The sequence below is a fragment of the Ptychodera flava genome, chromosome 22, assembly GCF_041260155.1.
Source record: "Ptychodera flava strain L36383 chromosome 22, AS_Pfla_20210202, whole genome shotgun sequence".
Lineage (NCBI taxonomy): Eukaryota > Metazoa > Hemichordata > Enteropneusta > Ptychoderidae > Ptychodera > Ptychodera flava.
The window spans coordinates 530497-602585 of NC_091949.1; the positions used below are offsets into that span (position 1 = coordinate 530497).

At 38.0% G+C, this 72089-nt stretch overlaps 2 protein-coding genes and 1 long non-coding RNA gene across 8 annotated transcripts; 2 read left to right on the plus strand and 1 right to left on the minus strand.

Moving 5' to 3' along the window:
- The first annotated feature begins 12700 nt into the window (after positions 1-12700).
- On the plus strand, positions 12701-15429 carry LOC139123391 (uncharacterized). Its single transcript, XR_011549645.1, has 3 exons — positions 12701-12792; positions 14395-14523; positions 15001-15429. It is a non-coding gene; the product is annotated as an uncharacterized lncRNA (long non-coding RNA).
- A 902-nt stretch (positions 15430-16331) lies between these two features.
- LOC139122425 (uncharacterized) lies at positions 16332-29036 on the minus strand. 6 transcript variants are annotated; one of them, XM_070687802.1, is made up of 10 exons: positions 28578-28969; positions 22626-22692; positions 22406-22495; positions 21407-22179; positions 20833-20915; positions 20364-20471; positions 19252-19463; positions 18827-18895; positions 18050-18145; positions 16332-17237 (listed from the first exon to the last, which is right to left on the minus strand). In XM_070687802.1, exons 2-10 carry the CDS (start codon positions 22655-22657, stop codon positions 16958-16960), a joined length of 1743 nt encoding a protein of 580 aa, XP_070543903.1. In that variant the 5' UTR covers positions 22658-22692; positions 28578-28969; the 3' UTR covers positions 16332-16957. The 6 variants fall into 6 exon arrangements, with proteins under 6 accessions (XP_070543903.1, XP_070543905.1, XP_070543902.1 ...); XM_070687804.1 differs by having other exon boundaries at positions 16332-17234; positions 28578-28963; XM_070687801.1 differs by lacking the exon at positions 28578-28969 and adding an exon at positions 27782-27920.
- Positions 29037-38194: 9158 nt separating this feature from the next.
- On the plus strand, positions 38195-38545 carry LOC139123309 (spore coat protein SP85-like). The gene has a single exon (XM_070689464.1). It carries the CDS (start codon positions 38195-38197, stop codon positions 38543-38545), a length of 351 nt encoding a protein of 116 aa, XP_070545565.1.
- Positions 38546-72089: the final 33544 nt, after the last annotated feature.

Below are 72089 nucleotides of genomic sequence, written 5' to 3' on the forward strand. Positions count from 1 at the left end.
CTACCTTTCCGGATATTACGAGGTACAATAGCAGGATTTTCTCGGACTGGCAATGGGCTCACTGTTTTAAAAGCACAGTCAATTTCTTGAACCATATCAATACATGTATCGAAATAGTCCCCTCTTTTAAACCGAAATTTAAAATACGCCACGCCCTGTGCCTCGCTCCCTCGCTTCTGATACACTTTAGATGGATTGTAAAATCCGGTAGTATTCTTGGAGTGAGCGGCCAGGCTTGCAGCATAACTTTTAGCAGTGCTTGCATCGAAACTTTCACCTAGGGTACGGAATATTATTAAATCAGTAAACTTTTGAAGACTCGGTTGCCAACGGACACACATTTCATCGCATGTAGCAGGATCTTTAGAACCGTACTTAGGTCCGATGGGGAAAACTACTTCTAGCTCACTGTCTACGTATATGAAAGGATCTACAAATATTCTTCAAATATGAGTTTGCCGTCACTGATTCGAATTCTTCTTCTCCGGTTTCAAGTATTTTTATTGCAGTTGAAATAGAAAGGATTGTCATTGTCTTATCGTATATATCTTAATAAAAAAAATTTCTATGATATAGTATCCCAAAATGTCATACATATTCATAAATGGACCAACTGGAAGTGGTAAGAGTTACGATGCAGTAAATTTGGCGGAGACTCACGTACCAGAATTTGACACTAGTTTTTCCAGCAACATTGCCGACTTTTATAATGGGCGCCACGTTTCGATTGCCGATTTTCAGAAACAGTTTATAGAACATACTCTTAGTTTACAATGTCAGGCTGGGGAGGGGGAAGGTCTCCCTTCGGAACGCTACATTATTTGTGACTCTTCCATAATTCAACATCTAACTTTTTCTCGAATCCGAGGCGTGGCAGCGGAAGAAAAAAAGATTGTTTCTAGAGCATTTGACCATTTAGACAGTTTCATTATCATATTCAAAGATATGCCTTGGGATTATTGCAGGCGGAATGTGTTGACTCGAGCCAGGTCGTACGAAATAACCGCCTTAAAGAACTAGAAGAGATTCACAACAAGTTCAAACAGACTTTCTTAGAAATTTGCCACGACTACAGACTTCCATGTTTGGTAATTCGGAACGCTCTTACGCCTGAAGTTCTCAAGAATATACTTAATCCAACAATTGATACCAAGACAGTCGGACCAGTAGAATATCCACGAGCTTTTGACTTTGGAATTGCATGGAGCGGCGGCAGCCAGGGATTTTTAATAGACGGTTTCAGCAAGGAGGAACTTGAAAAAGCGTACTATCCACCTAATCAAGAACAACTAGAACAACCTAGAGTCTCACTCAAGAACCTACACAAACTTCTTAATGCTTGTGAATCTGTGTGTGCTTATAATGCTCCATTTGACTTACGAGCACTTTATATGATGAAAAGGGGGGACTTTGAAGTTACTTGTCTATGGCTCATGTCAGTTGTGTACATTATACTTCAGCCAGAACTTATAGATAAAGCTGAAAAAGGGGGACTCGAAAGAACGGACTGTGGCAACATGAGAAGTCGCTTTGAAGATCTTGCAAACTTAATATGTTCAGGAACTGAGATACCACCTCATCCACATACTGCCGAAAAAGATGCAGTAAGTGAACATTACTTACGACAGTACATGATAAATACTTGGCCAGGTGGTTGGAATCGGGGTGGTAAGCTGTCACTTTCAGCTTTCAAGAAATTAAGACTTTTTCCATGGTACTTATTGAGTAACTTTCGTAAATACTTGCGTTAGTACTTACGTAAGTACTTGCGTTAGTACTTACGTAAGTACTTGACAAGTACCAGCACAGGAACTTACGAAGTACTTACGTAGTACTAATAACATTTTCCTCCGGCTCCCAACTATTGAAACTTTCTGGATAACCTTTCCATTTTATCAGATAATATTTCTTTCCTCTAATTTTTTTCGTCTTCAAAATTCGTTCTACTCTGTACAGCTCGTCGGCTCCCCGTTCCGAAAGGGCGCTCTGAAGTTCATCGGAGTAGAAAGTGCCGAGTATTTCCTCTCCATTCAGATCTTTTATTTTGTAAACTGGCGGCGTTCCCAAGCCAGCTGCGTACACAACTTTTGAAACCACGAAAATCTCCTCTGTCCAATTTGGTAAATATCCTTTCTTGAAAGTGGTCTTGTATTTTGTAATTCGGACCCTTTCTCCCGGCTTGAATTCAGGGTTAACTCCCCCGGCTGCCAACTCAGGACCGAATAGTGTATAAAATGCCTGCCAATCGTTCTCCTCTGTTACGTCGACTGGTTTCATTTTGATACTTCCGTGTACGGTGTATTGTAATTCTCAAGAAGTTCTGGTAGAATGGGGAGCCAGGAACGTGTCTGTTTATATGTAAAGTATTTCCACATCATCGTCTTGAGGGTCCGATTAAAACGTTCAACGACGCTAGCTTTTTTGTCACTGTAGGTGTGAAACCAGTGAATTCCCGACTCCTCCAACCACCCCTGCATTTTTCGGTTTAGTAAATTCCCGCCCCTCATCTGTCTGAAGTTTGTCGGGCCTTCTCCCGGATTTCTTAATCACGTCTTGTAGCGCCTGTAACGTATCATCTGCCGTTTTTGACTGTATCGGCCTGGCCCATGCGTATTTACTGAGTACATCGATTACTGTTAGCATGTATCGAATGTTACGATTCTCTTTTGCAAACGGGGGAGGGAATTCCACGAGGTCAGCCTGCCACTGTGAGTCTATCGATGTTACGAAAACGCGCCTCCCGCCCAAACCACCACCTCGAGTACGAGGTACCGGTTTATGTAGATTATAGGTTAGCTGAGTTTTTAACCACTCCTGCACCTCTTTCTTAGTAACGTGGAGTCCGCTGGCCCGTGCTGCGTCATATAATTTTTGTACACCTCCAAATCCAGTTTTCGGGTTGTAATATAATTCTCTAAGAGTACCTTCGGTAGAACCTTCGGGATTTCCTTCAGCTTCCATAATTGCTATATTATACGAATAATTTTATGTCGTGCGGATGCCGTAAATGAAATACTAGTTTACTGAATGGTATCCTTTTCAATTGCTTGATTAGGCCCACGGCTTCCCGTTCTGACACCTCCATTCCATATTCTTTTATAATAGTTTTGTTGTCTATCTTGTTCGGTGTGTAAAATAGTACTAACATCTGTATGTTTTCCCTGAATGGTTTACTAATACTAGTATATTGTTGAGTCAGAACCCAGACAGATAATCCGTCATGTCTTGCGCTGAAACCAAGTTGGACTAAAACGTTACTGCGCTTCTTCATATCTTTGGACGAGGCGCAGTCGTCGAGTACTATTAAAGTGTTTGTACCGGCCCATTCCCCTCGTACGTAGGCTAGTGTATCATCCACAGCATCGAGTCCGACCGGAAACACAAACACATTATCATCGGCGAAAATGAATCTTCTATTATACGCTTTATTATTCATGAATGTTGGGCAAATGAATATCACATATTCGAATTTCCTTAAGTACGGACCGGTGAGGAGGTCCAACATAAATTCTGTTTTGCCAGAATATGTCGGTCCAGTTATAATCATGTTGAATGGTGGGGTTGCGAACATTGCCATCGGATCAGATCTATATACTGTACATGAATGAACTGATTCTCTCTTCTAGTTCTTTTAAGGTACTGGCTCGAGTTAGATGAAACATAATTTCCAGTCACATCGACAGCATCTGAATGAACTATATATTTAGTGACTTTATTCCAGTACCTACAATAGTAATGAATATGGCTAAAGATAACAAACCAATTTTACCATATTCGTGAATAGGGTCTGCGCCGGTCGTAGATGCTGCCCGTTCCGGGGGGAGGGGAGGGGAGGGGGGAGGGGGATCCCCCGACTCGTATCAGTCGCTCCTCCGACCCCTCCGGAGGGCTCGTCCTGCCACTTCACAGGATCCGGACCCCCTCCTTCCATCTCATGTATAGCACTTTCTCGAACTTCCGTGTTTATATCACCATTCACCCCGAAGGACATAGATTCTGTTGCGTATTGCAATTCATTATTATAACCTGAGATCGCCGGGCCCGAAAGAATGACCATCTCAGACGGCAAGAGAAGTAAATTGGGTGAGACTGCCATATCAAGTTTGACACCAGTATTCATTATTGTGTCTTGATATCGCCGATAACTGATTACTTTGTCTGTATTACGAATTTCATCTTCGAGGAGAACGCCGAATTCTTTTCGGACTTGCTGTGCACTGCCAGTATCGCCCACTATGGTACTTCGAATATTAGCTTGTGCACCGAGTATGCAATATACGTAGGCTTCAAGGCTTTCATTGAGGCGGGCTAGGCCAGCCTTTGTCAATCCTGAGTCTCCCTTCAGAGGAATGAAACTATTGTATTGTCCCTCCGATCCATCATTTCGGAAGAAATAGTAGTGTGGTCGGTCTTTGTCGGACAGTACATGTTTTTTCTTTCCAAAAATTGTATGTGTATAGAAAACACCTCCGTCGGCGGAGAGGAAAAAGTCGTGTCCATTGTATACAGCAGCAGGCTGTCTAACGGGCCCACGATTAGTGTAATATTCATATCCATAACCAAGACCTTTATTTTGACCTTTTCGATATCGAAAGTCGGACTTCGTTGGGTTTATATTTCCAAATTCTGTACATAGAAGTTCATATTGGACGAGATTGTATGGATTGTCGCCGGCTTTGAAGGTGGGGGTATCGTCTGGAAGTGCAACGCCCATTTCTGAAGGATCCTACGTATTGTAAATATACATGGAAACGGCAGAATGATCGTATTTGCGAGGAAATTTCTTATCAAAGAGATGGGCGAATGATATACCACAACCAGTAGTGCTACACCATACAGCGAAATTCAGTTGCTGGTCCCAATATTTCATATGCGGGCTGCCCAGCCAGACATTACTTTCTTTCGCTGATCGATGAGTGATTACGTTATCTTTAAATATATCCCGTGGATGAAAAGTAAATTTATCTGTCGGCGTTACATATATTTCTAAGTCCATGAGAATAGGTTTTATTCCTCCAGTTCGTTTGGAAGGAATATCAGCATGCTGTACTGTTGGTACGCTCGTCTTATTCAATTGAAAAGCAACTGGGAATAGGTCTGTACTCATTATTTGTGTTTCTATATACATATAGATTTAAATGGAGGAGAATTTTCCCGGAATCCCTGTCGGTACGATTCTGTTATGGGTACTAACATTCCAGACTATGTTAATACTTTATTTCGGATTCAGGTTTAAACGAATTTTTTATTTTTTACTAAGAATAGATAACATACTGCAAACAATGGAGAATTTAATAAAGTCATCGGCAGCGGCAAATATGACAGCGCATTCCGAAGGGCCAACCGCAGCGTCGGACGCTCGATCCATAATAGAGACGAAACGTGAAAAAATACTCTGTGTCATCGCAAGTGGTCAAAGTAAGTTATTTTTTGGTAAGGAGATTTCAGTTGCTGACGTAGAAAAATGGAAAGATGAAACGGTGGATAAAGCCTTCAAAATGTACGAAGCGAAATACAGTTCTCTTATAAGTGATACCATCACTCAAAGTTTCATAGATCTAGGAGCCCGTGCAATCAGTCAGGTAGTTCCAATCGATGATCGAGATAACTATGCCACTGATCTTAAAAGGATTTTATTCTAAACAGTGAAATAAACGATTATCAGGGCGGATAGCCTACACATGGGGACCCGTGATTGCTCTAATTTCCACCGGTTTAATTACAGGTAAACATTTAAATTTTAAAAAAATCGGGTTTAATATAGTACCTGAAATAAATGGATTCAACTTCGCAAACGATTCCGACTCAGCAAACGGAAACGACGACGGGGCCCAAACCGCAAACGGAAACGACTCCGTCAGGAACTATCCTACCACCAACACCGACACCTCCGACACAGCGCAACATAGAGAAAATTTCGTTACCGACGAAGCATCCAGGGAGAGTTGCTGCAGGGAAGCGAGTAGCGGAATGGAACAGGAAAAACAGGGAGAAGAAACGTCAAGAAATGATTAATGATAGTGATGCGGTAGCTAGTCCCTTTCGAGACCGTTCCGATAGGGTACCGCCACAACAGTGTGATACCTGGTATAATAAATGTTATCTTGTTTTAGGAATTGTGGGAGTTTCATTGACTGCATTAGGGCTATATTGGGGGCGTGCTCGGCATAATTGTCCCTCCGGAAAGATCCTCCCCAGAAAGCGAAAAAAACAGAGCACGTAGCAGCTCCCTCCGGAACAGTTCCGACAGGGGTTCCGAGGGGAGGGGAGGGGGGACCCAGCTCCTCTACATTGCATGAGATGGAGTAATACATAATTTTATTATGACTAATGTTTCCAATGACGAAACATATAACTTCCGAAGAGGATGGCGATTCCTGCGACAGTGTCCTACTAAACCTGTTCTCCAACTCCCAATATTTTTTTATTTTTCTATTTTATATACTAGTCAGCAATCATGGATACTAAAACAGTTGTAAACACAATGTACGATGGTATTGTAATCGCAGGACTTGCGATGGGATATCTTATGATCTCCAGCAAATTTCTGAAAATAGAGGTGGGCGATCCAAGTCGACCAAATTTAACTCGATTGGCAAAATTAGGCGGTGCGACTGCTGCCGCGGTTGCGACCAAAGATCTCCTTGAACAGAAAAATATTATTCCTGCAGAACCTTATACTTTGTAATAATATACAACCATGGCTTCAGCTATAGGAATGACAGTTCTCGGTGCTGTATTAAATGCAACGGCATTCACAGGAGGAAATATTATCGGACAAAAGCTTTCTGGTAATGGTGACGCTCTTATTGAAGAGAAAATTAGACATGATAAAGCATTAGAAAAGTTTGAACATGACAAAAATGTCTGGTCAGAAAAAAGATTACTACAGGCTGACTGGGAAAGAGAAAATCAAGCAAAGGATGCACATGCTGCGGCAGAATTAAGAGATACAGATGCAGAAATCCTAGAAGAAGCAGAAGCGGTGCAAAGCAAAGCAGTTCAATTCTCAGATTATTATCAGCCAAGTCAAGAGCAAAAAAAATATGAGATGATCTATATTGCTGGAGGATTGGTCGTGGGATGGTTTATGTTACACCGGTAGGATCCTTCGGAACAACTACAATAATTCAATACAAAAGCTAATTGGCCAATTATTGAAATTGATCATGTTTCCATCCTGATCCGTTATCCAGATAGGCATTGAATCTATATAGTCTGAACCCTTTCTCAATGGCACGGAAATTGAGCTGTTTTTTAAATCATAGGTGATCTTTTCACCTATTCCTTTTGTATCCCGGATAGGAAGTGTTTGTAAACAGTTCGATACTACTCCCTGTATGTATTCATCCGAGCCCCCTTCGGAACGGGAACGCTTTGTAACATATCTTCCAGTAAAATCAACGACATCTGAATGAACTATATATTTATTGACTGTTAAGAAATCTGCTCGACCTGGACTTATAGTACTTTTTGTCACGGGTTGTTCTCAGGTTTATCTGAAAAGCCGACTACGTTGGCGAAGCTACCTGTGCATTAAAATATACTTTAACATCTTTATCCAAAGTTAGAAGAACGCGGCCTGTCGACAGATCTTTTTCAAAATTAATTTTCTGTTTCAACCCGATTGCTTTATTTAACCGTATCGATATTGTAGTACCTGGTCGTATTGATTTAGTCTTCTTCGGTCTGGTCGCCTTCTTGATATTTTAATATACATATTCGCCCTCGGTTATGTTATACCATGAATTAAAGAGTGAACACTCGAGCAGTCTCACCTTCGTAAACTTTGATGCGTCAATACAAGGGTTAAAATACATAGTAACCGGTTTGCCTGTTTTGCTTTCAATATCAATGATCATCGTTGTACGTTGTATATTATTTTAATTTTTACTGTATATAGGTTAATTATGTCTGATTCAATTAACTTCGGGTTAGGTACAATTCGTGTACAAAATCTTGAGCTTGAAGATTTAAGTGATGTTAAAGTTAACAATAATACTAAGATAGCAAGTAATCATAATAAGGATTACGTCCTTCGTTACAAGGACCGCGAGAAACAATTCGTGTTATCGCCAGCGACAGCACAGAAACACATACATTCTGTAGAATTTTCTGAACTTAAAGACGTAGATGAAACTGTAATTGATGCTACAAAGGCTTCAAACGATCCTACTCCTTTTGCACTGACGTGGAATGTGGATAATCAGAAATTCATGCCTTATAATGTACCACGTAACATCTTAGATATATTGGATAGTGAAATTGCAGGAGGTGTTGCTGAACTGCCTGGGACTCCGAATGTGATTTATTTTGATAGCAATGTTAACAAATATAAATTGTCTGATTTTCGCCTTTATCTTAAACCTAATAACCCATACATTACACTTCTCGGTATACCTATTCATCTTAAAATTAGTCCTCTTAATACAATAATGTCCTCAGATAATACTCTAAGAAGGTGGATAAATAATGGTGAGAATTATTGTTCATATACAGCTAGCAGGGTTCCAGTAAGATTATTTTGGGACACCACTTTAAAGAAACTGGGTCTGAAAAGTGTGGGGGAGGAGGTGGCTGAATTAAATTTACAGACTGTAAATCAACAGATGACAAATAATATGAAAATAATTGAGCATGGTACAGTTGTTATCAAATGTATAAAATTAGGCTACGGAGACGAGTTTGATGATTTAATAGGAAATATTGCTTTATAAAACAGATTCAAGAACGAGTTGCACTATTTTCATAACTATTGATAAAGATCGAAAAGATTTAGATATTTTTACTCATACGTTCCGACAGGGGAAGAAAGTAGTTCCGACAACATTTCATTTGTTAAAAAAGATACAACTACTTACACTTTAGATATCAGTACCATTTATCTAAAACGTCTCATATTGTTTAAAGTAATGGTCTTCCGACATATTTTAAGTTCAGAGGAAAATTCTAAAATTTTATCTATCGGGTGAACAAGTTCGTACCGATAGGAACTAGAGTCGTTCAGAAAAAATTCCACAGAAAATTTTTCTGAAAACTGTAGAATAACAGACATTGAACATGACATCACAAGTTGCTAAGCAACATTCGAAGCCTACCAGAACGGTATTGCGAAAGCGGTATTGCGAAATTCCTGGAAAGCCCTGCTGCGTCCTGATAGGGGTATTGCGCAACATCCCTATGGTTCCGGTAGGGGAAAATCTCGTTCCGACGACTCCAACATAGTGAAAAGGGAACAGCCAGCAGATAAAATTCACATCCAGAAACGAGAATCAGCTCCGATACGGGTCTTTGTAATAGCTCCTGTACGGCCCCGGTACATCTCAGTCAGAATCTATCTAACAAATGAGAATGTCGTTCCGTTTTGATAGTGGGGGTGAGTCATAGCTAGTGTATTGCGCAAGTTCCATTTGGAATGTGAATGCCCTGACTCAGCAGGGAATTTCCCTGCTTAGTTCAGGACAATGCACTGCTGCGCCAGCTGTCGTGCGTGAGTTAATATATAGGTCAGAGTCATACTTTAGTTACATGGATGGTTAATTTTTCCTTCACTTCCTTTAGATAAATGAATAAAATGGTGTAAAAAATTCTTATTTGTCCCAGTTGGGAATAAATACTTACTACTCACGCTGTACCTCATTAATTATGCACATATCTAATTCTGGGCAAGCGAATAGAGCTAGAGGTCTGATTTTTATGGCATATTGGGATTAATTAGCAATACAATTTTTTTTTCAAAATGTCACGTGACCTCGATGACCTTTGACCTTGATTATACATATATATATGCATAACTCAGTAACCACAAGTTCTATTCCTCCAATTTTGATAGGATATTAGACCTTAAGATGTCCCATCTTGTACCTCATTTATTATGCGCATATGTATTTCTTGGCTGGCCAATACCGCTAGAGGTCTGATCTTTTTTACCGATTGAGAACCATAACTTAGACATGCCTTCTTTGTTTTAAATTGGGAACAACGACATTGTGCCCATAGATCTCAACATATACACTCCAGTGATACTTTTTAATGACCACATTTCCCTGCCCAATCAAGACTAATACTCCTATTATAAGTGGCGACTATGTCATTGTCAATGACTTGTAAGATATATTGTTATTTAGCAGAAATATGAAAATTTGTATATTTAAGACAATTTCTCTGTCTCATTTTTGGTCAAAATTTATTTTACCAAAACCGCTTGTCTGAAAGCTTTATATTTGGTATACAGGTTCACAGGGATGAGCAAAATCAAGTATATTCAAAGTATGATGAAATCTAGAATTTTGCATTTTTGATCCGATCTATGTGAACTTTGGTCAAAACATTTGTTTCTCTGATACATTTAATATTTGATATACCGGTTCTTACTGATGAACTAAATGTGATATGTTTAAATTACGATGAAATCTGCAATTTTGTATTTTTAGGGCAATTTTGGCCAGTTTTCTTTTCTCATAACACTACTCTGATAGCTTTGGTTGTCACGTTTCTTAGTGATGATCTTAATGTCATATGTTCATATTATAATGAAATTTTAATTGTGTATTTTTGCAGCTATTTAACCCCTTGACTACCAAGGTCAATGTATTCCTATATACCAGGCCCCTTATGTTAATAGTGATAAAATCTTGGGTGTGGTCATTGCATGAACACTGCTTAGAGTAAAAATTAAGTACGTACCAATAAACCATATATTTTCTGAATCGGCATGAAATTTCCCACTTTTTCATACATAAGTTTTGTATTTCCAGGTCACGTGACTGATCACATGACACATCATGTGACCAGAGTTGGCAAAGAATATGAATATTTGAAGCATCAGGACGTATTTTGAATAAAAAAATGACGCAAATTTGGATACAGTTGCAATTTTCATGGCATTGTCTTTACATATGTGTAATAATAACTACCCTTTACTTTATTTATAGATGTACCTATTTAAGATTTTTCTCACAAAAGGCAGAGTAAATGAACCACAAACATCAGCATCTGACATGATTCCGTATTTGAAAATCAACACATTTTATATTTGTAAACACCTGCTTTATGTCTTCCTTGCAGAAAGATGCATCTAAAATAGTTATGATTTATCAAAAAATAATTCACAATATTTAAAAATACATTTTAGGGAACAACGTATCACATGACCAAACACATGACCAGTCATGTGACCAGTCATATTGATAATATGGCTGCTATAAAATTTCACTGGCTTATAGTAAAAATTGTATTTCCTCTAGTTTCATTCACGAATATTGCTGTTAATAGAACATATTTACATATAAATCATTTGTTTTCAATAAATAAACATTTCATTTCATTAAAAAAACAAACCATAAACATCTTCGCGATCTTCCGTACTTCTGAAAACTGTAATCAATCAGCGTGACGTTTCTGTGATCAGCCTGACCTTTCAGGGTCGAGGTCATGGGTCACGACATTTGCTTCCGGATTTTGGCCATACTCGGACGTAAGGGGGCGCAATCACATTCAGGCCAGATCAGAATACATAAATCTTAGTCGCGCTGCGTGCCGACGCCGAAATTACGGGATTTTTAGCGACAAAAACGAAGCAAATACGCCTATTCAACTGTGCCGGATATTTCCGGCACTCAAGGTATATGGTAATTCAATATGGCGCCGGATATATCCGGCGCCATAGGTAGTCAAGGGGTTAAGGAATAAAAGTTAAAGCTCATTTTGTTGCTTGTGTTATCTTATTAATTGTACCTCAAAATGTACAGTATTAATACTGCTGTATTAACACTGCAAAGTCCTTGATATTACACAGCTCTTTTGTTTTTAGGTCATGACAATGACATTTACTTTTATTTGCCATGGGAATACATGTACCTGTAACTGAATGAAAGTGAAGTTTTTACTGTTATTTAGATTGGCATATCTGTTGGCAGTGTTTATACATGGCGTTTTGTCAAAAAAATTGAACCAATATACTCCAGATGATGTTTGGCCGTTAGTTATTGCAGAATTTATGTGGCACACATATTGTCAAGTTTGGGCGCCTTTAGGGGTCAACCGGTTGAGAAAATTTCTAAGTCTGAAGGAGGTGTGGTTGGAGTGTGCTATGATGACTGAAAACAAATCTAAGTCCAGATTTGGTGGGTTTGTGGTGGGCCAACCAGTTCTGGAAATTTCAGAGTCAAAAGGAGGTGGTTTTGTAGTGTGCTATGATGACTGAAAACAAATCTAAGTCCAGATTTGGTGGGTTTGTGGTGGGCCAACCACTTCTGGAAATTTCAGAGTCAAAAGGAGGTGGTTTTGTGGTGTATTATTATGCCAGTGATAATTCTGAGTTCCCGTATTGGTGTATTTGGGGTGGGGTTTATAGTGATCTTTTCTGGGCAGGTGTATTTGGAGTGGAGTCAACTACAACAGGTGTGTCTGTGGTGGGATTGCCTAGACACCCCAAACACAGCAGCTTTTGATGTGGTGCCCTCGAAGTGTATGTGGAGTGTATAAAAGGCTATCAGGTGTTTTTGAGATGCCTTTCAGGTGCACCTGGGGTGCACTGGAAGGCCAAATAATTTGGTAAGGGTACAAACATTAATTTTCCCCAAAACATGGCGACGGCCGATGGAAGCTTCGCACTGACAGAGGTGGAAGAAGCCCTTCTTAGAGTAAATGAGCCAAGGTCGTGCAACTGTTCAGGAGTGTGCACTCGGAAACGGGGACGGGGTGCATGTCCATGCAAAAGCATGGATGAATACTGCAATAGAGCTTGCACTTGCGGAAAAAAACGTGCATGTATGAACAGACTGCCCGTACGTAAGTATTAGAGTTCACTGCTGTTTCAGATGATTCAGTGTCTTTTATTGTCTGCGCACTATATTCTTATGGGGTCCTGATCCTAAACTTGCTTGTTTTATTCAGAAAGGGTGCACTAAGATCTGAAAATGCAGTTGGTTGTGGGCTACAAGCCTCTGTGCGTACGTACGGGCTTTCTTTATACCACTTTGAAACTGTCTACGAGATCGAGAGTGAATGCAGAAACCGCGGTAGCGTTTGGTGCATACGCTGGCAGAGGAGACTAATGCAGCCTGAAAGCGACTTACATATCACGACGTTGCGTTTGTGCAGCGACAATAAGGTAGAGGGTTTGAACATCATGTAGGATTATGTGCCAGATAAGTACAGAGCTATAGACCCGTGCTGTTCTGTGTGGTATGTTGCCCTTCACAAAACTCACGCCATTGCTATCAGCACAGGCTCTTGACTCAATGCAGGCGAACCGCTAGCCGTCACTGTATTGCATCAGTGACGGCTAGCGGTTCGCCTGCATTGAGTCAAGAGCCTGTGGCTACCAGTGTTTGGGACGCAAAAGCAAACATGTCTGTATTTATTCTGTAATTTTCTGAGTTTTGTACAGACAGACTAATGGCAGATACGCCACAACTGGACACATGCATAAAAATCAGTATTTTAGGGACTTGATCAATGAGAAATTGAATACAGTAAGTGAAAGTCAATGCTAATTGTAACACACCTCATCCGCAGTCTGTATTCTAATTCGCCAGTTGATAGTCACGTGGGATGCATTCTTTTTGTGCTGATCCACGTAAACGACGTCATCAGGCATCATTTGTTGGAACTGTTGCCTGCCAGGCATCAGTTCCGAAAAATGATGCCCGCTGACGTCAAAAACGACATTGACGCGTGCGTGGACCGGAATGTGAACAAAGATGTCGTCTGCGGCCGATCGAAATGATAGTCGAGAATTTTTTTGGTTTATCCTATTTTCTGAAGAAGAATTGAATACTTTGGTTTCCAAAAGGACTCGAAACGGACGAAAACTATAATCAAAGGTGCATTGAACGTTTTGCAGAAGTATTGCGATCCTGTTAGGAAAAACGTTTTCTTACTGAACCACTCCAATATATTACATCATAGGCCTACATGAGGCAAGTTTTGTGTATAGTACGTTCTTATGCATGGCTACGGATGAGATGTGTTACAAAACACATATTGACTGGCCATGAGGGCAACAGCATACGTCTTTAACCCCTCGGGCCTGTGAGTCACCCCCAAAAACAGACTGTTTCCCTCGGCCTACGGCCTCGGGAAACAGTCTGTTTTTGGGGGTGACTCACAGTCCCTCGGGGTACAGACGTATGCTGTTGCCCTCATGGCCAGTCAATATGTGTATACTGTTCATCAGAAGTGGTATCTCATGGAGGGAACACCATTTCAAGAACAACAACACAACCAACCCCTCGCGTAGGAGATAATTCTCCCAATGAAAGTAATACAAAGTTAGGAATAAAATATGAGCCCTTTACTATGATGTCAGCAGATGTACCCATGATTTTTTTCTGAATGACATGTGTTTATGACATTTACATGCAGTCTGTGATGATATTGTTTGTGCAGGACTCAACATCAGAAGAAGATGAGGAGGACAGATCAGCCGACACATCACGGAAAAGGTCTAGGGAAAGTCATGAGTCTCACCATCTAACAGCAGAAGAAATGATGGAAGAAAATGAAAGACAAATGAAGGTGTTTGACCTATTATTGATATATATAAAATACTGCTTGATATACTCGATATGAATTTGAATTTTTGCAACATTGTGTAAATTTTGTCACATTAGAGTGCTCATGAATTTTATAATTTGTTCTTACATTTTGTGATTTCCTGATAAAATGCCTGCTTTCCTTGATAATCATCTATCAAATGTATTAGAATTATTTCAAGTTACTCAATAAACAGAGCAGTTTTGCCCAGACTTTGACAGAGCAAAGTGTGTCGATGTTGATTTGTTGCTTGCTCAGAAAAACAAATTTGTCTGCAAAATGTGAGTTTCAAATATATGCCCATGCCACTTTTGGTAAAGGATTGGAAATCTTTTAAACTTGGCACATGACACACCAAAATGTACATTAATCATCAAAACTATAGTGTATTTTGATATTTGGCTTAAACATGTGTAATTCAAATTTTTAGTTAAACTTTTTGATTTTACAAACTTTCAGGAATTTGTACAGCAAAAAACCAAAGAAGAATTGGAATGTTTGACATTAGAACTGCTAAGGCGACAGCCTGGAGCATGGGCTGATTTGCAGCAACAATTACCTTACCCGGCTCCTCAACCTGGACCTAACCCCGGCTCCAGTTCTCCATGGTGCAAGTGTGGTCAGTGTCAGAAAATGCCCACACAGGCAGAGAAAAAATGCTGCGCTACACGTCAAAGCCAAGGATGCATCACTTACAAAGGCTTGTTCAACTACCTTGTCCTTGACGCAAATGTCTTGGAACTGGCAATGCGTTGGAATGCAGACACATATGCTGAGGAACATCAGAGAGACAACGCCTGTTTTCGTCACTTTGCATATCGACAGTATATTTACTGGCAACATGGCAGGCTGGGTGCTGGGAACCGCCGTGTTGTCCCTTCATGTTGTGTTTGGTCGATCAGAAGAAAATTTCCAAGTCCAAATAACATAAATGTTGGCTATAGGGATGGAGAAATACAAGACTAGGGCAAATTTATTAACTGACCATTGAGTTTCAAGAAAGGGTGTTTATATCTACAATTACAACAGTTGTTTGCATAGGATTAAAATGCATATATTTGTGTGTGTCTGTATGTATATGTATGTACACACACCATACATATGTATATACACTGCCACATTCATACATATTTACTTACACACATACATGCATGTATGTGTGCATACATGCATGATGCAGGCATATTTGTATGATGTAAAGATGTATACATGTGTCAGTGTATGTACATATGCATGCATGCATGCACGGCAAAAATTCACCAACCCTAAAGAGTTTTGTATTCCCCAGAACATGATAGCAGTCCCTACATATTCATGACACATGTAAACTCTGTGTACATCAAAATTCATCTTTCCAAAACTGCTTGTTTGGAAATTTGTTATCAAAAAGTGGTGACATTTTGAAATGAGTGTTTACTTGATACCATGACCACTTTATATTTTGTGAGTAAAATGTTTACAGCTATTTTTTCAGTGATACATGTATGCACAATTGCCTGCCGTGTATGCAACATTTCTCCTTAAAAAAAATTGTCATTGCTGCCATATATAACGGAAGTTCTATGCTGTTGTAAAATTATTTGTTTTATTTTCTTTTTGTACTTCGTTATACATCTCTTAGTGACAGTTAGGGTTGAGTGCCACTTTTGATTTCATGAACCACTCTTGATCTTACATCCTGGTACTTCTGGTCATACATGGTTGTTCAAAATCAACATTATGGTGCAAAAAGATAAATGTTGCTTTTGATACACTGTTGTAATAAATCCATGACATTAGTGAACAAACAGTTAGATTTTTAGTTTTTATTCAAACCAGTGAATTAACACCAACAAATTCCATAGCCAATATAGTTGCATATACAGATCAAGAACAGGGTATTTCAATACCATATAGAGATTTTTGTTTTGTTAAAAGATGATGCTATAACACTTGGCTGCATTTAGTATGGACTTGTGAAAATTCTGACATTCTGTTTTGTCCTTATGACAAAACACTGTTTCAATGTCATATCAAACGTAGAAACTATCAGATGATGCCAACACATTGAGTTTATTTTGGTGAATTTTACTCCTTTTCGAAAGAAAATGTAGCATGTGTATCTGCTGCAATGCTCAAATGCATGAGAATAAATCATGTTTTATGATAGATTGACATTTGTCTATTTGTCTATGTTGTCTTTTGTTGTTCAGGAACAACACACTGGATGAGAAACTTTGACAATCTTGACAAGAAAATAGAATATTTCCTACAGAAACTGTCACATAAACTATTATACAACATGTGCATTCTTACTAGTGCACAAAAGTGTAAGTTGTCATTTTCACAAATGTAAACTGCTGAATCTGTGTTTATTGAGAGTCCAATGTCCAATGTATAAGGCAAGATGTTCCTTCGTATCTGAGATAGATCTCCTTTAGATGGATTCTTCTGATGTTGTGGACTTCGCAAACCTGCTCTTATGAGCCTCTACTAAGTCAGCAATATTTGGAGGGTTCATCATTGACAGTCTGGTATGTAGATGACAGGGATCATTTTCAGCTGGTGGAACATATTGAGATAAATGACCTTCTACTCCAAGGCGCATTTCAAAAATCTGCTGCTGAATGTCATTTGTGTAGTCATACTTCTTTTTGGCTACCACAGGTACTGGATAAAACCTCTTTGACATCTTTGAATACTTGCAATAGTACCTGCTAAAGAATGTAATGATATTATCAGTGATTTGACCTTGGTTCTATTCAGGGAGGGGGTTACTCCCATAGAAAAGGTGTATGTGTATGTGCCACCCAAATGGGTAACTTTTTCATGAAAAAATCCCTAAACATGGGTTAATTTTTCTGAAAAAATCTCTAATTATGGGTTGATTTTTCATACAAAAACCCCTAAACTTTGTTTGATAAAAAGGCAAACCTTCACATGTAACAGAATAAAGGTGAAAATTCCCCAAATTTGTCAAAGAAATTCCTAACAATTGGTCATATTTTTTGAATATACATGGGTATATGTATTGAACTCAGGTGGCACACCCCCATATGAAAATATCAAGAGTGCCCCCACCCCCCATCCCTGAGGCTTCAATAGTGGCTAGCAATTAGTCATAGGAAAATTACACATCATGCACAAACCTGAATGCATATCTTGAACATAAATACCAGAAACACATACACATACATGACCAAACACAAACATGTAAATGAATTCACAAACGAAAAAAGTCATAAACACACATATAATGAAAAGACACGTGTTGAGTGTTGTTTCTGCTTCCAATCAATACACTTAGATCAAGTGCATAGTATTCAGCTGTCAACAAACTCATGCATGTACAATGAACATGGTTTACTGCTGAAGAATGAATTCACTTTCAGATGTGAAAATGTCCAAACTCAGCAAGAGCAGTTAAACAAATACATTCTAAGTTGGGTTTGTTGGAAGACTCAAAGACACCACAGCTTTAAAAGCTTTGGCAACCTTGAAAATGACAGTGAGTGTACAGGTACATTACCTTGGTTGTCCATCTACTGCAACTTCTTTCTGCCGATTTGCATGTTTGTTGAAGTCTATAGCAGCCAACACTGTCCGTGCTTTGTAGCCAACAAAACTGAAACATTTGTAAAGATGGATATTGGTGAATAATACATTCCTGATACGAGATTACAATAATAAGACTTACAGTGGTAAGAGAATAGAAATAACATCTCCACTTACACTTATAAATGATATTTCCATCAATAGGTCAGTGGAAATGTCATCGTCTCCGAAAAACGTATGTAGAAAACATTTCCGGAATTCATGATCAAAAGGAATGATCCACATACACTAGTGGAATGGTATTCATGCACACTACAGTAGAAAGTGTATAATACTGAAGTAGGTACATTTTTATGCTGCCAAGAATGACCACACACACTGAATTTTGATAGGGAAGTACAGCTTAGCTTTATTCCTTAACTAAAACCTTTGTCAAATATTGTGAACTGTAAGAGTATGCTTTGATCTTCTTGGCCATATACCTTTCATAATTTTGATTTGACACAAAACAAAGAGTTTACTTATATTGGTAGAATGTGCTTTCCATGAGATTCTATAACTATAAAATTCAAAGTAATATGATTCACCAAAGATTATTTGTACTATCTTGTGTCATCTGACAATACTGACATATCCCACTAAACAACAGTATGTTCCATGCAATACAGCTTAAACCCTGTGAACGCTACATTTCAGTGTAATGTAACAGTTTGGACTTAAATTTTTGAGGAAACAAGCAATAAACACTTACGAATATGAAAGGCGCTTTGGTGCATACATCAAAAGATGGCTGTGGAAAGATTCTAAGAATCCAGTATGTCTGAAATGAAAAAAGGATACATTTAAAATTTGCATACAGTAATAATGCTAAATATCATACACATCCTAGATCAAAACAAGCAAGATAGTTTTTCACTTGTATATTTTTGAATGAAATGCTGTTTCTGTGTAAATGTCGATGTAAATCAAGCTGTGTGGTAAAGTGATACAGGCTTGTTATGGGTACTGGTGATATGGAATGACAAATACTGATTTCACAGCAAAATCACAACAAATAAATTTCTTAGCATACTACTTTTGACACTTGCATAAGTGGCATGTATGTTGTGAACTTTGAAAATTTTCATTGCAGTGATAGTGACAAAATTTTCATTACTACAGAATATAAACTTTTACCGAAAGTTGACATAGTAAGGGATATTTTTCATTAGACGCTTGTCTTCTACAATCTTTCGCAGTGCTACATGTGACGGTGACCCTTTTATCAACCATGGTATTCGTTCACCATCACTGAGCGGACCATGTCCACACTTTCCATATGTTCCATCATGATTGAGAATCCACTCATGTTCATCAACTACATGGTGAAGTATGCCAAACCAAATGGCCTGAAAGAATATACAAAGAAATGCAAACTTGCATAAGTATTATAAAAATTAACATAAATTGAGGACTGCCAGTTGCAGGGTATCTGTGAGCCTGTGAAGAATCATTCAGGGCTCGCAATTAACTTTTTTCCCTGGTAGTTCACTTGGGCTACCATTTTCTGAAGTTGGTAGCCCAGTGACTGGTTGGTAGCCCATGCATACTTTAGTTCAGGGATATCTTTTTTCGTTAACCAGAAATAAAATATTATAATTTTTCAAGATTCTGCCGACAAAGTGAATTTTCTAGTCATTTGCTATGAATATTGCACACCTTTAATACCAAAGGAAACAGGTATAATGGACGTTAGTGATACTCAAAAGTTTGGTGACCTATTGACAACTCAAAATTCACTCTCAGAGTTGTATGCAAATTCTGATAGTCGTCATGACAATGATTCGACATTCTCAGCACTGAGACATATTGTAGCAAGTCTAAAAATAGACAATGGGCTTTCTGTAGGGGCGAGGGATATAATTTCTGTGTAATTGTGATTGATATATTATGATCAAAATGCAACAAAATGCATTTTCATTGGCTATCACTTCCTGTGCCTGTCATTCAAGTATGGCAGTACAGATATATAAACTTTGTTGTAAAGTTCCGCCGCATGGTCGTCTTCTTCAGGCCTTTCTTTGTCCAGCTGGGTTTGACTGCATTTAGCTGGTCCTAAAGTGACAGACCGGACATGGCACGCCAAATACTGACTGAATTTCATGTCCCTGGCTTTGGTAGTCCCTGTGGGCTACCATTTAATGGATTTTGGTAGCCCCAGAGAAAAGTTGGTAGTCTGTGGATGCAAGACTACTGCTAATTTCGAGCCCTGTCATTGCAGGAAACAAAATCAGCATTAAACAACATACCTTCATCTTTCTCTCACTGCCATTGCATTCCTTTGCAGCATACCAAAAATGATTCCTCAATGCATTTGCCCAGGGTAGTAGATCCTTGCAAGCTCTTTGTTTGGATGCCTGCCAAAAAATCAGACAACGTTAAAGATTTTGTTTTTTGTTTTACTTTGGAAAGAAAGAGTCTGGTTTTCAAAAATATTTTCATTTACATTTTTAAAATTACAATGAAAAGCTTCATGACTATTTGCACCTATTAGCAGTCTATTGCTGTAATAAATGAAACTTTCCACTCAGAATGTCAACTTTCATTAGCAAATACTATAAAGCTAACAAATACTGCAAGTTAAAAGTGTAACAAGTTTTCTTTCACATTACATTTAAATTTGATAATCAAATACTGAAAATAAACATATCTGATGAACAATATTACCAGTAGGTTCGCAATGCACTATCATGTAAATAAAATCTAACACTATCTCACCTCTAAGATTTTCTTGTGGATATTTTTGCCCCCATGCCATATGTCCCAAGAATGCTTGATTTCTGAATATTTTTCACAGTGTCCTGAAATTTGGTAAAAAATGCTTAGTCCACATAACATAACATATATAATTCAGTGGATGAACAAATGCTGTTATTGTATAACACTATATATTTTAAAGACCAGAATTATGACACCCTGGGCAGATAATCAAATTACACACTTTGCTCATGATAATTGCAAACAGAATTGTCTGAAGACTGTTGCATAATAGCTGCACTGCAATACAGAGACAAAGATTGCATGATTACAGTTTAGAGAAATCTGTCCATTACCATTTGTACCATTCTTGTACTTTGTACACATTTACAGAAAGTTTGTGTTTGGTTGTGTGCATTTATACACCACTACACTGAAATTTAGGTGATATGTGGAGCACACACTAACAGTGTATACTAGAGTGTGGTGTTTAGTCAAATAAAAAGTGTGCTCATAGTTCCCTTTATACAGTGAAAATTGGTGTTTCAAATAAAGCAGTCACAAACTAACAATATACATGTTGACCACAACTTACGCATGGCTGCTGCTATCTGTGTATGAGCGTCAGTTATCATTTCTCCAATGTCCAGCATTCCTGTCAACTTATCCATTGATCTGTCAAAGCCCAAACGTTCCATATTTGGACTTTTTCCATTAACTTCTCGCACATCAACAGTCTCTGTGTGGAGAATAACCTGCTTGGATGTGTCACCCACATTATATGACAGATACTGGGCTGAGTGTCCTGGTGAGTCATTACGACCATCTCCACACAGAACCACCTTCTGTCCATGAAAAGATCCTGTTAACTCCAACTGCATGGCTTCCCAGTACTTCTGAATGGCGGGAGCAGCATAGAGTTTTTGTACCCGTACAAATGTACTGGCAGAGATACAAGCTATATTGGCAAACCTAAAGAGCAGTTCAATCTTTCTGAAGCTATTCCCAGACAGTAAGATACAGGCAGCAGTTTGTAGGTTGCCAGCAAAGATGCCATCAAAACGAGGTTGAGACTGCCATCTTCCACCAAGATGACCTGCAGAACAACTCCAAACAACAGTAAGTGCAGTGCCTACTGTTGTTGTACTGTATAAAAGTCTTCTTTGACATCCCTGCCGAGCACACATATCCCCATAGGCACGTTTCAGCAAGTTAAGTATTGATGGAACAAAAGCCAGGCACTTCTTTGCAATAATTACATCCATGGCATTGGTCACATCGTCTCCAGCTTCTGCAGCACCATTGTCATCTGTTCCATACTGTTCTGTATCAAAGACAACTTCCTCAAGCGATATGTTCTTGTCATTTCTGAAGAAATGATTGAATAAGTATGAATTTACTAATAGCCAATATCAACAACAACAACTGCAAATTAGTATAGCGTGCATTTTTTAAGTTCAAAAGACTACAAAGGAACTCAGAGAGATCAATCAACATATTTGCCTGGAAAGTTGACATTGAGTAGCTAGCTCACATTTACATCCAGGGAAAAAAGATAATAAAATGTATCAGCACCCCAAGGAGGGTAACTTACCCTAGAGTTCTGAAAGAGACCGCAAACTCTCTTTCGTCTTCATCTTCACTGGCAGTATGTGTGTCTTCAGATTCACTGTCACAGTCAATTCTGGTACAAGTAATTATAAAATATTATAAATACATTATAATATCAGTCGAAATTTAAGAGTAGATGCTAATGATATCACTGTGAAATAGCAACGCAACATTTATTTCAGTGAAAAAATCAAGTATCGTACCTCACAGATTGTCCACATGATTTTACTTGCATAGGAGTAGACGATGCAAGAGGAAGAAATCTTGAATCTGAAATTACAAATAAAATTTGACATTTGTTCAATATACACAAAGTATTCTATTGTATTTCATTGTTGTATGTGTAGTACCATAATTCTCTTTCGATAGTACATTGATAGTCTGCCCATAAAAGTATAAGCAAATTATTAGATTATTAATTAATAATATAAAGTGTTATTTATGATTAAAAAACAGGAATGTATAGTACATACCCATAAAAAGGTAAAATAATTGATTGAAATTATTGTAAAATTTTAAACATAAAAATCAAAATGATCTACACAGCATGCTAACAGTTCTGATATACGAAATGCATGCAAATTAATCCTCCATTGAAAAGGAGAAATACATTATGTATACCATCCAGATTTTAAAGTTTTTAAAAGGAAAAATTTCAGTATTCATTTACTGTTTACAAAGCAATGAAAATTGGTTTTCTAATCAACAGGCTAGTCAAAATATGCAACTTATTTTTATCTGCATGTGTTCTTATATATTTTCTTGTGTGGCTCAAATGTGACTCTTGCAAATGCCATTTTGGCAAGTTCACTTTTTACTTGCCAAAACATATGTAAAATTGCTTACAGTAGATTATCAAAATTGAGTTATCCTGGTCAATTTTATAGTCTTTATTTGAGCTCTGTTTCCAAACAAATGTAAATGTGCATTACAACTATATATATAACTATATAACTATATATATAACTATATATATATATATATATATATATATATATATATATATATATACACACACACACACACACACTCTGTTTTTGCACATACAATTACCTGATTCCCTGCTTTTAATTGGTGTAGGAAAACTACAAAAAATAGTCAACAATAACTGGTCATTTTGTAATCTGTTGAACACGGAGACACTTTTCTACAATATAAGCTTACTTGCACAAAGTAATTTCCAATAATGTCAACAACAACAACAAATCAACAAATGAAATATAAATGGACTGAATCCAACTTTTTGGGACACGTTTTGATTGATTGATCGATTTGTTCAAAATCAACTTAGAAATTATGTACTTCATTAGATTATTACCACATCGCCATACACGTGGATTCTTGACACCTAAATTTCACAAAGTGTCAACAGTCATGTAAAGTTTCGCGCACGGTCCCTCCACAAAACGGTCAAGAAACGCCACCAGTTTCTTTTGTTATAGTCCGGGTTTCGATTGGGCTTTCTGTTGATTTTACTGATGGGGATAATCCCGGATTATCACGCGTGCGGCGGGAGGTGTTAACAGTTACGTGCATAAAATTATCGTAAGCAGAAACTTAATTCTTCCAGAATGCATTCTGATTATTGTCTGCGCATGCGTCTAAAGGCCAAAGTTTATTTACATCTGCCTGCCACGCAGCGTGAACTATGTACAATTTCGGAGACGATTTCGTCAATTTTGACTTCCCATGTTGATTGGGAGTTCATTTTGGAAAATAAAAATCCTGCGTCGACACGTACTGCTGCAAAACCCAAGCCTTGCGTGGTCTTCCAATGTCCACAGTGTAGCAACCGATACAATCAGTTTGTATATACATGGAGGTAGGAAGAGATGGAGGTAGGAAGAGAAGGAGCCTGCACGTCTATTGTCTCCTTTGAGGGAGATGAAACATGCCGCTTGTTTGCTAAGCAAACAATGACGCATCTGCCCGGGTAATCCCATAAATGGATTATGCCGGTTCGGATACGGTTCGATGTTCTTCGGGAATAGTCGGATAGAAAGTACGCATGCGCTAACACAAGTATAGCGTCTTCCGCGAACTGACATGTGATGACTGAATCAGTGAAGTGGGCGATCTGATCGACGATTTTTCTTAACTTTGAACTTTTAAGTATTCTGAATTTGAAGGAAATGACACAAAACACTGGAAACAAATTAGCAAGCGTGGCAAGTTCGACTACGGACACAGCTAGTTTGACCTTTTAGCAATCCATGGTTCGACGGCAAGGAGAAAATTATGTACTGAATAGAATACCCTATCGTCAATACGACATGGATTTAGTAGTATCTACAAAGTTGCAATGTTTAATAAACGATAAATAAGATAGGTACCATAGCGACTTACTATCAGCATGGACGTAACACAGACTCCCGATGCTACATTATGCTAATCACTGAACCCGGTCGGCAAAGTGACTGAAATTCTGACTTCAATTACAGAAACGCAACGCGTCGCAACGTCAACCTGATATGACTATCAACAACCCAAGGTTACGTTCTTTCAAAACAATGTCGACTTTTTTTGCGGAAATTTGCGGAAACCCCCGAAAAGAGTATAAGTAGTGTGACTTGTAAATAAGCTGTAGAGACGAACAAATGTTTCCGTACTCGATTTTTTATGCGTCCGGCTGATCTGAAACTGGTCCTCCGACGAGTTACATAACCTGTAGTGTTCAAATGCATCAACTGCGCATGTGCTGTCACAGTATTTTTAGTCTACGCATTCGATTCAAATCCACGATAAAAAATATTTCGAACTCATTAAATTTGACAGTTATGTGACTAGGCGGCCTAGCAGGACCGGCTAAAGCGAGGATAAGAAAGGAGATAACAGGATTATCAGGGCATTATACAATGGTGGTTAATCCATTTATTTCTCGTGCAGGCTCCTTCTCTTCCTACCTCCATGGTATATAAATACCCATCGATGGGCTGACCACGGTCTCTCGTGGGTAACATACGAAAACCCATACACGACATGATTTGTATCTCACTTGATCCTCAATCAGGAAAATCCATGGCAGAGAGTTTGGCACCCAGGCTTGGCTTATGATGAACAACGAAATAGATGCTTTGCGAAATCGCGAAATAACGAAATGACAACATTTCCACAACCCCAAAAATTTTTTTCAATAAAATCTAATATTTCAATAATGTCCGTGACCGCAGCAGTTGGTTTACTGGGTTTAATGAACGGATTAGGTATGTAATGGAATATTTTGAAGTGACTTCAATCACGGTCGAACTACAAAGTGATACATGGCGAAATCATGGGCGCCATGAAAATATCAGTATGGACACGTACTCCCACAGTCACTACAGTAGCTATTTAGTCAGGGCAGTTGTGAAGCTTCACAAATCTCTCTCGAAATAAAGCCATAACATTTTGGAATTGAGGTTTTTAATCTTCAAACACTAGCTGTCGAAACGCAGCTATCTGTTGGCGGGTAGCGTGCGTAGCTATGCGGTGGCAGGGTTGACCTTTGATCCGCAAAGCTCTGCATGCATGGCAGGGCACAGGCGACCCAATAAGTATTACTGAGTTTTTCACACTTTTCTCTATCATTTTCTCTTCTTTCTTCATGCTCTGAATGATCGGAATAAATAATATAAATGGTTTACATAACGTAACCTAGCCTCTGTGACTATTTACTTTACACTTCATTACAAGGACGTATATCTCTCATACACACATGCTGTAATTAATTAGTCAACACAACTAATTATGCTAATCCATGGACTTATCAGACGTTGGTCAACATCGGAAAGATAGGTTTTAGTATTCCATTCCTATCTTTCGCGATGTTGATCAACCCGTAAAATCCTTGATAAGTCCACGGATTAGCATAATTAGTTGTGTTGACTAATTAATTACAGCATGTGTGTATGAGAGATATACGTCCTTGTAATGGAGTGTAAAATAAATAAAGAGTCACAGAGGCTAGGTTAGGTTATATAAACCATTTATTTTATTTATTCCGATCATTCAGAGCATGAAGAAAGAAGAGAAAATGATAGAGAAAACAGTATGAAAAACTCAGTAATACTTATTGGGTTGCCTGTGCCCTGCCATGCATCCAGAGCTTTGCGGATCAAAGGTCAACCCTGCTACCGCAAAGCTACGCACGCTCACCGCCAACAGATAGCTGCGTTTCGACAGCTAGTGTTTGAAGATTAAAAACCTCATTCCAAAATGTTATGGCTTTATTTCGAGAGAGATTTGTGAAGCTTCACAACTGCCCTGACTAAATAGCTACTGTAGTGACTGTGGGAGTACGTGTTCATACTGATATTTTCATGGCGGCCCATGATTTCGCCATGTATCACTTTGTAGTTCGACCGTGATTGAAGTCACTTCAAAATATTCCATTACATACCTAATCCGTTCATTAAACCCAGTAAACCAACTGCTGCGGTCACGGACATTATTGAAATATTAGATTTTATTGAAGAAAATATTTTGGGGTCGTGGAAATGCTGTCATTTCGTTATTTCGCGATTTCGCAAAGCATCTATTTCGTTGTTCATCATAAGCCCCCAGGCTTGGGGAGGTCATGTCACCAAAATGTCGCGACACTTGTAGGGTTTCTAGATTCTCTAAATTTGGCGGTCTGAGAATTCGAAAGGTCGACAAAATCAAAACATTGGGTTCGGCAGTAACTTGTGTCTTTAGGAAAGAACAGATTCCGTCATGAACCTGATTGCCTACTTTTGAGAAGACTGAACGATCGGTAGGGACACACTTGACACCTCTGAACGATCGATAAAGGAGAAAAAAAGGGGGAAAAAACGTTGCACTATTACCATAACGCCAACTCTCAATGGGTCGACGCACGGTCGACGGGAGCACCTTGCAAAAACAAGGTCATCGTAAGAGTTCCTTGATTTCGTGCATTGAATTTTGTTGAAAACGATTAAAAATTTCAAATCGAACTCTCAAAGTTTGGAACTGAGGAATTATCATGTTAAATCGATATCAAAAGGGAGTTAAGGAAGACATTTTAGGATTTTCCCATGTAATGCAGATACGACTCGTCGATCCCAAGCGACGCCATTTTGTTTTTTGTTGAAAATATAAACGCGGCAAAAAAGACTAGTTTTCTTGTCGAATTAGGTTTCAAAATAACAACACAACACGATTCCCTATTTTTTCGAAGTCTTTGCCTTGTTAGGAGGTGCATGACTTACTTTTTTGATGAAAGGTGAAAAAACAAACGGGGGAGTAAAATTCACAGTGTTTCCGAAATGCATGGCGTAGGTCAAGATCACCTCATGGCTGAACTCAGCCATAAAATATCATCCAAGATTTCTCGATAGTGACCTAGATCTTTAAGAAACTGTTTTACTCATCTTCTTACCAGTCTTCAAATACATGCGGAACAGTGCAGAAAGATGAATATAAAGTAGCTTGATTGACTGAAAATCGTAGGATACCGGAGCGGGACCGTGTCACAAGACGTCACTGAAACAAGACGCTAACTTGCCTATGACGTCATTCGCTTCCTGCGGCCACCGCAACGCGGACTGTTGCAACTGTGTAGGTGATTAGCACCTTTGAACAAAAGCGTTTCTTGACCGTTTTGTGGAGGGACCGTGTTTCGCGTATGTATTGCGTGTGACGGTGCCCGGCTATGGCAGCGCCGTCTGCCAAATCGTCCGGCTAGCTTGTGACCTGCACAAGTTACAATTATAGCCTGTTGAAATATATCGAAGTGGTTTTTGTGGTGGAGAATTGAAAAAGGAACAGTCAAAGCCAATGTTCCATGGCAATCCATGCCGGGTCCATGTCACACAACAACTGCGAGCGACAACATAAGCGAGGGAGAACACAGAAATATCGCACACACTGTGACAGTCTGTGTACGTGCGTACACGGTGAACATCCGTCCCAGTAGCTCTGCATAGCAGGGCTGTGTGTTACCGGCGTTATACGGCCTCCCACCCCACCAAAACCCTGCAGATTGCCATAGACAAAACCGCTGGTAGCTCCTCGGTAACGCCGGTAACACACATCCTAGCTGCAGTACAGTAGCTCGAGGTTTTGGCTGGGTATTTGGGTCGGACGACCCAAATACCCAGGCAAAACCTCGAGCTACTGTACTGCAGCTACACACAGCCCTGATACGCAGAGCTACCGTCCCAGGAAAGACTCACCTTCCTGTGTTGGAAATATTACTTCCTGCACGTTGGATTCCTTGTCCTAGTCCTGCTGCTATCAATGTCGTTGATTGGAGACCTTCTTCCCAGTTTTCTCCTATGGATCTCCTGCCCGTACTTTGCGGTAAACATGTACATTCCCGTTCACTATGTGGTACAGGATTACATTCTCGGCAAAATAGGCGATGAATTTCGAGTAAATGTAATGAAAACACAGCGTTAGATTCTTGGTTATAGTTCACGGATTTCGCATCTATCCACCTGGGGTAAGATCTTCCCAGATACACTTTTGTTGCGTCCCTCGTTTTGTAGGCTTTCGCTTCGGCCTCTGTCACCAGTTTCGGTAGTTTGAACACTGGACGGGATGGGTAAGCCGCCATTTTAAAAGTTAGGATAAGCGCGAGGCATGCTGGGAGCTGTTACCTTATCAACGACGCCGTAGTATGGGACCCATATCACACAGCCGCAAACGTGACGCACAGATTTCAGACTTTTTTCTTTAGGTACTTCTAAATTTCAACCTATGTTTATAATTTGCCTTCGATTGGCTGATTTTATAACAAAACAAAACAGGTCTCGGTAAACATGGAAGGATTAATTTGGTCTAACACAGTAGGGGGACTGAGGAGCAATCGACTGACTGTTGGAAAGCAAACAACCTCCATTTCTATATCCACTGATACCATACATCTCTCTGTTCTCAGTGAATCTGGGCGACATCGATTCTATCACCTTTCTTCAGGTGTGAAACGAGACCATTATCAATTTCTTATCTGTCATTCCTTTGACATTTGACATTCCCCACTTAAACTTGTCTGCTGTACCGGTGAATCATAGTACTTGGACAGCAGTTTCCAGAATATATTGGCCCTGCAGTCATTTATTACAACAATTTTTATGCAATTTATATGCTAAAATATCGGCAAACGTTGATCGCGGTTTACTTTTCTTTCAGTAGTTTTGTTGCCGATCACTTCATCACCTCACACAAGGCCGCATGCACACACATAATAAAGTCTCCACCTTACACGTGCCGCCGTTGTTGTCACTAACAATTTCTACAAGTGTGTTGATCGACGCACTATAGCTGGATTGTTTTCGTGTACCGGTATATGTATCTGCAATTAAGTAAAATCTCTTCACATTTAACTGCAATCGTCAAATCGAGCATCGACAATGAGCTTGACTTTTTTTGTCTTGGAACTTCACAAACGCTATTGAGGATTTAAAGAGAAAGCAAGTTTTTGACTGGATGTGAGCAAGCTACAGATTTCAATATGGACAGAGGTTTGGTTTCATATCCTATGTATTAATAAATGGATGTAGATGGAGATCACAGCTTTCTTTTCCAGAAATATATATTTCATGGGGGGGGGGGGGCAAGTTTGACTAGCCCATTTTCTATTGTTCTTCTGTATATGAATCACCGTGTCGTTCCGTTTTCACTATTATCCCGAAACTCTATGTAGCAGTATATGCGTATTCCCATTATTGTTTTTATTTGAATACAGGTAAATTTGAGTAATTTGTAAATTTTTTCATAATGTTCAATATTTTTTACTAGGTGAAAAGTAGTTGACCCCTTCCATTAAATACCTACTGGTACATGTGTAAAATTCTGGACATTTCTCATGAAGATTAGGGTAAGTGTGTAAATTGTCCGAATTTACAGCTGACAAGAGGACACCGTGTAAATATTGGGAAAGGTACACATAGACTACATTTTCTTTTGTTGTTCCGGTATGATGCGACTGGCCGAGAGTCTCAACAGACGCCAAAAAGTATTTTGCATAGGCGGACTACTGTAGGATTAGGCTTTGCTTAAGCCAAAGGGGTGCATAAAAGGTGAATTTTCAACCTGGATGGCACACAGTACTCGAACTGCGTTGAAGCACTGAAGATCGTCAAAGCACATCTAATACTCAGAATGGACCAGTACGTTACAAGTGGTAGGTAAGATTCTGTGAAGTTTACGTTTGTTGGAGCACAGACCCTCAAGGTTTTTCTCGAGGGTACATGGTTCATGTTGTTCGAAAGCTTTCCAATCACGACACTGCAGGTGACATGACGTTGACTTAATTTGCTTTAAAATTTAAAATACTCCAATTTGAAAATACAAATACATATTGGTTTTGTGTTTCAAACAAAGGAGCTTACGAAGTTGAAATGGCTATGTTTTAGTAGCTGTACGTCAAGTCATGGTTCGGGGATAACACAAACAGTCATATTATACCACAGTGTCATGCTTTTCAAAACTAAATTCCAAGTGTTCGATAGGCAAATTGAATGTGTGTTTTTTGAAACTTTTGCATTGTTTTGTAACGCCAATAAGAGGACAATGCTCCCCAGCTGAACAGAAACGATGAGAAATAATACCATAACATCGTAATGTCTTGAATGTACAACTTCAACTAAAATGGAAGTTAATGAAGACTACATTGTCGCACAGGATTATCATATATTTGCTGTTCAATTTCTTTGTTGACAGTAAGTCACCAGTTAAAGCGATAAATTAATGACAAAACTGGACGATTCTTCACTGATCTGTTTCTTTGTACGTAACATGGTTCCAAATGTTTTAGAAGAGAATTAATTAGTTTTTCCTTTTTTGTAGTTTATCTCCAAGAATACAAGGAATACTTGCTCCAGAAGGAGGTAAGTACAATAAAAATATAAACTTTTTACTTTTTTATCAACAATGCCCCAAGTGGGAGAGAAAAACCAAGAAAGTAATGAGTGTAAGTTGATGTTGTTATAGTTAAAGCTGCATAAGCTGTATCTTCAGGCTATTTTTTCAGAAATTTTGTTTTGTGGTTTCCCTACACTATATGCATTGAATCCTTAAACTGTAATTTAATGGCAAGTATTTAGCATATCAACACAACCTATAGGAGTATAATCTACATTGTTATTGTTTAAAATTGTATTCAAGTCCGGACCAGAATTCATTTGTAAACAATAGACAATGATCACTACACACATACAAGCTGTGTTGACAAAAAGACTACTCGAAATTTCAGCATGACAAACGGATTAGGGTCAGACACGGATATACAGAAGCAGAATACTGAAAAACTTGCCACAAGTTACAGCTATGTCCCTTTAAACACTATTTTTCTTCCTAGTAGAGTGTCAAGTTAAAAATGTGGAACGTGAATGAGAGAATTCTACAATGATCTAATGCCCTAATCAATAATTTGTTGGAAAAAATACAAGCGATTCATATTTTTCATGCAAATACTGTTGATTGAGTGCGTATTCCAATTAAATGTGTCAGCCACTCACCGCGGTCAAATATTTAATTTGGATCTCTATGAAACTTCTGTTTGTATGAGTTATTCTATTTCAAATAGACTCACACTACAAACTAATCTTGTATCTTATGTCTCTTTAGTACCTTGCAGATGTAAGCCTGTTTTGTTTGAAAACAAGAAGAAAATATTTACCGCACGATATTGCAAATACCGGTAGTTGTTTAATATTGGCAGCAACTATAGCTGGAGATAATATAATGGTAAGATACCCTTCATACACATAGCATATACCGGTACGTTAAAAAAATATCAAATATTTCTTTCAGATATCCTATTTAATCTTGGGCTGAGATCTTGAATTCGATGAAAATTATTGTTGATCCGCCTTTTCTTGTTATTAGCTTATTCTTGGCTTTCCCACATATTATATATTTTGTGACAACTCCTTTGTTGAGGATGATGAAAATATTGGTTCGGTCCCTCTGTGGTTTCTCAAAGACGAATCTTTTAATGTTCATTCATAAAAGCAAAAAAGGCTGTTAATGGCAATCGACAGTTGGGTCTCTTTAATTAAAGAAATGTTTATTCTTTTTCACACTGTCACAATTATGTACCTGTAAAAATTAGGTAGCAGGCAAAAACTCACTTTGTTGTTCGAGATCTAGTTCTATCAGAAATATCGGAAGTTTGAGACACGCTTTCGGCAATACATATCAACTTAGCATTGAAGCCTTTGCAAGTTTTAATCGTGTCATATCTTCTTTAACACATTTCTATTTCGTAGGGTGCCACGTTAATGGGACAAATCCTGACTGCAGAAAATAACAAAGAAGTAATGGAAAACCTCCTCCAGGCAGAGGCAACCCTCAGGGGGAATGGGTTGACCGCCCTCATTCAAAAACATGAAAGGTAAGTTTTTAAAATTGTTGTGTTCATTCAATATTGTAATCAGTGCAATATTATTATTTCTATTTATTATGTGACAACATGATTGTTTGTTGACTGGTTGGAGTCAAGGCAAGGCTGATTAAATTTTCTCAGCGGCAGGTAAGGACCATCACATTCAACCATGGCATCATACAACTCCTGTGTTTGCAAGAAGGAAAATCTCAATATCTCCAAAAATATCGGATTCATTACATATAACCCTAGCAATTTGACGGTTAGATGCAACTAATTTTTGATTTATTGATAACTCTGCTTCAACTTGTTATCATACATCAGACATATTAATTTTTTGTGTATATTTTCTTTTTGGTTACAGATGCAGAACGTATTTTGAAACAGTCTGATTGTAAGCTTAGTAGTAGTCGATTAGTGTAGTTTTTAAAATTGTATTTTTGATTTTTTTTGTTTTGATTCGCTGTTTGTTGTTGTTTGTTGTGGGTATTAAACGAAATGTATATTTTATTAGCCCAAAATGATGACATTTGTTTGTTTTTTATGTTGGTTGATTGAAAGTGAAGAGTGTGGATGAAAAGTTCGGTCTTGCAAAACAACATTTTGCCATCGTAGCCTGATTGTCAGCAACATGGTAATTTTCTTTGTAGTTGTTGTCTGACTTAAAGTTTATCTGGTAGTTCCTTGTTAATCTCTCGGTAGTAAAATCTGATTAAAAACAGATGCAAAATTATGTAACAGTTCAAACAACACACACATTTCATGTCAAGTTTAACCCAGTAGCCTTGAACTGCAAATTGATAACATGCTTGGCATACAGTCCCTCCACCAGGGACCGTGCTTGGCACAATGACGACCAACCAAAATGTACATTTATTGCATACTACTCTATTCTCGACTGCGGAGTGACATCAGTAGGTGAAACGCATACGAGCGAGGTGAATGAGGGATCAGTCAATACAGCAGAGCGAATGATACAGTAATTGTGTGGGAAAAAAGCAGAACTAAAAGTTATGTCATTTATGTATTGAAACTTTAAAATCCGAACTTCAATTATTTGTATTCACGGCGCTGTGACGCAAAAATGACGTAAAAAACCGCAAGTACCCGAATGACCCGCAGTCGAGAATTGGGCACTCGACTCTGCATTTTATTGTTTTCGACGACACCGGGCTTGGCCATTAAATCACTTGTCTGATTTCCATTCCCTTAATACATTTGCAAATGTTTGCCTTCCCAAAAATATTGACCATGTTTAAGTGACAACATCTACCTTTTGTAAATCTTTAAGAACAAAAATATTTGATATGACATTCTGATCCCACATCCTCGCTTTATAAGGTGCTAGGAAAAACACTTCACCGTAAGTCATGATAACCAGCAAGTCACCCCCCCCCCCCCCCCGCTCACTTCATGTGCAATCAGCGTGAGCTGACAACACATAGTAAAGGCATCGTAGGTTCTCTTCATCTGATCTCAGCAACAGTATTACCGGTATATCACACATTGACAATCAAAGTCTTAAAACTTTCTCTCATAGTTTGGTTGAGAAACTTCAAATAATTCTATCAAATATTTGGGAATGAAATTGAGGGTCACCGTGCAAAATTTAAATTTGAGATACAAGATGTTCACCTATGTCTGTGTTATCTCTATGGATAAAAAATAAAGTATTGAATTTTACGAAAACAAGACGGTGAACACCCTATTTTGTTTTTGGATTCAAAGAGACCCCCCCCCCCCCACACACACACACACACATTTTATCACAGCATAGAATGGAAAAAAGTATGAAAATCCTAATTTTTCTGAAAATCAGTCTACAAGGTGCAATCTACCTTAAAATGCGTTGGCTTATATACATACTCATGCTGCCCTTTTTAAAACTGCTGCATGGAAAATTTAAAGTTCATACTTCTCACTGGAGAGCTGTAACTGTCTTATAAAGTGATCTGCCCAGCTAGCGGAGCAGATTCTGCGGGCCAGAAATCTGCCCTGGAACTCTGCAGCTTTAGTCCCAGAACAGTCCTGTCACTCTCCTGCAGCTCTCCTGTCGCTCTCCTGCCGGGACCTCATTTTTGTAAGGGATACCACTGGATTAGACAGTTAGGTACCGCAATGCCTATGGATGTAATGACAACATCAAAGATATAGGCAATCTCTCAAGTCCTGGCTGTTCAGAAGTGAATGTGATGGGCCTCTTTCAGTCTTCTGTCCGTAGAAGATGTAGTCATGGTCATAGGCATTACCATCGGCCTGAATTGAATACATCTACCTCCAACTGCCATGACAAATTTCATGAATGCTTCTTTTATTACAGTAGCTTTTAGGTCTCCATCACATTCGTACTTCATTATTTGCTCTTTCCATCAAGGACTTGAGAAGGTTGCAGATTATGCATTGGGATTGTCTTTGACAGATCCGAACAAACAACCGTACAGACTGGTCAGTATTATTGCTGATATTGCACTATAAAGACTATACAAGCCTATTTGTGCTGAACCTATGACTGATGATCATCGTCATTTCATACATCTTCCATTTACTAACAAAGGGATTGATGCCATTAATTAATATCAGCAATATACTTCACAACAAAAAGGTTACATCAACTATACCTGTATATTTTAAGAACCAGTCTGTACCTATTCTGTCATATCGGTACACCAAGACAATCTCGACTAAAATATTCAATTACAATAAGGCATTGCGGCACTTAAAAATTGATGAATTCCTTCAAACACCAGCATCCTGTGACTGCTCTACATCTCCCTTCAAATATACTCCAGTTGGCCATGTCATCACTGGTGATCTGAACTTGGTTGAACATCACCACCTTCGTAAGATATTATCTTTTGGACCCAAGTTCAGAGAACCTCGCAGGATTAACTGGAACCATAATTTTAAGATCATTATGGACTCTGTTGAAGAATATGCCAGGAAATGGGCTAAAACGGAGGATGTAGAGCTAGACACAGTGTCAGAATGGGTTAAATCTGTGAGGAAAATAGTTCGTGGCCGTATTGGTCGACTAAAATCACATGTTTGCAGAAGACCCTATTCTGTATTTAAAGATCCTGATGCTGTTAAGTGTTTGAATGATATCCATGACAAATATTTTGTCGTCCCTGCTGATAAAGCTGCCAATAACATTGTATTTGTCTGTAAGAAGTATTATTTTGAATGTCTTATAGACGAACTTGGTCTAACTAAGACCTCCACCAACTCCACTTACAGACAATCAATGTTCAACAAATCTGAAATTTTGGCAAATCGTAAGTCATTCATGGATAATTTTAATATAAAGGATGACCATAATAAGTTGCCTAGCTTATACTGGATACCAAAGCTCCACAAAACACCTTACAAAGCTAGGTTTATCGCAGGATCTTCAAAATGTTCAACAACAGAGTTATCGAAGATACTGACTTCTGTTCTTTGTACTGTTAAACGGGGACTTCAAGAATACTGTGATGTTGTCTTTTCTCTGAGTAGTATAAATCAAATGTGGATATTAAAAAATTCGAAGGAACTCTTGGAAAATTTGAAATCAAGATCTGTTTCAAAAATAACATTTATTAAAACTTTCGATTTTTCCACATTGTATACCACAATACCACATGATAAATTGAAAGAACGCTTGAAAAACATCATCAACCAAGCATTTTTCTACAAAAACAGTTCACGCCGTTACAAATATTTAGTATTAGGGTATAATTCTACCGGGTACATATTTTGTTAAAAATATTACTAACGCTAAAGTGTTTTATACCGAGAAAGACATTATCAGTATGCTTGATTTCCTCATTGACAACATATTTGTTGAATTTGGAGGACACATTTTCCAACAGTGTATAGGAATTCCTATAGGCTCTAACTGTGCTCCCTTACTTGCCGACTTATTTCTGTTCTCATACGTATATGAGGCAGAATTTATCCAGAACCTTATCAAGCAGAAAAAGGTCTCTGTAGCTCGAACTTTCAACCTTACATTTAGATACATAGACGATGTTATTTCATTGAATAACTCTGAATTCAGTAAATATCTCGCTATGATTTATGGAGATTAAAGAAACTACAGAAATGGCCTCTTCTGCTTCATATCTGGACAGTTTACGTGAATTTGACTCTAATGGTCACATTTCTACTAGGCTATATGACAAGAGAGATGATTTCAACTTTAGTATAATCAATTTTCCACACCTCATCAGTAATATTCCACTCTCACCTGCTTATGGGGTATACATTTCCCAGCTTATTCGATATGCAAGAGCATGCAATTCATATGGTGATTTTGTAGAGAGACATGGCCATCTCTCTTACAAACTGTTAAATCAAGGTTACACCAGAGCAAGACTTGTCTCTACTTTCAAACGCTTTTTTGGCAGGAATCGCAAGCTGGTAGATAAATACAATTATCTCTCTTCGACAAATGATCACTGATGGCATCGGTGACATGGAGCCTTAGTTGGTGACCACTACCTATCTGACTTACAGATTGATATATGGCGGGTGCCACATGTGGGGCAGGATTTATTGCTATTTTCGAAACACCTGACATCACTTCTTGGTCTTTTGGCCAGAGGTCCATGTATCTTTCTTTCCTGAATTTGACTTTGTTTGTGTACCGTCTATTTACTGTCTGTTCTGTGCTGTTTTGTGTCTATGTTTACAACTATTGTCTTACAAATTCTGACCTAGTATTATTGGATTATGGATTGGTATGATTGCGATTATTTTAAATTGTTCTGAAAAGGTTACTCGATTTCCAGTGTCTAGTAAGTTAGACTGGGATGAATGATGACTTCGTGCATTTTTTGTACATACGGCTGTGTACGTCAACACGCCTATTTTTATTTACATCATGGCAGATCATTTACTTGGTGAAAGATGACATGCATGCGTTTATTTCCGTGGAAATGCTCTGATTATAAAGTTTTCTACTGCTCTACTTGACATTCAAAAAATTACCAACATCTATTGCTCTCAGCTGTGGTCTTTTCACACACACATGTCCAAACAACTAGAGAGTGTATGTAAGAATGGCCTTCCTTATTTTAATTGGATACGCGCACTCGCGATTACAGCGCAAGTGCCCATGATCCCAATGAAAGTGTTAAGCAATCGTCGAAATAACAATGATAATGCTTATGTTGGCGGATCGAAATTCCGATGCACTTTATATTCTAGGCATCCTTTAGTTTACATAAGTTTTATAGTATTTTTTACTTCTTTTTCTGTCCTTTTAAATGTTTTCTATACATTTATAGTATAGGACAGCGCTCACTTTTTAATCGTATTTTTCGCATGACCTTGAGAGAACATCACTGATAGTGATAGCAATGTTCCCTAATTGTCTCTCTCTTAAAGTAAAAGTATATAATTCTAGCTTAAAATAACAATCATATCACTGGTTTTATCACACAGATTCAAAACGACCTCGATTGTCAAGTTCTGAGGATGAAGACGCACCAGAACACCAATCACCAGCCGCTTATCCACGCAAAGAACCGGCCTCCAACCCAAGCGCCAACCCATCCGCCAATCCATGCCACGAACCGACCGCCAACCCATCCGCCGATTCACACCAACAACCAGTTGCCAACCCAACCGCCGATCCATGCCACGAACCCACCGCCAACCCACCCGCCGACCCACACCAAGAACCAGCCGACCCAACCGCCGATCCATGCCGCGAACCGGCCGCCGTCAACCCAACCGCCGATTCACACCAAGAATCGGCCGCCAACCCAACTGCTGATCCATGCCAAGAGCCAGCCGCCAATCCGATCAAGACCAACCAGTCGCTAACCCAACCACCGATTCATGCCATGAACCATCCGCCGAGCCACGCCGAGAACCAACCGCCGCTCTATCATCTGAACCATCCTGCAGTGTTCACAGCGACAGTCACGAACCTGTGTCACCCCAATCAGACTAGCCGTAATTTCCGGATATGCCAGATTTCGACTCGTTTTTTTCTCCTCCTTGTTACTCACAAAGTAATGTGGAGAGGAAAGTGGATACACTTTTTCAGCTAATGCTCAAAGTTTATCAAGAGGTCCAGGAGGTGAAAACAGTGTTAGGGATGAGAAGGAGAGAATATGACCGCGCCCAGCAACAGCCAAACATGGTAACACCTGCACAGTCGGGAATGCAGAGCGGACCACAGCCAGCAGGACGTCTGAGCGGACCTCACCAAGGACAGCAAAGCGCTAGCGGACCTCAGCAGGAAGTGGCCCGTCAACTGTTTCGCCGGCGACGAAACCCAGTGTACGCGGCCGTAACGGGTGACGTCATCATGTTAGGGAGACCTGACAGTGGTATTACAATTACCAAGGAACAATACCAACAGTGTTGTTCCAAAGCCAACAATGGGCAGAAGCTAGTCTTGAAACTCATGGACATTGTCTTTTCGAAGGGAGAGATGGCATCGTCAAACCTTTCGGGAGGGCACGTCAAATACAAAACTGGTGTTGTTTATAAACAGAAATTGGACAAACAAGTCATAGCTGCATTGACAGAGCAAGCATAATTACAGTTTCCGGGATGCTTGTCTGAAAAACACCTGCATGAGGCCATGGCTGATGTTATCAACGGAAAATGTAGACATTTATGGAAACTACACAATTTGAGCTCGAGAATCCTTTAATTTTAGCACACTGTATTTATTATTGGCAATATTTCATAATAAATGTGAATTCATGGGTTCAAATAAGATTACGCGCAGAGTATTTTGTTTGTGCTTGTGTGTTGATGTTCTTGCATGTTTAACAGTTAATATTAATCATCCATGGGACAAATCATACGTATGAGTGTTTCATGTACAGTAACATGACTTTGCATAGCTATGATATCGCAGCGCTACTTGTGGCGTGTATCGAACGCGCTTGGGTCAAGGGTCACTGCATGCAAGCAAGAACTTTACCTAAACTTTTTTCCCATTTTTCTTTTTTTTTTCGCGTTTTGGAAAAATGTTTGAATTTGGCAGATACTGATTTTGTTCGTTTGCAGTTCCATGCTATCTCGGGGGGGGGGGGGTGGTCCATCCCGGATGTACAAAAAGTAGGTAAATTTTCACGATTGCACAGGCACTGCTTTCAATACGGTCCCCAATTACATGTAAGTAGTTAACCGTCTTTGGTTAATGCAGAACACTATACCGTGACGTGTTGTACATTTGCTTTATTTAGACTGGTACGTTTTAGAAGAAAAATTATCTAAACTTGACTATGTAAATATAATATAATATAATATAATATAATATAATATAATATAATATAATATAATATAATATAATATAATATAATATAATATAATATAATATAATATAATATAATATAATATAAAATAATATAATATAATATAATATAATATAATATAATATAATATGAAATAGAGAACCACCGACACCTAGGTGTTTCTTGGTTTTGAATCGCCAAGGGCCGCATTCCCAAGGCAATTCCAAACCAAGAAACACTGAGGGGAGGTGGTTCTATTACTTAAACCACGATCCCTAAGGACTGCGTCATGGTCATAGCCATTTTTGCCATTAAAGTAAACTTATTTAGCCACTGTGTTTCTAAATGAATCAACAAATTTCGACAAAACGCCATTTATTTCCCACTTTCTACCGTGAAATGTGTACGACCATTCCTTTCAGACAAATGAGCTATACTCCCCATTCCTTTGTGAAACAGGTGTTGCATCGCGGTCAGTCAAATGGTGTGATCTCCTTTCATTTGAGTAGTGTAGTGTCACGATTGTGGTTTAAAGAATGATACTGAGAAAGTATAAGTTTGTTTCAACATGTGACAATATTTGGTAAGTGGTGAATTTACCATTTCTTTAGGCAATATTGCCATACATTTAAATTGATTTCGTCACAATTTACATCTAACATTCTAAGGTCATCTCCAGAGACTTTTATATATAATATTGCAAAGCTATCAGACATATAGTTTTTGAGAAACTGACTTTTTGACCAAAAATGGCAGAAATTGCTCAATTACAAAATCAAAGAATTTAATGATTCTAGCTATTTCTTTGATTATGAAACATGAGCCTTTTTACACAAAAAATTCTGTCATAGGGTGCTTGCTTAGGTGATTAGCCTCAGTGCTTGATCCATATAACTTCAGAAATTGGGAGCCTATAAATACCCCCTATCTCCCTGAGCATTCATAATCCAACATGAGTGGCACATGGTAGCAGCGTCAACGAATGCTCCCGAAAATCTGAATCCTATAAGAACCATGGTGTAAATTAAAGCACTGTCCCAACATATTACGTTTTGTGAATACTTGTGGAATCACCTTGTTGGCGAAATTCTCTCATTTTTTCCATTTTAAGTTGCTTTTTGATGCCAAAACTGCTTCGATGCTGTGTTGAAGCGTCCACAGAACAATTGAGAAAGCGTTCAAACAGCTGCTAATCACGAGGGGACGCGCAAAGTGCAAACGATCAAACATTTGTTGTGTAAATCGGATCAATTACGATGTCAACAATGAATAAACGATTCTTACTATCTACTGAGCAAAATACTCGACCAACGGTTACATGGACAAAACCGGCGACATGCGGACCCATTTTGGACCGAGCACGAAAAACTACTTTTCTAACTACTTTCAGCCGAAATCAACTCGATTCCGATCTGTGCCTACACAAATAACTAAACCGCTCACAGAACGCGAAAAATTGCTCTCGTGACGTCCAAAACCGTAGTTTGCTGGCGATGCACGGTCAAAGGCCAATGCAGTGGCCGGCCATTGGATACGTTCATGCAACGATTATACAGGTGCCCATAAGCTACATTATTTCTTGTCGGGTCGGGGCGATGAAACAAAATCGCGATCCATTCATCTCTGTTGGAGTTGTCCAAAAAGAGACACTTGCCATAGACTATAGCATCAAATGTTGACCGTTCAGACTGAAACACGATGAAAGGTCTGAAGATCGCTGTGATGGCGTTCTTCTCTGTACGTTGTTCTGAGCTTGTGTTTTACTAACTTGCTCTAATATTATCTGACGTTTGTTTGAAATCTTTATCAACTTTTCTTTCCCAACCAGGGCACAACATTACCTTTTTTACTTTCATAGTAACCGAGGATTCATTTAATTCGCTGATTAATAGACTTTTCTGTTCTGTAACTGACTTTTCTATCCCGATATCGATATTGCGTTCGCACTCACGTGTCTTGAAACTTACGTCATTCCCTGAAATAGTTTTCGGACAAACTCAAGAAATTTGACAATTCCTAACGAATAGTCGGCAAAATTTACAGAAATTAGCAACAATAATTACATGTATGGTAATTTTACCGTCTTTAGACTAAGCGGTTCGCTTGGCAGAAGCAGTATATAACGATCCGAGTTCCCATTTTTACCCTACAGTGTGAGTGTAGTATTCGAACAACTCAGATCATAATCGTACGCTGTTCCGAGTAGCCTGGGCATTTTTTATAATATACAATAAATTTAGCCTATCAAAATTACTCGTTTTTACATTGCTTGGATATCGATATTTTTTCTATATTTTTTGACTTTTGATTTGAAGTCTTTTGATTCTCCATTGGCGGCAGCACATGTACGGTTACAACCTTCATGTGATCACCGGAGTGTGCTTGTAAAGTTGTCGGGAAGTTGTTCGGAAGAAAAAGCATTTTGTAGTTTAGAGGCTGCAGCTCGGGATTTTTCAAGGTAACAACCCATTATACATTTCCTACATCTTTGAAAGGGGGATTACGGTAATCTTTCCTGTGATGAAAATTTTGTGATTGTCTTTGCATTGTGTTTCCACGATGAGTGTAAACTGATTATCTGTTATTAAAAATCGTCAGAAATGGTCCAGTGGCCGTGATAAAATAGACTCGGGAGCAAAAATCATTGCGAGGAAGATAGTAAGAAATTCACATTGCGATATTTGCTGTCGTATTTCTCAACAGGAATAACTCATTTTTACGCATTGTGTAGAAGAAGAGCAAGGTGTTCGGCAGTGAATTGCTTCTATCATAATAATCTTGATCGCAGCTATTAGGCGAGAAGACAGCTGGCTCTTAAAATCTTGCTAAATTATTGATATTATGTCTTTTTGTTGAAATTTTTCGATCGAAGGCAGCAGCTCAACTTCAACAGCCGTGGTATATTGGGAATTGTGTTTATCACTGGACGCAGAACTACCATGCTAGCAACATTACGCTCTATACCAATGTACGCCCCTGAAAGTTATAGAGTCAGCTGTGGCATCGGCAGTTACACATTGGTCGTAATCTTTTCTTATTCTGCCCCGTCTTTTGTACCGTCTAGACATTTCAAAGCTAGAAATTTTTACCGTGACATATAACACAGTGACCTTGCACACTAATGATCATTCCACTGTTTCTGTTGGGGTTTGTTGGTTTTATGATTTGCCCCGTGGCCCCGGTAAAATCTTTTCCATACGATACACAGTTGAACTTTTTAAAGGTAAATTTAGTATATTCCCAGTTTGTTGGGTTAAGTTGTCTAGATTGACAGGTTGAGTTGACGCTGATAGAGAAGACGTCGGGCCGGCACAGTTGACTGAGGTCCGGTCGGTTTGGGGTCGTTCAGTCCAGAAACCTGCAAAGTTCTGTATCATGATCGTTCGGCATTTGGGTGTTTTAACTGAATTTTGTTTGGACAAAGTAATTCAGTAATAATGTACGCCAGATTCCTTGTGTTGTTTTGCCACCGTCATACGCGTATACGGACGGCTTGAGATTAAAAACGGTAAAAATATTCAGTGCTCGTAAATGCGTGCAAAGTTTATTTAGTGACTGTTTACGCAGTATAGTCATCAATACGACAAGGATTTGCCACCACGTAACGACTGTAATCCTGCATCAATAGTCCATACGAAAATTTTGTGCTGAATCGAGGGAGGTAAAAATTACGGTAGGAAACGTCGGTCCATTTTCCGTCAAAGTTGTTGATCTGCAAAATCTTTAATGTGCACAAACTACATGAGTGGCTGTTATAGGTCTACACGTCCAACGTGCTTTCCACTGTTCCTTGTTACGAGCTATGTTCAAGGTGCGGAGTTATAGACATTGTTGAAGTACCGGGTACATTGATTGTGTTCGAAACCTCTACCTGTTTGCTCCTCGTTTTTTGTGTGTCCCTAACTTCGACTGGCTCTATGCTCTATGTTGCGTACACACATAGCTGTCAGGATTAAGATTTTCTGGGTAAATAGATACACTCAATAATTTATTCCGCCTCCGATGCAAAGATACACACTGTTTTACATGTGCCACTCCTAGGCCCTGGGATCGATTGCCATACCTTTAAGTACCCCTGTTTCCTCTTTAACTATTTTCTGGATCACAGTTATTGCTTTAATCCAGTATTTGATCATCTGTTTTAGGCTGGAACTGTGTACTGAAATGATTTAGTGCAGTTCAAGAAGTGTTCTCAAGACAGAAAACAAATTGTTGTTTATTTACCTTCGATTTCCCAGCAACATTGATTCTGCATGTAGTACAGATCTTTCGAATATAGTCTTCACCATAAGTATTGAGTAAGTTTGGGTCATACAGCCCATTCATAATGACTTGTGACAAACAGTTGGCATCACCTGTTTAGACAGATAAAAGTAGCAAGAGCCATTTTGTTAGTTTGTCATGGAATATTTTTTACATATCGGGTGAAAAGGTAACGTGACCTCTTTCAAGTTAAGCATGCATAGTGGTCCATTTCCCTCCTTGTGGAATGTCAGTGAATGTTGATGGGGAAAAATAAAGCTCTAGTAATTCTACAGAAACATAATAAATTAAATTTTATCTGCAATTGTGACAAAAAACTATTTGTGAGCAATTGTCAGGTAGTTTGACATATTACCGGTTCTAGTTAGCATATGCCAAGTTCCAGTAATGAATTTGTGATTAAAAACAAATTAGTGTCAATGGCATAGTCCCTTTGCCATTTGCATGACCCCTGTGTGACCCTTACATCATGGAATTATACTCAGTGAACCATACCATTCAAGTTGTGTACACTAACTAAAAGAACAAAAAAAATCATTTTTGGCGGCCATATTGGATGGTATTACCAAAGAAATCAACATGCATATGTATGACATAGGTCAATGTCCTCTTGTACCAACTTTGAATGAAATCAGTTGAAACTATGTCCTAGCCTTCACAGCTACCTTAATGCTCTGGACACAAAGAAAAAAATTAATAAAATGGCCACCTGTCTACATTTTGCCACAGCAGCATTGTCAAATTCCCCACTTCGTATTTATCCCTAATGCCAGGATATGTTTTGCAATCAATTTCCCATGTTGCCCCGCACTCCCCCCTGGTGGAAAACATTGATAGGTGCATAATGAGGTCTCTGCGCATTCAACCAAACATCTAGCAGTATTGGGTAGCCCAGAATTATGTCAAATAATTAATGACAAAGTGAGTTTGGAAGTGGCATGACAGTAATTACATGCTCTATTCCACTAATGACAAAGGATGTATCAATTGGATATGAAGGCTGTAGCTGTTGTTTCACCAATCAATGTTTTCCACCAGGAGAGGGAGTGCGAGACTAACAGTGGAAATTGATATTTTTCTTTCCAGCCATATCAAATTCCCCACCATCATTCTGTGAAAACATGTCAAATGCCATAAAGGGGGAATAGAGACGGATGCACTGGCCACATTTTGCCCCAGTGGCATTGTAAATGTAAACTGCCAGTTTCCTGTACTCCTCACTTTACTATCCACGTTTACAATAATCATATTGAGATAAAAGTACCTTCACGAACAATGTCCGATTGGTCTTGTCTTATTTGCTTGACAGCACTCTTCTTCTTGTTTTCTGAACTGTAAATCTTCTCACCTCTCAGGGCAGGAGCGATTATTGGTCCGATAGACTTATAGTTCAAGGTTAAGGGACTGGTACATCTAGTGTATGCAATTTGTTCTAGAAGATGACGTTTTTATTTTGGACATCTAAGTATTTTCCATTACATAGCTATCTTCACTATCCACACCATTTTCTTGTTCATCATCATATGATATCTTGAAAATGAAAGTAAGAGTAAAGTAATCTTTTTACAAGAAACTCAATGTTTCTAAAGATGAGTTAATTTGGCCAAGCTAGCTCCCTCGTCACTATATCTTGTCCCATGGTACTACTTACAGTAGAGGGGTTGTGGTTATTTTCAGAAATGTTGACTTGAACATTAATAAGATAAAAATAGCGTCAATAAAACTCTGTTGGTTTCCATACAGTTGACAACACATTTAAACACAAGCTGACAAGTATGTGAAAATCGTTGAAAATGTGAAATTCAAATTTTTCTGTACAAATTCTACCTGCACCAATCAATGTTTTCCAGTGTATATAGCAAAAACATTCCTAAAAATACAAAATTGGAGGTTTCACCACAATTACAAAATGAACAAACCTAATAAAAACCTTTTCCAGGTACATGTACCTACACATCAATTACTATGAAATGTGGCCAAAAATGGAATTTTTACAAACAATAATGAAAAAATTCACTAAAAATAGACAATTGCATATATCAACACAAAATTACCAAATTTACATAGAGTCTACCAAAAGTACATTCCAACCAAATATTATCTCAAATTGGCCAGCAGTTTCTGAGTTGTAGCATTTTGACCAATTTTGCCCTTTTTTACCTCATCTGCATATTTTTGAAACCAACAAGTTCTTCGAACAAATTCACATCTCCAACCCATGATGTGCCTGCACTTCAAATACTAAGATAATAGGTGCCGTGATTCTTAAGTTGTTGATGTCAATGGACAGATGGACGGACGGACATGTACATATATACACAGACACAATTTTCCAACAAAAGAATAGCTTAGATTGCCATATATACATATGGCAGTATGGAAGCTAAATATCAAGGGGCATAACAAGTTAAAGAAAATAATACTCACATGTCGTGTGCTGCAGCAGTCATTTTCATTTCCATCTCCATTCAGATATTGTTGAACTGTACCACATATACCACATATAACACTGTTATCATCGTTGTTTGTCATACTCTCAAATGCCCAATATCAATTACAAAGTAAACCAATCAAATACTTTTCCTCGCTCACTGATATTTGACACTCCTAATTGCAAAAGAAAGCACAGTAAGAATTATCTTTCATTATTTTTCCATTTTCAATGGAAAATAATTAAAGACTGTAACACACACCCATCATATTTCTTACAACATTTATATTGCTGTCGTCACACTTCCAAAATAAAAGGTCCTCTGCGTCAGCCTCTTGGCACCTGATAAAAAGTGACAGTGAAAACATCCATCCGTATTACAAAATACATAATTCAAGTTGTATTTACACGGCCAGTTGTTCAGACAAACAAAAAATGCACAGTACACCACAGAAGGGAAAGGGGTTAAGCACACAATATGGTATTGTACAGTATAGGAATTTACAAGAATTACCAGGAATGTCTCCATCATTGACTTAACAGCTGTTTCAACTGGTACTCCATTGGCAAAACAGTGTCTTACTGTTACTAAAATATCCATAGAGACCATGATCTTATCAGCAATGTTCAGGAGGCCTTAAACAAAACACACAAAAAGGTACATTACGGTAATATCAACAAGTGCATTGCAACTGAGCGGAACTTAGCTGTACAACATATCTAGAATTTCTTTTTTGGGGGCAGCTTGAGTGACCCAAAATCATTGTCCAATCATAGACAGAGATGTCAGAATTATACATTAATTTGGAAAGTTGGAGGGAACTTTTGGTCCACCCCATTGTGTATACACTTGAGTGAAATCAATCAGGGAATGCGAGTCACCACTGACATGGCCCATTTCAAAAACACTGAGCAAATTTAATGTAAAACATTATCATAGTAATATAATTCTTATATTTGCAGACTATATCAGTTATATGCGGAATTGATTGACAACGTCACACCTGGATCTGATGTTTAGGCTGGTTTCTGGTGTGATGAGTAGGTAGAGCCAAAACAACAGGCAGATTCCAGACTGCTTGTACAATTGAATAGGCCAGTATTCACCACATTCGTAATTTGTGCAACATATTGCCCTATTGTTGCAATGGGAATTGAAAAAAAAACATGCGGGAGCTAAGGAAATTTTCTTTGTCTGCTTTCCGGAAATAACGAATAGAGGCCTGTTACATCCTCTATCCATAAGTACTCAGTTAATTACATGGTGAGTGATCTTTTACATAAAGCATAACAATTCACCTTTGACAATGTTTTGCTAAACATGAAATCTACCAGTACACTCACCTTCTTCAAACGGCATAGCCATATTAAGCCCCTCACACTTCTGATTCTTACAATAACGGGCCTTAACAATGATAGGCTTCAGACAATGCTGAAATGTCAGCAAATATGATAGGTCACTCTTACTTTTGCCAATTCTAGTTCTTGGATTGTCTAACGGACAGCCAAAGTTGCCACAGACGTTAACAATTGGTTCATATGATGTTGGCCACAGGTCAAGTCTGTCATTGTGCGCTATTTTTTTTTAAAGATGTCTTTGATGTATGACTCAGAGAATGGAATACTTCTTTCCATTAACATATTTACTGACGATTCTCTCCCTTCCTGGTCCTCTGGCATTCTTAGTACATTTTTTCCTGCTGATGATGAAGTTGGTGTTGTTGCTGCTGGCATGCATGCTTGCAAAACCTAATAAGTGCAAACACTTGCCTTTAAAAGCCGACTGTTTTGTTTAGTTTTCAGTTTTCGGCAATCTGCGCTTGAGCACTGAAAATGTTTTTTTAGCGGACATCGACACAAGACAATACCCCAGCGTACAACTTGATGTGGGTTTGCCATACACAACATAAGCCTCATCTGATATTTTTACAACTGCTGGGTTTTGGCCTAGACTTCTTCCAAGCTCAAGTATATCTTCCCTCGTAGAGCTTGGGTATGACATGGGTATCTCTTCTTCTTTATGTGATAGCAATCAACAACACTGCTCTCGCTTTCCGCAACAAGTTGAATGTGGTGGCATCTGAACTCATTGAGTGGTACTGTCTTTGATGTCCTGGCAATGTTTCTTTGTGCACAGCATTTTTCATACAGACATGCCTTTGAATCACCTGTTTGAGTGACAAAGCACCTGTAATCTTGGCCTGTCGAGACAACCCTCACAGAATATACGTTGTCTGTTATCTTCACGACTAGTGGCGTTGTAACTTTTGGGTTTTTTTACATAACTTCCTCCAAGGAAGAATCCGCATGAGACACAGTTTTTGAGTTTGTATCGATTGTGATACATTTTTCCACATCCATTGCAGGAACCCGTTCCCCTCTTCTTTGGTGGAATGCCCTATTCAAGAAAGGAAAACAATTCATGATATGACATATCTTATGAAGTTCACAGTTATGTTAAAACTTTCACTGCAATGGAAAATTTTTACAGTGCCACTTGACTGGGAAGGTGCATAAATGTGCCAAAGCTGTTATTACATGACTTTTGTATATAAATGTGCTAAAATGAATTAACTCAAAGTCAGTTTGGTTAAACAAGAATTTGTTTCAACAGACAACAAGTGACCTACAGTTGTAGCAGCCATTACAGCTCTCGTGTAATATTTAAGGTGGCGCTGCACGCTACATCACATTTTTTACAAAATGCTATTTTTTTCCATACATTGATTCAAATTTCAATAACTTTTTTTCCCAGCTTCACATTTTTGGAGGGTTTACCTTTTTTTAAGTCAAGCAGATGTAAGGTGGGTGAGTAAAGAGTGTTGATTTATGCAAATGTATGCAAGTCACTCCATTTCTTGGCTTCATGTTTCACATGTTTTGAAACTTTCAAAAGAATTTAACTCCGGTCTGCCTGGATCGATTTATCTGAAATTTTGATATTTTGTTCTGTACATATTGTACACCAAAATGACTATTTCGTTTCATGTTAACGTACTTAAATTGGGAATAAGAGTCATTTAAATTTGGCTTATAATGATTTAATCACATATTTTCGAATGTCAATCTTTTGAGTGTTGATATTCAAAAATGAGAATAGATAATGAAAAACAAAATAGCCATTTTTTTACATAAATTCTAATTTCAAATGAGATATTAAATTTCACAAAGAGGCTTCAAGTTTTTGACTTAAATAAATTTTTATTAGATAATACCAAAATTGAGGTTTTTTACCCCAAAAATTGAGTCCCTTCATGTTTCAAATAAACTATTGCTTCCATACTAAAATTTACATAATTAGCTTTCTGAAAATGTTTAGTATGAGAAGGTTTCCATGTTGTCTTTGATGAGAAATTTTGCTTTGAAAAAAAAATGTGCAGGTAACATGCAGAGCCACCTTAACATAACATGTAAGGGAACTGTTTGAGGACAAGTACAGAGATGGAATAATGAATTATGCATAAACAGCACTATGCCAATAACAAATTTTAAGAAAGGGAGAGCAATAAATCCTGTAGTCTTGAGCAAGACCTTTGACTGGGCATACAAAGATTGCCGAACAAAGCCGAACGGGCAGGAAAGGTTCTACGCACGTCGAGGTCTTGTAAAAAGTAATGTCCACATTCTGCGATAAAAAGTGCCATCCAATGGCAGAATGCCATTGACATCCAGTGTAAACACAGAATAACGAGCGTTTGATTTCATGCATATTGAACTTCAAGAGACTCTTATAGAAATAATCACCAATGAACAGCCAGGATGCGTGATTGACACCACTGTCTAAACACTCATCACACTCACATGTTGTTTGTTCTGGTCGTATTTTTATGCATACGTCTAAAATTCATAAGTCATTGAATATGATTGCATGTTTGCCCAACCCAAAACGTAAGCATTAGTTCAGTGGAAAGTTGTGGTTTTTGCCCTCATGTCCTGCCTTCAGCACGTAAGGACCGAGGTCGCACTTTATTTAGGTGCGAAGCCCGAGGTGGTCTAAAAAGTGCCATCCAATGGCAGAATGCAGCAAGATTATAAATCCTGTGGACAGACACAACAACAAAGACAGAGAGGCAGCAGGCCTCTATGCCAAATTCAGAGCTATCAGGCAAACAACTTTGAAGAAGATTCTTTGACCAACAATTGCTAAAATTGCTCAGGTTGCAGGTTCCGTCATAATTTCAACAGATCAGGACACCCCTAGGAACCTGTATTACAAATATTGAAGCTATCGGACCAGCAGTTTTGAAGATGTTTGACCAAAAAATGACAAAAACAGCCTCGAAAATACAAAATTGCAGATTCCATCACAATGCTAGAGACCTGTATGCCAACTATCAAAGCTGTATGTCCACCTGTTTAAGAAAAATATTTGTGACCCATAATGACAAAACGACTTATTTACAGCGTCAATGACTCTGTCATTTCCATAAGTTGATAACACATTTAAACACAGGCTGAAAAATATGTGAAAATGGTTGAAAGTGTGAAACCCCAAATGTACTGGTCCTGTCATGTCTTACCTGAACCATATACAGCAACACATTCCTAAAAATTCAAAACTGCAGATTTCACCACAATTTTAAACACATATAAACTAAGCCATCCCTAGGAAACTGCATCCATATTTTTGTGATGTATTTTTTACCAAATATAACCAAAAGATATTCTCTCAGGTTAATGCATGGTTCTGGGACTATTCACATGTAAAATTAGCTATGAAGTGATTCTGAACAAGTTCTGGTCAGACTGGCATAAAATTTCACCAACATTAAGCTTTGAGGTTAATAAAGACGAAATTTGTTCATATCTTGTAACAATGGCCATGTCATGTGACCAATAACTGCCAATATAAGGTTATCACCCGATATCACCGCTACCTTGATCGTATTGCAACAAATGCCAGGTCGCCGGCGGAAGAACACGAGTCGAAAATGAGTGTTCTTTGGCCGGCGACCTGGCACCAGTTGCAATACGATCAAGGAAGCGGTGATATCGAGCGATAACATATTTATCATATGCCCATGCCCATTATGTTAAAACAAAATATTTGGAATGTGAAAAAAATTTTCAGAATCACTAAATTTTCTATGGGACTATGTTTCACTTAGTTTCTCGCGTGCGCTAAACTTCACGCGCCTAATATTATGATGTAATCGAATCAGCTGGTCGTGCGATTGAGCGAGTACGCGAGTTGTTGCATGTGAAGTCCATGGATGACGTAGGGCTTCATTGGACACTGTAATGATAGCTGACTCATAGTTCATGCATAGTTTTTGTTGTATGGAAATTTTAGCATTTGTTTGATTTTTTTTTGCCATTTTTGATAGGTTTTCGATATGCATTATTATTGCCAAAATTTCTACAGGATGTGGTAGTAGCACCTATACTATATATTCTTATGTGTATGTCAAGTACATGTTCTGCCTGTATATCCCAAAAATTGTTGTGTTTCATACTAGGTAGACACATATTTTGATATATACTTAGTATTTCAGCATGTAAGGGGATGGATCTAAAAGTGCTATTGATATGCGCAATTTGTGTCATCAAAAAAGTAAACTTATCGATACATGAAGGCAATGTGAAAAAGGTACTGTAGAATGTTTTCCAGTTTTGCGATGGTTCGTAGAAAATCCAGTTATTCTTGCTAAATTTGTTACATTTCCCTTTCACTACTTTGCCAATCAACCATTTAATTTTAATTTCTGAAAGAATTTACATTTTCCTAAAATGTGTTGGTTCTAATAATGTTTAGTATTAGAACTTTTTCAACATCTTTTCTTTCTACTTGTTCAAGCATGTGGCTTGGCCATTGTTCAGCATGTTCATGATGCTTATTGAGGCCATGGACATGCTTTGAGGAGTACTAGTGTTATGATACACATAACAAAATACTGAAATTTGATAGATTCTTTCTCTTTAATCTCCAATCAGTCTTTTTAATCAATAATCGATCAGGTGTCACACAAAACAGAAATTATTAAAAGTTATTTTATAAAACTAAATTATTACAGAGTTTTTTGAATATCTTATTCTAATATATTTTATATAATTTATTTTTCTGAAAATTATATCTTTCTTGTACAAAGTTGCAATAAAATATATATATTTACGAATATGAGATTGTTCCAACATTTTTATTCAGACATTTAGGCCCATCCCCACCCCACCCCTCTTCAAAACCTCTTTAGTCAATACAATCTGATGCTTCAAGTTTTGCTAACTGTTCAGCAGCTTCCAGTACAATGCAATCCTCTACTTCCTTGTAGAACTCTATATTTTTTTTCTTTTTTAGACTTTTTCAGTGTTTTACATGTGTCAATGTACTGCTGTTTTAAATCTTCATCTGCTACTTTATCAACCGCATCCCGTACTAGTTGAAGTAACTGTGCCTTGGTTTTGCTTTCAAGGGATTCGCCCTTTTCCCGATCTGCAGGTGTTACATAGACCTGTTAGCTTCATGACGAATGCTGGCTTTGGTAGCTCCACCCACTACCACATCATACAACACTGAGTCTTCATGTTTTCTTCACACACTGCTCTACAATCTTTCAGTGCAGTATCAAGCAGACCACCTTTTAAATCAATATGACTCCTTTCTTCTCTTGGTGTCATGAGATAACTGGAAAGAGAACAGTGTTGCAGTGAGCACCTCTAAACTGTTACAAAATGTGTTTGAAAAAATCCCCAACTCTTTTGATCCCATGTTAGGATAGGATACAGTCACTTTAAATGTTTTCAATGTCCTTTGATCCATTTTTACAAATTTATTAACAACAAGTTCAGCCTTTGTATTGGTTATGTGTAAGGCATCTCATGAAACTTTCTTTTCTACTCAGGTGACCAATGACCTCTGTTTTCAGCATGTGAAACAGACAAAAAATGTTTATTTGTAGGAATGGAGCATGGTACTTTGTTTTTGTATCGTGCTAGCTGTCTTCCTGATGGTAATATTAACATTTTGCTATCTTTCAGATCCTGGTATGACTTTGGGCTTCTAACCCAAAGGTTCAAACACAAGCTGATAACTTCCCTATTCCATCACCTTTGAGAGGGCATTTTGCATGAGATAGCATCATATTGACTTTGAAGTAAAAGCTTCATTTGTTGTGGTGCATCTTTGAACACTTTGTTAAGTATTTCTTTCAGATCTTCATGGTCTTCTTCATCAAGATGAAGGGTATCCTGCATTTCCATGTTTTGGTCTGCTGGCAGTGCTCTCTCTTGTGGTGACTGTCGTTCACACTGTGTAGTATTGGATGGTTTACAACCATTCTGACAGCAACGGCGTGTCTCGGTGGGGGAACGCCAAGATAATATTTGAGCACAGGTTATATGCCGCAACACTTTTCGCATGGAATTCTCATCACCTTTTTCACAAATGCGTTCAGGAATACACTTTGAGTGATTCTTCAGAGAATCTTGATTCATGTTTTGTTCTGTGTTTTTAGAAGAATACCCTTTACAGATTTTCACTTTGTCCACCACAGATGCGATATTTTTTAGGGTCATTTTGTTCAGTTTATTCAGCTTAGGGTCGATATCAATGCTGTTAAGATCGACAGCTTTTCCTCTGACACTCAGTTGCCAGTGGTCCTCATACACCTGGACATGCTTGAGTACCATATTTCCATTACAAACAATACCTGATTGTATTGCAAATTCAATACAGTCATTTCTGCTCCTGGGTAGAATAATAACTCTATCAGGAATGTACTGCCTGATTTCATCAAGCTTGTATGTTCTACTGTCTGTGTCTTGTAATGTGGTTGATTTCCACCCTATCCCTTTGTATAATCTAACTCTTTTCTTTTTAGCTTTGTCCCTCTTGGTTGATACAGCCATCCGTGGAAATAGCTTTCTCAGGGTTCTGCCTTCATGGACTGCATTTACATTTTGAGTACTCTTAGTGTTTTCTTTATATCTATTCCACAATTCATCAGATGTGATGGATCCTGTACTTTTTTCGTCGATGTTGTCCTGTAACCTACATAAAATATCAATTATAAACACTGAGTTAGTGAAAAATTCATGAAATAGGTAAATAAATAATAATAACTAAAGGAATGATAGCTGTTATGGTAATATTTCATGGGAAAAAACAAGAACTTTTTGATGATGAAAAATGATCATAATGAGAAATACTGGGGCTTTAACATTTTTACTTTTTTCTATTCAGGTCAACTGAAGGCCTACAAGGCAAATGACACTGGTGATATAAAACGCTTGTCAACTTCTCCGGTTTCGAAGACATTACATCTTAAGGTGGGTGCACCTGTGATTTTGATTGCAAATCTATCTGACAACTTGTTCAATGGTCTTCAGGGTCAAGTTATTGGTTTACAGTCTGATGCAGTAACAGTGAATTTTCACACAATTGACAGATTAGTAACTCTGACCAGGCATGATTTTGATGTGTATTGCCCACTGGTGCAACAAGTTTTGGCCTGTAGGAAACAAATCCCTCTTAAATTGTCGTTTGCAATGACAGTGCATAGAGCACAAGGCATGTCTCTTGAAAGAGTTGAAGTCAATTGCAAAAATATGACTTCAGAAGGCCAAATAGGTGTTGCTCTAGGTAGAGCAAGAAGCAAGAAAGGACTCAGGGTGCTGAACTTCAAGCCAGGGTTATTGTCAAGCCACCCTCCTTTTAAATACCAGTTCTACAACAGTGCAACCATTGCTGAAGAGGAGGAATTGGCATGCTGCCAACAAGAAATACCAAATATTGGTGGAAATGTACATTATGATCATCAGGTAGAAGATATGGAGCAACTTGAAGAAGATGAACTTTACAGACTAATGATAGACTTAGATGAGCAGCATTCAGAAAGCACCAGTAAATCAAATAATGATGACAACAAGGATGGAGTTATCCAAACCACATCAAAATACGATGATATACCTCCTGATACAATCTTTCCAAATCAAGAGTTTTTCAGAAGTAACGGCTATGCTCAACCTATGACAGACGAACAACATGCACTGAATGAAAACCTGTCGTATCTTTGCCGTGAAAGAGAAAAACAAAGGATTTCTGTTCTGAATTATGGCAGAAATTCAGGATGGTAGTGAAGAAGTCGATACCATCTCATGATCAGGGAAAGTATGTAACAAAAACACAACCCTCATGTTTAAAGAAATCGCAATGATTTTACAAAGTAGTGAGTACAGGCATAGTGTGGGCGTGCCCTTTCAAGATGACAAGGCATCAAGCAATAACTTCCGAGCTGCATTTTGTTTAGCAAAGCATATAAGAGCAAAAGTAATTCAAAAGCAAGTTGAACCAATCAAAGAAAAATCACTCGAGACCTGCAGTGAAGAAGTATAGCAATTCAAAGGATCTGAAAGTGGGAGAGGGAAAATTCGTTATATTGGTGGTTGGTGCATAGCAACTTTAAAATTCAGGAAAAAGCAAAATGTAATCAACAAATTGTACAAAAAGAAATATGTGAAAGAAATGGAGAGACTGAATATGGGGGTGAAGTATTTTGACCATCTGTTGCAAAGAGAGAGCTCCTTGATAAATTCCAAGGAACCAGAGACCTTGGAAGAAACATAGAGAAAACAGAATCTCAGACAAGGCCTCACAAATATAAGTGATGCTACATTCCACTTTTTTGAAAAATTAGATGCAGTGTTTCGGCAATTGGAAAATAAAAAGAATATCTCTATCTACGGTCCAAATATGTACCAGTTCATAGCAGAGAAAGTAAAACAAGATGGAGAGTTGCTCAAACACTGGTCATCACTTTTCTGTGATATTTCTTGCATAGATGAAAGTACCCTAGGAGGCAAAACAGTGACAGATGACAGTGACAAGGCAATGGCTGATGGGAATGGTGACGGTGACAAGGCAATGGCTGATGGAATGGATGACAGTGACAAGGCAATGGCTGATGAGAATGGTGACAGTGACAAGGCAACGGCTGATGAGACTTCTGACGGTGACAAGGCAAAGGCTGATGGGAATAGTGACGGTGACAAGGCAATGACTGATGAGACTGGTAACGGTGACAAGGCAATGGCTGATGAGAATGGTGACAGTGACAAGGCAATGGCCGATGAGAATGGTGACGGTGACAAGGCAATGGCTGATGGAATGGATGACAGTGACAAGGCAATGGCTGATGAGACTTGTGACGGTGACAAGGCAATGGCTGATGGGACTGATGACAGTGACAAGACAATGGCTGATGGGAATGGTGACGGTGACAAGGCAATGGCTGATGGAATGGATGACAGTGACAAGGCAATGGCTGATGGGAATGGTGATGGTGACAAGGTAATGGCTGATGGAATGAGTGACAGTGACAAGGCAATGGCTGATGGGAATGGTGATGGTGACAAGGCAATGGCTGATGGGATTGGTGACAGTGACAAAGCAAAGCTTGACGTGATAGACAGTGACAGGGCAGTGACTGACAGTATCATGACTAGTAGGACAGACAACAGTATCCAAACATTGACCGATTCAGCCCTGGATAAAGATGTGATTACATTACTTTTTGAAGAGGTAATTAATAAATACATGAAAATGTCCTCTGCTTCATTCAGAAAAGAATATTTAAGAGAAACCAAAACAAAGAAAACAGAAGCTCACAGAAAGCAAATCAAAGTTAGAAGTGATGAGAAAGGTATTTCAAGATTTAAAAGGGGACATGCAGATTTACTAGCAATGACCTTTCATGACATTATAATACAGTCAGATCGCACGGTACTCATTTGCATATGAAAGTTCTTCAAGCCGGCGACCGTTAACTTTCAAACGGACGTCAACGGGCCAGTTTTCAAGGTGATTTTCAACTTGAATTTTACAATCCGTGCTACAAAAAATTATTATGTTAGTTGGATAAATTGCGAGAGTGACACCCATTCTTCATTGCAGACGTAAATTTCATGAAAATCTAGCGGTAAAAGTATTAGTTTTGAACGTGTTTGCGGCGGTATGTTGGTGAGCCCGGCAGAGACGTCCACAAACGTATCGAAAATCGTTTGAAAACGACCTCGGAAGTAAACCAAGTTTTCCTGACAGAGAGGTATAATATCGGTCCCAACATCCGCGAAAAGAAATTAATTCGAAATGCCTGTGTAACAGTCCGCGCAAAAATAATCGATGTATTTCGACGAAATGACCCGGAAGTATACATTGACCTCGACATGTTGGCCTCCGACTTGTAAATACGGAAGTGTTGCGTCGCTCGTGAAACGCTAAGTACACCGTGGAATATAGCTGTATAACAGAAGCTTTTGAAGTAAAGCAGTTGTTGAATAATGTATAGCACCGTGTATGAGCCAAGTTTTGACATACTTTAATATTTGGCTAATTTTGACATTACATCGACCGATCGCTCACGTGCCGTGGACGCGTAAGTAAGTTTACGTGACTCCGCATGTGGAGCGAGTTCGGTAGGCGAAATTATTTGTTTATGCCCCGTATAACGTACATCATGGGACAGGAGACTTTTCGAAAATACAAAATGCAAACTGTAACTTCAAAACCATTCACTGATAAAGTATGCAATAAAAAAATTGTGTATCATACGGGCAAGCATTTGTTTTGTTGTCATTGGGTCGATGTATGTTAGTAGGGTCTATGATTTACTTCACGTATGGATCAGTCGTCATCACAGTCACTATCATTGGAATCGTCTGGTTGTTTCTCTTCCGTCAATTTATATTCGTCAGTCAGTTCGTCAAAGTCAGAATCGGTACTCGAATATACTTATACACAAAATATCTACTATATAAAGATCAATCTTTATTTCAATTTTTAAATGTTTGGTAAAGGGGCTACAATGTTAAACCACTAGTGCAAAATACAGAGTAAATAGTCACTCGAACTCAGAGAGGTACAATAAATACAGAGTAAACTGCTAGTACAAAATACAGAATAAACAAACTCAGAGAGTTAAAATAAAACTAACTTCAATCGCAACACCACTGTCTTCAAGGTTCAGCTGGAAATCTGAAAGAGTAGATTGAAAAAACTTAGTTCACGTGACTGGTAAACTTTAAAAAATCTTGAAGTTTGGTAAAATTCAGAAGTACCCAGGCAATCAATGATAAGCCTTTATAAGTGGTCAAATTGGCAGTAAAGACAGTTGATTTTTGTTTGGTCAATTCGTCTCATACTTTAGACTGGATACCAAATACACCAAGGTCTGTGGTTGGACATGTGTTAGAGATGAAATAAAGTAACGAAAATACGGACAAAATGTGACATTTCACCCTTTAAAGTTACGAGGCCCTACCATATGCGGAAACATTTGCATTTCTTTTCTTTTGAAAATAAAAATCTGTATTCTTGGATTTCTCCCTAACGTTTAGTTTACACAATTGTATGGCCCGTGTACACAATCTGGACAACGCGCGCGCCATGTACAGTCCTTTAAGTCACTGACCGAATTGGTTGAGGCATCAGCCATGAGGAAATATTTTAACATTCGACGAGTTTGGGGTTGTCACCAAGCTTAGCAGAAGAGGTGCAAGTTCTTCCATCGGAAAAAAGTTTAGAAACGCAGTGATTAAATGCCAATGCAGGTAAAGTGTGGCGGCCGGGCACGGTTAACTTCGCGGTCCTACACCAAATGTACACTCAAGTTTAACTATGTACCACAATCGCTTAGTGTAAGGGACTGGACACAAATTACAGGGGGGGTGGGCCGGTGTTTTTTGGGGGTGGGTCGCCATTTTTCGCGCAAGCATTTTTGAAGGGTCATAAAATTTTGTGCAAGCCTATGGGGGAGGGTCACCTTTTTTCATGCATCAAAGCTGAAATTGCATGTGCACGTTATGGAATACTGAAAAAAGAAAAAATACCTCCTGGCACTTTCATTTTCTGCCATTACCATTTTCGGCGCGCCCTTCGGGCGCAAATTTCAGGCATAATAAACAATGTATTGATGATCCAAGCAGCCACATTGATTTAAGTTGTCATGATTTCTACTTATTCAACACTATTGTGCATAACTGTCCCCTATAATAACTCTTTCAATAACAATTTGGGAGATTACTTATTTGACATCATTCTCCCATTGACAATACATTGGGTATAGGTCGATGTCAAACGTTCATGTCGCTGTATGTACATTTTTTAATTTTTTGAGGACATTGACAGAATACAAACTGTTCAGAATAGTGCATAGTGTCATCAATAACAACTGGAAGCTTCAGGCCGAACAACTTTTGAATAACAATTTAGGATCAGATAACCTATGAGTTATTTGTAGTTTCCTCATAGCCTACAATGTATAGTGAATCAACATTTTGGTGAAATTCCAAAATCAAATTTCTTGCACAACCATTGACTTGAAACCACTCTAGTCTAATCATGAATATTAATACTAATAATTAGGTGTACATAAATGCACAGGTTTACCAAGTTTTGTATTGGAAAAAAATTATTCATAGTTTCATCATAGACTGCCATGTATAGTGAATGGAATTTCAGTCAAATTCCAAAATCAAATTTCTTGCACACCCATTGACTTGAAACTACTCTAGTCTAATCATGAACATTAATACCAATAATCAAGTGTACATAAATGCACAGATTTTCCTATTTTTTTATTGGAAAAAAATTATTCATAGTTTCATCATAGACTGCCATGTATAGTGAATCGACATTTAAGTGATATGCCAAAATCAAATTCTTGCACAACCATTGACTTGAAACCACTCTAGTCTATCATGAACATTAGTACCAATAATTCAGTGTACATAAATGCACAGATTTACCTATTTTTGTATTGGAAAAAAATTATTCATAGGGTTTCACCATAGACTGCCATGTATAGTGAATCAACATTTCGGTGAAATTCCAAAATCAAATTTCTTACACACACATGGACTTGTAACCACTCTAGTCTAATCAAGAACATAAATATCAATAATCAAGCATACATAAATACACAGATTTGCCAAGTTTTGTATTTAAAAAAAATTATTCATAGTTTCTTCATAGACTACAATGTATAATGGATCCACATTTCATGCGAAATTCCAAAAACAAAGTTATTGTACACAGATGCACGTGTTACCACCCTCTTCTAATCAAGCACAATTATGTCAATTATTCAGGTTCATATATACACAAATAGTGCATATTTTTAATTCTGAAAATTTTTTTTTACAGTTTTGTCATAGACTCCCATGTATAGTGGATCAACATTTTATGCGAAATTCCAAAAACAAAGTTATTGTACACAGATGCACATTTTACCACCCTCTTCCAATCAAGCACAATTATGTCAATTATTCAGGGTCCATATATGCACAAATAGTGCAAATTTTTAATTCTGAAAATTTTTTGACAGTGTTGTCATAGACTCCCATGTATAGTTTTGTCATAGACTCCCATGTATAGTGGATCAACATTTTGACAGAAATTCCAAAATCAAATATCTTGTTCACATGTGCACTTGTAAACAACCCATGCTAATCAAGTATATCTATATCAGTTATTAAACATCTGTATATGAACAGATATAGCTAGTTTTATACTGGAAAATACACGTTCGTAGTTTTCTTATAGTCTACTACATGTATAGTGAATCAACATTATCGATAAAATCTAAAAATTACATTTTTGTACAGCATGCACTTTTTACCTGCCACTTCAAGCAAAGTACATTTACATGAATTATCACACACATATGATTTGATATTTCTTGGCCAACGCGTTATATCAGCCACATTTTGCCTTCCTTTCGGGAGGGCGACTTAAAAAGTATAGCAAGTCAGAAGGGGGTCTTTAACACATTGCGGGTTTTTTTGGGGGGTATTGAGTAACAGGGGAGGGTCACTTATTTTCATGCACGGATAAGGGGGAGGGTCACTAATTTTTGTGCATGAACTTTTGAAGGGTCACTATTTTTTACGCAGCGGTTTTTCGAAAAACACCGGCCCACCCCCCCCCCCTGTAATTTATGTCCAGTCCCTAATACGACAGTATTGCCGTTAAAAACCATAAATTTCGCGCCGAAGACTCGATGATAGCAATATCTCATTCGTTCCCAACGGCCAGAAGTATTTCGCGCCCGATGTCAGCATTGATTTACTTCCGCAATGGAGGACTTCCGCGTTTCCCGGTGTAATCACAGGACAAACACATCGATCGTCCGCTTTTCAGAGACTATCACGAATGAATCAGTCCGAAACTACTTGGTGTACATTCAAATCACAGAAATTATGACAAAACTACAAAATATCTTTGCACGAGAGTGGAATGTAATCAGTTGACGCCCGCGATCATGCTATCTTCTCCCGCCATTTTGCAGTGGAAAATGGCGCTCACGAGTTGAAAAGTAAACAAAATCGAACTGGCCATAATATCACTATAAAAGCTTGGAAGTAAATGAAAACTCACAGAAAGGAGGATTGATGTCTATATTTTGATTAGAGTTTGACATTTTGTGGTAAAATCCATGTGTAACAGTCCGCGCAAAAATAATCGAGAGGATGTCAACGCTGTGTGTTTTTTCACAGTCGTCAGAAATTTCGCGATTTCAAAGAAACTACACCACAGAAGTTGCCAAAAAATCATTCAGTAATAATTCAATATACCTACCTTCACATGAATCCACAGGCTTGCCTTAAAATAGTCGAAATCGCTGGAAAACAGGTCTGTAATTTTGTGTGAAAAAACGGCCCCTTTCGACCACCGTCAGTGGGACCCACTGTAACTGACACTGGGTTTGAATTACTTTCCGTCATTAACATATTATAATGAGCATCGTGCGATCTGACTGAATAGACAAAAGCATCAGTAAAACTACTTCCCATTTGAGGTTACAAGAAGAGCTGAAATCAGATCCACTTTTCTTTGTCAAGAAGTCATTCAATAAGAGTCAGTTGCAACTTCTTTGTAAGTCTTATGAAGTAACATTTTCCCCAAAGTTTACAAAGTCCCATCGAGGTACAATTCTTAGAGAAAAGATATTATCAGCTACCAACATAAGTAGACCAGAAATGTTGGGTGGTAAGACATACTGTTGTAGTTTAAAAGACATTTTAACATCATTGTTCTCTGCATGGAAAGTTACATTAACATGTTTTTTTTACATTGGTTTTATTCAATGAGTTTATTGATCACTCTTCCAGTCACTGTACAGTGCAGTGCAAAGGTTTTGATGGCATAGTAATGGCCATTGGTAAAAAAAACTGTGTCCAAACCTCATATGCTATGGTTTGTAATTAATTGGTTTCTAAAATTTCAACAGACTTGTTTATTCAGATTGACAATGTGTTTGGCAGAGATGATCAAAATTGCTCTTGTTCTATCAGAACATATTTCTGCTTCATTATACTTAAATCAACTCTTAGCATTTTGTACTTTATTAATGAGTTGTGAAATGACAGTAGGAAAACAAATTCCACTGTTCATTGGCATTCAGTCTCACTCCAATGCCTGTGATTTAGAAAATTTGCCCATAAGATCCTATGATAGGTCTTATTGCTGATTTGTTTGAGATAGTGAAAAGGGAGTTGGGTGCTAATCGTAATAGTATGTAAAAATTAAGACTGATTTTTTTGTTATAGCTTATTGAAGCAGCTAATTAGTTTTTTTCAAAATCGATCAGTGCAAGTGAGTAAAGTATGCTTATCCTCTTGGTTATGATCACAAAATTTGTATATCAAAGGCGAAAAGTTGCTAATGGTTAGTTTTAAAATGATGAAGTTTACCAACATGTTACAATAATTATTTTATAAAATTTTTAAAATAGGTTTTGAAATTATAACTGGAAATCAGTGGTGAGATATAAAAGTACCTTCAGATATATGCTTTGCCTCCACATCTGATATATGTCATCTAAAGATCCAATGTATCTCCATATTTTATTTTACATTCAATTAAGTGCAGGCCTAAATTACATACATGTATATCACTCACATATGAAAGTGAATGATGTAACATGCCACTTTCTGTTCATTACAAATATTATTACCACTGACTACTCTAATAATTTCTTACCTAGGTCATTTTGTTAAGTACTGTTATTGTAGGCAGGTCATTTTGTTAAGTACTGTAATTTTAAGAGGTCATTTTGTTGAGTACTGCAATTTTTTTACTACTTTCCAGTTATAACTAACTGCATTGTTCAGAATTATCTTGTTTGCATGGGCATGAATATTGATCCGTTAATTAACATTGTTAAGGAATTTCAAATTTAAATAAGATAATTTTTATATTACAAACAATATTTCTGAGCAGTAGACAACATACTGACTATTTTTAAAATCTCTTTCAGGAAGTACAAAAGTGGTAAGAACAGTTGATGTACATGAGCAGCCAACTGCAGATCAACAATGTTCATCTGATGTACAAAATGTTGGACCAGTCTCTTCAGAACACAAAAAGAGAAGAAGGAAAATGAAGTGGCCATGTGGAAAGTGTGGTGACAGTTGCCTCACTGCTAGTGTGTGCTGTGACATGTGTGACAAGTGGTACCATTATACTTGTATTGGAATCATAGACGATGACATACAAGAAGAGACGTGGTATTGCCCAAACTGCATGGGTGTTTAACTTGGGAAATCTCCACTATCTGCAACTTCTTGCTATTATGTTTATTTTCAATCCCAGTATTAATTTTTAGTAACTACATTTTAAAATTTCAATACCATATGGGTGACCATCCAGCCAAAAATCGATTACATGTTCTGAAAATGACATAATATTCAAAATATATACGGGTGATATATTTTGGTTCACAGTAATATAAAAAAAACCAACTGATTGCAATCATTATGCTATGTTTCTTATCACTCAGTACATATATTTCATGTCAAACATTTGGTTCATTTGTTCACAAGGTCATTTTCATTTTTCATTCTTTTAATTTGTGACAGATTTGTTTGTGCTATGTATTTTTTTAATTATAGCATTGAAGATATTTGAGTTTTGGAATAAAATGGTGTAGTTTTTTGAGTGGAATTGAAGGAAATTCATATTCATGTGCCTTTTTACATGTTTGAGTGTTGGCATGTGTATCTGTGTGTGTGTGGGGGGGGGCTATATGATTTGGTGTTGTTTTTGAAAAAAAAATGGTTTAGGTTGTACTTCATTTTCTGCATATGAGAAATGAACACAAGAGGGGTGTTTTCTGATGGAGTATTGAATTTTATGTCCAAGAAATAATTAACTCTCACCAGAGTGACTTTTCAGTTTTATTAAATTCAGCTCATCGAACAAAAACATAGAGTCAGCATTTATTATCTTGGGGTATTAATTTACATTTTCCTGTGCATTTTTATAGTTCTGGAGTTTTGAGGAGATCTCTGCAATTGAACCAAGTACATTTATGGACATAATAATTTTATATAAAAAATATTTTTGCAATCCAAGTACTAATTCTGTGTCTGAAAAAATAAGAAAATGACAATATTTTTAAATGACAAGTTTTGGGTTTTTATATAGTTCTATCATATGTAATATATGGTAATCATGCTTTTCCATTAGATAGTCAGCTACTTTATAAAATTAGGAGAGTGCATTTTCAGTGATGCAAAAAATCTGTAGTCTGAAAAATCAAGAATCCATCCATCAGATAGTATCACAAAATCTTTGAATCGGTTGCATTCTTTGCTTTTATTCATTATAAGCGAACAGGAAAACTATCACTTACCAGCTCACAAGCATAAACTTTCCCATGGTTCAGTTGATTGCCTTGTTGCCAGATAGCTGAAGTATTCACTGACAGTATGAAATTTACCAACGGTTAACGGTTGAATTTAGCGGTTGTGGGGTCACGGGGTCACTCGTCCACTCGCAAAGGCTTTCGGGAGTAAAAAAGCTATTCAAAATGGCGGAGTGGCAATGCAAGTGCGAGTATTCGCCGGACAGTTAATTATCGCCCATAACTGGCAGATTTGAAAGAAATGCTGTAACCAGAGTAAAGATTTGAAAGTTTGAAGGTATTTCCGACTGGTCGATGTAACTTTTTTGATGTAGGTGCTTTATTTCGTTTGTTTCGGGCCACCGGTCGATTTTTCCGTGACATATTGTTGTTATAGGTCAGCACTGCGTTAACGCCATCTTGATAACTGAACTGCACTGTGGGATATGTTGACTTCCGTTTGAGGGGGAGTAATTAGCTAGTCTTGCGTCATTGTTGTTATTGTACGCGTAGAGGTCAATCGGTGTTCCTGAACAGCTGATTGTGAAAAAGGTCAATCGGTGTTCCTGAACAGCTGATTGTGAAAACAATCTCGCCGGTCTTGCTCTGTCTTGCTCCATATTCTCAACATTAGCAGTGGCGGTTGTGGTGTCATAATTAAAAGCAGTGAAGACTGTTTATGTACGATTCCAAGTAAACTTCTAAATTGTAGTCTAGTCTTTTGAAGGACGGGTTTCCCGCGCCGATCGTGGCAGACGATTTCGTCGGTGAGTACTGAAATTTTATACAGTGTGCATAGCGCAATCGTACCGTGTCATTGCGGGTGTTCACCCATAATAAACTTGTTATACTTCGTTTTTGTTACTTATCATCGGAATGCACCTGCAAACTGCTATGACATCTAAATTTTTAAGATCGAGGTCCTGGAAGTTCGTTTTCTCAACCTTAAGTTGGCATCTTTTTGTCTCGTCGATCAAGCCCCTTTCAGATGGAAGCACTTTGACTATTCGAAATGTTTAGTGGGTATACAAAATTTATAACTTCCAGAAGTACAGCTGAACTCAAACCATACTACCATGGCTCTGTGTGCATGACTCTTCAGCCAGTGTTCAATTACGTCACTTTTAGGCATTGATTACTTATTAGAAAGTCACAGTTTATCATGTGACAATATTTCAATTTTGAATTTGGTTGACTGAATCCAGATATATTTTTGATAATAAACATAATACTAGTATTTACAATGACTTGTCAATTTACAGATCATCCTGCGTCTATTTTCTGTGGAGGCAATCAGTAAAACTGTTCTTAGCTGGACTCCATTTAGAAGTGTATGAATGTGATGTGTCATTTTTAATCTTGTAAAGGTATATTGTTCAATGATTAAGTGTTTTCCAATTTTATTTGCAGTGTTTAGAATGGCTGACTGTGGAGAGTTTACTCTTGAACATTTTCGTGAATACAAGGTTTCTGAACTTAAAAAGTATCTTGGCCAACGGAAAATAAGAGCAGATGGATGTCAGGGAGAGTTAGCAGTCCTGGCCTTTTGGGCATGGAAGTTGAAAATTCCAGTAAATCCATCACAAATAGAGACTGAGAGACGAAGTCAGAGAAGGCTGACAGAAATACTGACAACAGATTGTGGGCAGGTTTTACCGAACCCAGAACACCAAGATATCAGGGAAACCCCCCACTTACATATGGAGACATGTATAATTACCTTGTTAATACTCCAGGTAAATATATATTGATTACTCTTGTTGTTTTAGTATGGACAGTTGTTGATTCAGACTGTTTCATTAATTTCTAGCATTACAAATGTTTTCTTCAGTGATGGTAATTGATATGACACCTTTCTTCACAGAGAGTAGCATAACTTTTCTTTTTGAATGACAATATAAATTTCTAACTTATCATCATGCCATTTATCCTCTGTTAGTCCACACTTTCAAACCTACCGTCATTTACTCAGGGTGTCTCTGTACATTTTGATGTGTCTTAATGTTTTCATTCATGTATTGCACCATGGTTTTTGTATGTATTGAGTAACTTTTTGGTACAAGGAAATTAATCATGTTGACGAACTATTTCATCTCCCATGCTAGGTTTCTATACAGCAGACAGACTGAAAGCATACCGTTCCCTGGATGCATATCAGTTTTTCTTCAATGGCTTCGTCAATAAAGTTAACATCCACAAAGTAGCAGCCACATCATATATTTATTTGAAAACAACTGTAAGAAGGTCACAGGCTGCTAGTGATCCTTACCATGTTTGGGTAGTTGTCAACAGTGAAGATCTAACAATCAAGGAAGCTAGCATATTACATTTCTCAGTCAATTTTACATGAAAATGTACTCCATGTGTCCAATTGAGATGCTATCATTTCAACATATTTAGGCCACTCTACCTTCTTATTATATTACAGGTTAGGGGAAGTGTGCACCCATGTTGCTGCATTACTCTTCAAGGTCGTAGCAGCTACTGAAAATGGCCTTAATAGAAACCAAACATGTACTGACATATCCTGTACATGGAACGACGATTTTTCAGTCAAAACACGCCCAGCTCTGTTGAAGGAGATCAACTTCCAACATCCAAAGTACAATAGCAAAATCAAAACATCTATTAAGCCAGTCCGCATTCCTAGTTCTTCATCTGACTCGGGGTCTGATGATGATATTTGGGATGCTCTGTGTGAAATTCCAGGTTCCTCTGTTGCTCTTCATTTGATTCAACCTCAACGATATGCAGATACCGATGACGTCTTTTTTAATGGCGTTTCAGAGGAAATTCAAGTGGAAAGTACACCATCATTACAACAAGTCTCTACTGCAAATACAGTTATAGATGCAGCTAAACAGTACGTGTCACAAAGTGAACAGTGCATCACAGACGAGGGCATTTTTAACTACATCAAAAACAATATGACCCATCAACAGGCAAGTGCATTAAACAATGCTACTATGGAACAAGCTGAAAGTGAACTGTGGCATGACCATAGAAAATATAGAATCACTGCCACAAAAATGCATAGTATTAATCGCTTCATTGAACGCAAGGGTCTTTTACCATCCAAGTCCATCATGATGTCCGTAAGAGGTCACACAACATTCAGCAGCTTACACCCGCCATTGGCCATCAAATGGGGAAAAGAAAAAGAGGATGTTGCAGTACAAATGTACAAAAAAGCCATGTCCACACACCACAACAACTTGGTAGTCACAAGATGTGGATTGACTGTGCCAGTGGATGACTCTCACCTTGGCGTATCCCCAGATAGGATTGCGAGCTGTGACTGCTGCATGACACGTGTCATTGAGTGTAAATGCCCATACAGTGCCAGAGATATCCTACCACAGAAGGCCATAGGACAGACAGTCCAGTATGTCTCTGAAAATAGTGATTGCACCTACAGCTTGGTACCAACACATCCCTATTACACTCAAATACAAGCACAGATGGGTATTCTCAACATTAAATCATGTGACTTTGTTGTATATACCAAGCTTGGTTTGCTTGTCATACCTGTGCCATTCAATGAAATTTTCTGGCAGAGAGTTAAAGAAAATGTAGATAAGTTCTATCTCAGACATGTTATTCCAGCCATTAAGGAAGAATTGCTACTGCCAGAAATTCCAACACATCCTTCTCCAGTCAGCCCTTCAGCAACATGTGAATTTAGCTACAGAATGCATGTAGCTCCAACCAGCCCTGATAACATAGTTCAGTCTGATAACCTTGACACAACTACTGAACATGTTGAGATTTCAACTGTAGCCAGCCTTGCCTCTGAAGGATTGCAAGCGGTTATGCCAGTCTCTTCTGACCATGCTTTGACCAGTCAACGAGGGAACATATCTACTCTGCAAAGCCATCCACTGACAAGCCAGCAAGACACCAACAAGTCTACTCCAAGCAACTCCCAACAACATAACGCCTTGGAGCCATCAACCAGCGCCACCAGTAATTCATCACATATACAACAGAAAATGAATCAAGAACACAAAAGCAGCAGACCTTCCACTTGTACCAAGCAAACGAAGAGAAAACGAAGATGTGTGTGGCCATGTGGTGTTTGTGGGCAGTCAGTGAAAAACAATGCAGTAGCTTGTGACGGATGTAGTATTTGGTATCATTTCAAATGTGTAGGCCTCACTGGTAAAGAAACTTACCTTCAAAGTGATGACTGGTTCTGCCATGATTGCAAATAAAATTGATTACTTTGTGCTATTCACATTACAGATACAAAAAATATATAGTTTTCTTCATTAACATATTTATTGCCAAAAATATATGGTATACCAATTGAATGTATGATCATAATATGTTTGTATCAACACTCCTGTAGCAATATAGCTTTAAGTTACAACAAAAGACAGTGACTATATTGTTCTCTTTTTAAATTATTTAAATGACATAAAAAATACAGTGGTCTTTAAAAATATTGCATGAAAATAGCATATGTGAACTTTTAATAACTTACCTTTGAAATGACGTTTAGTACAAGAACACATTTGTCATATCTGTTTGCATGACGTGGTCTCCTGCCCCAAGGGTACATAGTCCCTTGTTTGGGTAATAAATGTCTTTGTTTCATGCCTTTCTTACACAGTTTTCACTCAAAATATTTAGATTTATTGGCAAATGATAATCAAATGCTTTATTTCCATCTTAGACAAAAATTTGCTAAAAATGGAACAATTTTCATCATCGGATGGCGCATTGATATATTTATACTACTATGATGCAGTTTATCATTTTTTTCTGTAAAATTTTCCAAAAATCAGGTTTCCTATGCAAAACATGAACTTTCAACATTTTTATATCAAAAAGTTGTCAAGTTGAAAATAGTTACCGTTGACTTTCAGTCCAATGATGACTATCACGACGTCATCAACCATTTACCATTGAATCCTATGGAGCGTGCATCATTCAATATTCGAGGCATGTGATAAAGTCCTCTTTTATTTGAACTCTTAACTTGCATATTGAACTTCAGTGAAATTCTCTGGAACTCAAAACTGCTCAGTCTACGTTTCTAAATTACGACAGAATTGTTTTGATGGTAATATGTCTTTCTGTTTTCCAATTTTGAATAATACTTTTACTAATACTCATATTTTATTGTTGTACATCACACTCAGAAAGTGCAGTAAGGCAAAAACTGCAAAACTCAAAGATGCAACAGTCGACACACGCTTGATGAAGATGCTGCTGGTGTTGGGGGAATTAAAGTATACAAGAAAGAAACTTCATATGTGGTAGTTTATCTTTGTGAGTTAGATATACATGAACTTTTCTCTGTCATTCAAATCAAGAAAGCTAGGATTATACAAACTTTTGGAAAAAAATAGAATTCTTGATAAGTTCCGTAGTTTGGATATTCTCTTACACAAAGTGAAATTCATACTTAACTGAAGATTTACAATGTTTGAAGAATGTTGCAGGAACTTTTGGAATTTACCTTCTACCCAATTCTCTTTGAAGGTTGTGATCCAAAATTATTAGTTTTGTTAGCAACTTCCTGTAGGTAAAAGACATTAAATCTAACAAGTGTCTTTCAAATTCAAAACAATGAGATGATCAACCTTTTTTCCAAAAGTGAATATAATTGAATGAGCCTCAACAAAAGTAAAGAAGGAGCATGAGTACTAATGAACAGAATATGAGGAATTGTACAATCAACAATATTCAAGTTCTGACTGTACCTGGTCTACTACCAACGGTGGCAGCAGATTTGTTATTGCCGCACAAACCGTAATAATGTCATTTAGTAAATGTATTCTTTTTAAGGGGAACACTCCCTGAAGGATCCGAAAGCGTTTTATTCGTTCAATCGCTCTTTCAACGTGAATCCTCAGGTATGAAATCTGCCTACCACGCTCAATTTCCTTTTGACTAAGCTGAGTCTTTCCTCTGGTGAATGGAGGGATGTTTAATGTGCAACCCCGTAAAGCTAGAAGATCGCCAATATCAAAGCCACGGTCAGCCATCACCTGATCACCATATTCTAATTTATCCATAAATTCGGTCTCTGTGAAAAAAAGGAGTTAATTGAATTCCTTTCATAATTTTGGTATATAACATTCATAGATAAAGTTGTCTGAAATTACACATTTCCTATAAAACAACAATTACCGAGTATACAGCTGTTATGATTATATTCCAAAGTTCATGTAAAGAAAATAGGAGGCAGTGCACCTCTTATCACACCAAACCCAATATATTCACTCGCTCTCTCTCTCTCTCTCTCTCTCTCTCTCTCTCTCTCTCTCTCTCTCTCTCTCTCTCTCTCTCTCACACACACACACACACACACACACACACACACACATACATATATACAGACATAGACACACTAAACACAAGTCCATCAATTCATATATTCATCTATTCATTCATTGGTAGAAAAATAACTATATCATTACCAATACAATCTGCTGCTTAATATTATTTTACAGTTTATGGTGCATCGACTGCATACAGGCATGCAATATAAACTTACCACTTTGTTCAACAATGTGCCGATCAGATGCCATTCCTCCCCAAACTTGTGACAACGTTGATATACCTCCAGTAGGTGAGATGCCAACCACAAACTTAGCAGTATTGTGGTGTTTATAGTTGGAATATGTCTGCTGCCTCGCCACGATATTACTTGGCCGCTCGATAAAAATTTCTGTGCAGTCGATGATTACTCTGGTAGCTGGATATGTTGCTTTAAACTGCTTTGGAAGACATGCAGCAACCTGGAATTAATCAGAGGCGAAATGTTTGAAAAAAAGGTAAATTATTTG

What these genes read in the sequence shown, in the direction of transcription:
- LOC139122425 (XM_070687799.1), bottom strand. Translation starts at nt 28,960, where the DNA reads ATGGCGGCTTACCCATCCCGTCCAGTGTTCAAACTACCGAAACTGGTG. An exon ending in TCCACAAGAAAATCTTAGAG is followed by an intron (nt 20,472 to 20,832) that starts GTGAGATAGTGT and finishes ATTTTTTGGCAG; the next exon opens with GCATCCAAACAAAGAGCTTG. An exon ending in CCAAAGCGCCTTTCATATTC is followed by an intron (nt 18,146 to 18,826) that starts GTAAGTGTTTAT and finishes CAAATGTTTCAG; the next exon opens with TTTTGTTGGCTACAAAGCAC.
- LOC139123309 (XM_070689464.1), top strand. Translation starts at nt 38,195, where the DNA reads ATGAAGACGCACCAGAACACCAATCACCAGCCGCTTATCCACGCAAAG.